At 46.7% G+C, this 71,841-nt stretch overlaps 2 protein-coding genes across 2 annotated transcripts in view; one reads left to right on the forward strand and one right to left on the reverse strand.

The window, feature by feature from the left end:
- Positions 1-41,077: 41,077 nt before the first annotated feature.
- Positions 41,078-41,359, forward strand: LOC109490429 (60S ribosomal protein L37a). Its single transcript, XM_019805202.2, has one exon. It carries the CDS (start codon positions 41,078-41,080, stop codon positions 41,357-41,359), a length of 282 nt encoding a protein of 93 aa, XP_019660761.2.
- An 18,495-nt stretch (positions 41,360-59,854) lies between these two features.
- Positions 59,855-71,841, reverse strand: part of ANAPC4 (anaphase promoting complex subunit 4) — a 35,256-nt gene continuing 23,269 nt past the window's right edge. Inside the window, exons 18-29 of the mRNA XM_034671999.1 lie at positions 71,186-71,232; positions 69,933-69,989; positions 69,543-69,599; positions 67,574-67,667; positions 64,735-64,832; positions 64,085-64,146; positions 63,968-64,006; positions 63,767-63,868; positions 62,565-62,639; positions 61,512-61,685; positions 60,706-60,829; positions 59,855-60,211 (exon numbers count right to left, since the gene is read on the reverse strand). Of these exons, the coding sequence (XP_034527890.1) occupies positions 59,984-60,211; positions 60,706-60,829; positions 61,512-61,685; positions 62,565-62,639; positions 63,767-63,868; positions 63,968-64,006; positions 64,085-64,146; positions 64,735-64,832; positions 67,574-67,667; positions 69,543-69,599; positions 69,933-69,989; positions 71,186-71,232 (1,157 nt within the window). The 3' untranslated portion in view covers positions 59,855-59,983. The remainder of the gene's footprint in view (positions 60,212-60,705; positions 60,830-61,511; positions 61,686-62,564; positions 62,640-63,766; positions 63,869-63,967; positions 64,007-64,084; positions 64,147-64,734; positions 64,833-67,573; positions 67,668-69,542; positions 69,600-69,932; positions 69,990-71,185; positions 71,233-71,841) is intronic.

A 71,841-nucleotide genomic window follows, 5' to 3' on the forward strand; every position in this document is an offset into this window, starting at 1 on the left:
ATTTAATAAAAAAATTAAAAAAATATATATAGAAAACCCACCTTTGAGGAAAGTTGGCAAGTTCAGAAAAGAAAGCAAACTTCTGTGTGAATCCCTGGGCACGGAGGGTAATTGTCAGCCCCTTCCAAGCCTTACAGTGCCACGGTGAACGCACAGGCCAGACCTGCGGCTTCCGAGACCAATCACTTGCACGCCTTCACAATTTTTGCCATGTTTTCTAGTATTTTTGTCTAGCGTATATTTTTCTTTAAATCATTTTTAAACTTAAAACATGAAATTTTGAGATAAACACTGTATCACCACTACAAAGGGAAAACCAGCATTCTTTGCAGAGATGCACCATCTTCTTGTGAAGTATTATACAAATTCTACCCCTAAAGGTCTTGTTTTTATAAAGACAACAATAGCTAATGTGTTATCATGTCAGGTGCTTTACAGTGCCACACGCGGTTCCAGCCGTTGGAAATCTATCGAGCGCACAGTACCCCTATGAGGCAGGCATTCGTATTATCCCTGTTTTACAAATGAGGGACAGGGATCCTCAGCCACTCATGCAATCTGGAACAAGCACTGAGGCAGAGGTAGGGTTTGAACACGGGCAGCCCGGTGGTAAGACCAATGTGGCACCGGCTACATAGATGGTGATGGTGTCTATAGCACTTGGCATACCAAGGGCGAGGGCTGGGAGGGAGCACCCTCCTACCCTTGGCTTAGAGAGACAGCATCCGGAAACCTGAACCTTGGCCTCCATGAACTGGCCTAACCTTCTCTGGTCAAGTCAGGGAAGATACTGCTGTCTCTTCCTCCCATAGTGGGGCCAAAAGGGGGCCTAGACTCCCCTCTAATACCAGGACCACCCTGGTGTTATAAAAACCTGCAGTAAGATGTTGGCCTGGGCCAGTTCAGCAGGGGTCCTCCCAAGATGGTGGCCTGCAGCCAGCAACACACAGGTGGTAAGAGGCAGTGGCTGGAACCATGGGAGGTAGAAACTGAGGCTGGGTGGGGAGCAGCAAGGCGCAGAAGCAGCACTTCCTGTCTCCTCAAGTTGTTGTGGGGCAGGCCTAGCCCAGGAACCCTAAAGAACCCACGGAAGTGCACGTAAAAGAAAGCCAGCTCCAAAAATCTCCCATGTCTGGAGACCACGGGGTCAGATTCTTCCAGCACCAGCCACGTAAGACCTCTCCACCCCTTAGCTCTCTTCCCTCAGAGAGGCAAGTCTTAGAGGAAGAGAAGCTGGCCACCCCTACAGCGTCCTTGGCCAGAGGCATGAAGACAGGGAGAAGTGCCACGTCCTCATTCAGAGGACAGGGCAAGGAAAATCCCACAAGACATTTTTGAAGGGACTTTCATGATTACATCCAAAGAGTTCTGCATGTTCCATTCCTAAGAATCTTTCCTGAGCTATATCCTTTGGGTTTGGGAGGGAAGGAGCTTGGAAATCCACCCATGTGACCAGGCTTGTGGGAACTGCAGTATTTCCCAGTAAACTGACAGTGTGTCTTCCTCTCCTAGTCCCTCATTATTATGATATTCCTGACATGAACACGACTCAAAACGCCACACGACAGACGGACTAAGAAGGCGCCCCAGGGACAATTGGTATATTAGATATGTATTACCAAGCTGAATTTCTTTCTTAATTTTTGGATTAAGTTAAATAGAATGTCTAATATTTCCTTCTTTGTTCCCAATGTAACATCTGTGAACTTCATTTGAAAATCCAGTGGGGAACTATTACAGGGTTTTAAGCAAGAGAGAAATGTGATAAAATCTGTGCTTTAGGAAGTTGAACTTGACTTTGTTGTGGCAGGAGACTAGGAGTAAGGAGGCACAGGAGGGTTTACATGGGAGAGAAAGGGATCATGACCGAGAAGAACAGGGTTTGCTAAATCCCTGATTCAGCTCTGGGGGCTGGGGGGAGTGATGCTTACTAACAAACAGCCTTTCTAGAACATTCTAGATACTGATGACTGCCCCCTCTCACAATAACATAGGACAGCCCACTTCTATCAGTCAGGAAAGAAGTGAGCCAAAGCAGGGAGGGGACGCAAGAAGGAAATGGAAGAGCAGGTCAAGCCAGTCAGGTGGAGCCCAGGATTAGCCCACCCACAGCACAATCAGATGAGCTCCAGAGGGCTCACCCCAACACCGCTCTTCCTCCCTATCAGGACTAAATGCAAAAGGGGAAGAGGGTGGGCGTGGCAGGACCAGAGGGAAGCAACCACTCCCAGCGCTCCTTGATTCACTCCCTGAGCCAAGGGCTGATAATAAGGGCACCCCAGGAAATTCAAAAGCCAAAGAAGAAAGTGGTATTTGGCCCCCAAGAGCTCATGAGAAGGCATGTCATGGAATCATGATCCATCGTCCATCCTCACCTCAGGACCCTTTCCACTACCAGCAGCAAGCTATCCAGACAAGCTACCCCAAAGCAAACAAATCAAAACCACTAAGAGGTCAAGTGACCGTAAGGGGTGAGAAATCACGCTAGCTCCCGAGGAGAGAAGTGGTGGAGGAGGCCAGAGTCAGGCTAGAACTGGGTTCAAATCCCAACTTCCCTCTGGGTTTGGGCAAAATACTTAAAATGTCACATCCTCAGTTTCTTCCTCTGTAAAATGGGTAGGTCACTGCTACTTCAGAGACTCAATTTGAAGGTTATATAAGATGACATAAGTGAAAGTGTCCCACACAATGTCTCACACACAGTAGATTGCCAAGCTTGTATTATCACGCAGTATCTATAATACAGTGAATATTTTCTCCTCATCTGACACTTGTCTTCACATTTTGCTTGTTTATTTACTCATCATGCACAATTTTTAAATGTTTGTATACTCAAAGCTGTCAATTTTTTCCTCTGCGGTTTTGGGATTTTACATCTTCCTTTAAAACACGCTTCCCAAATCTATATATCCATATTACGAAATTATTCTTCTATATTTTCTTCAAATTCTTTTTATATCGTGCGTGTGTGTATGAGTGTGTGTCTGTTTGTTTTGTAATGTGTTATAAAATAGTGATCTGACACTATTTTTTCCATATAGACTGCCAATTGTCCTAATAGTCAAATAGCTCACCCATTTCCCCTGATTTCAATTACACTTTATTTATATAGAGAACTCTCCATTCATGTCTAAATGCATTGCTGGATTCTCCATTCAGGTCCATTTGATCTATTTCATCATTCCTGTAAAAATACCACTATATTATAATTGCGATAACCCTGAGGAAGCTTTTGATATATTTAAGACAAGTTCTCCATCTCTCATTATTCTTCCTTTTCTTTTATTTACTAGAATTCTTCTGCATGTTCTCTTCTTGATGAATTTTAGAGTCTATTTATTGAGTTCCATGAGAAATTGCATTGGCTTTTTTATTGAGATGACATTGAGTTTATATAGTATTTATAGAAAACTGATTCATTTACAATATGGAATATCCCCATCCTGGAGCATAAGATGTCTATTTATTCAAAAGTCCTTTTGAGGGGCGCCTGGGTGGCACAGCGGTAAAGCGTCTGCCTTCGGCTCAGGGCGTGATCCCGGCGTTATGGGATCGAGCCCCACATCAGGCTCCTCCGCTATGGGCCTGCTTCTTCCTCTCCCACTCCCCCTGCCTGTGTTCCCTCTCTCGCTGCTGTCTCTATCTCTGTCGAATAAATAAATAGAATCTTTAAAAAAAAAAAAAATTCCTTTTGTGTACTTGTACATTTCTTCAGGTTCATTCCCTGGCTTTTTGTTTTGATTTGGTTTGGACACTTTTATGTGTGAGATTTTTTCATGGCATTTTATGATTGATTATTGGTGGTATATGGAAAAATCTATTAATACTTTAATACTGCTGTTATATCTAGCAATCATATTAAACTAATTAGTTTTAATAGACTTTCTGAATTTTATTACCTTGGAGTCTCAGCAAATAATCGTATCACTTGTAAATAATGACAGTTTCGTCTCTTCTCTTGAAATATTTCCTTTTTTTTTTTTTTTTTCTGGTTTTACTACAATGGAAGAAACTATCTTCCTCTGGCTGGATTCTAGAATGTTGAACAGATGTGGTACTAGCGGGCATTCTTTTCTTTTTTTGTTTTTAGATTTTATTTATTTATTTTGACACAGAGAGAGAGAGAGAAAATGAGAGAGCACAAACAGGAGGAGTGGCAGAGGGAGAGGGAGAAGCAGGCTCCCAGCTGAGCCGAGAGTCTGAGGCGGGGCTCCATCCCAGGACCCAGGACCTAAGCCAAAGGCAGACATTTAACCAACTGAGTCACCCAGGCACCCCAACTAGTGGGCATTCTTATCTCATTCCTGACTTTAACAAGAATGCTTGCAGATTTTCACTATTAGTGTGATGTTTGATATAGACTTTAGAAGGTATCCTTTATAAAGTTAAGGTAAATGTTTTCATTTCCAAACTTGCTAAGATTTTTAATCAGGTAGTGGTCTTAACTTTAATACCCTTTTAGTCAGTTTCATTGAAGTATAATTGAGATGCAGGAATTGTATCTACTTCAGGTATATGACTTGATATTTATATATATATAAATTTTTATATATATTTATAGTATATATATAGTCTATATATATATAGTAGTGAAATGATCACCACAAACTAATTCACTTATCCATCATCTCACGTAGTTCCATTTTCTCTCTGTGTGTGTTGACAACACTTAAGTTCTACCCTCTTAGAAAACTTGAGTAACACAGTACGACACTAATACAGTATTGTTAACTACAGTTACCGTGCTGTAGATTAGATCTCCAGCACGCATCCATCTTGTAGAACTGAACTCTATACCTTAGATGTTAAATACTTTTCAACATTTATTCAGATGATCATGAATTTTTTCTCCATAAATGTATCGCTAGAAAGGATTTCTTAATACATTTCCTAATATTGAACCATCCTTAAAGCTTTGGAATCAACTCTACTGGCTTTTTACTGATTCAGTTTGTTCACGTGATGTTTGGGGTATTTGCATCTTGGCTCATCAATATATCGGTCTATAGTTTCTCTGTTCTTTTTCCTTTTATGCTATGATAATCTCATGTCATTACATTATCAAGTAATATTAACCAAGTCAAGCAAGTTGGGAAGTTTCCCATCATTCTCTGTGCTCTGGAATAATTTACATAATGTTTGGAATAGCTTACAGGTTTTATATAACTTGGTTCTAAAATACTCTAGACCTAGTATCTTTTTCTCAGGCTGAAGGGAGCAGGGTGGGGATGAGACAAATTTTCCAATATTTAAATTTCTTCTAGGATTATTCAACTATTCAGGTTTTCCATTTTTTCACAAGTCAATTTTTTTAACCTTCCTGGAAAATTACCTATTTCATCTTGTTTTAAAAAAACAGCTTTATGGAAATAATATTCACATACCATACAATTCACGCATTTCATGTGTAGCATTTAGTGGTTTTTGAATATTCAGAGTTGTGAAACCATCACCACAATCAATTATAGAGCATTTCCATCATTCCAAAAAGAAATCCATACCCACTAGTAGTCACTTCCATTTCCCCTCCACTTCCCCCACCGCCAGCCCTAGGCAACTGCTAACCTACTACAAAAATATGTAATATGCAAATAGAAATCATTTGACTTCTTCCTTTTCAATCTGGATGCCATTTATTTCATTTTCTTGCCTAACTGCCCCGGCTAAAACCTCCTACCCAAAGTTAATAGAAGTGGCAAGAGAGGACATCTTTGTCTTGTTTCTGATCTTAGGGGGAAAGCATTCCATCTTTCGTCTTTCACCATTAAGTGTATTAGTTATGGATCTTGCATAGTTGCCACTTATCAGGTTGAGGAAGATTCCTTTTATTCCTAGTTTTGTGAGTGTTTTATCATGAAAGGGTGTTGGATTTTGCCAAATGTTTTTTTCCGCATCTATTGAGATGATCATGTGATTTTTTTTCTTTTATTCTAGTAACAGTATATTACGTTGATTGCCTTTTACATGTTCAGCTAGCATTGCATTCCTGGAATAAACCCCAGGTGGTCATGGTGTATCATGCCTTTTGCATGTTGCTGGAACTCAGTTTGCTAGTGTGCTGTTGAGAATTTTTATATCTGTGTCCATAAGAGAATGTGGTGTATAATTGTCTTCTTTTGTGATGTCTTTGTCTGTTTTTGGTATTGGGATCATGCTGGCCTCATAGAATGAGTTGAGAAGTTTCCTTCCCTTTCTTTTTTTTGGAAGAGTTTGTGAAGAATTGGTATTAATTATTCTCTATATATCTGGTAGAGTTCATTAGTGAAAGTACATGAACCTGGGCTTTTGTTTTGGGAAGTTTCTATATTACCAACTCAGTGTATTTACTCATTACAGGTGTATTCCGATTTTCTATTCTTGAGTCAGTTTCAGTAGTTTGTTCCCCTCTAAGAATTTGTTCATTTCACCTAAATTATCTGCTGTGTTGACATATAGTTTTCACCAATTCCTCTTGATTTTCATTTGTTAGGATGGAGTTTTTCAAAGTGTTCTCTCAGTTTTCAAACTATTTTTTAATATTTCAAAATCCTTTTCATTGAAAAGATTTGTATCCTTTAATTCATTTTTATATTTGGAGCCATTCCTGCCACCCTATTTTATGTGTTGCAATTTTTATGTTTTCTTATTGTTTCTTTTCTTTTTCGATTTATATTTTTCCTTTGGTTTGGATTGATCAGTTTTTATGTCTACTCCCCCCCCCCCTTCTGGTTAGGAACTTACAAATCCTATATCCACCCTGTTAATGGCTACCCTTACATTTTAATACCCAATTTTCCATAAATATCTAAAAATAATCATTATCTCTCTCTTGCTTTGAACAGGATAGCAAACTTCACAGTGTCACTCCCTCCCTCACCTCTGCCCACATTGTAATCACTTCCCATCAGATCAAGATCGTTATTTTTTTTTTCTTACATTATGCCTCTCATTTAGATTTAACACTAGCTTTACACATTTCTTGGCTTTCAACTGGTCCTCATAACCTTCATCTTCTTGTTTCTTGTATTTATTTTTTATGTTACTGGAATATAGCCCCATGTAGTCTTCCCAGAGACTCTAAGGAGGCCAAGTTTCTGTCCTTACATGTCTCAAAATATCTACTTTGCCTTCCTAAGTGAACGGAGTTCAACACTACCAGAAAGACGTCTGCTACCTTCTGAAGCTGTCTGGGCAGGAGGCTAAGAAGACAAATAGAAAGCTTCAGGAAGTAACAGCAGGATTGGGCAATCTCACAGTGGTGCCCACGCAAGTAGAAGATTCAAGACCTACTAAAAGGGAGGATCCCTGTTCAATCCCCCAGATCCACAGCTGGGATCCCTGGAGAGATCGACCCTAACAGTGGAAATGTTTCTCAGAAGCTTGCCAAAACTGCGACCCAGCCTAAAGTCAGCTCAGTCTCTGACCATCTTAAGATGATCAGCACCCAGTCCCCTGACCAGCTAAGGAAAGGATAACTCCCTCTGGAGGAAGACAACATCGTTTGTAGTCTCAACATTTTCTCATATAGGATGTTCATTGTACATTCAAAAATTACCAGACATGCTAAGAGACAAGCGCAAAAATTAAGAGAAGAAAAACGTAGAAATAGACCCACAAATGAAGGTTTCCTTTTTTTTTATTTTAAAGATTTTTACTTATTTGACAGAGAGAGAGCACAAGTAGGCAGAGCAGAAAGCAGAAGGAGAGGGAGAAGCAGGCTCCGCACTGAGCGGAGAACCTGATCCCAGTCTTGATCCCGGGACCCTGGGATCATAACCTGAGCCAAAGGCAGATGCTTAACTGACTGAGCCGCCCAGGCGTCCCAGAATGTTTTCTTTTTAAATAGCAAAAAGTAATGGATAAGACAGATGAAGAATGTCTCACCAGATAATCAGAATCTATGAAAATAGAATCAAATCAAAACGCGAGGACTATAAAATACGATAAGCGAACATTTAAAATCTGCTAGATAAGTTTAAGAGCCGAGTTAGACCCAGAAAGGATAGATCAGTGAACTTAAAATAGAAAATATTTAGACTAAAGACAAAGACAAAAAAGAATGAAAAATACAGAAAAGCATGCAACAGACAAATGAGACACGGTGAAAAGAGTTAGCATTTATGTAATTGGAGACCCTGAAAGAGAGAAAAGGGCAGAAGCAATATTTTAAAAGATAATAGACAAGAGTTTTCTGATGAAACTGATGAAATACATTATAACTCGGATGCAAGAAGGTCACTGTATTCAATCATGATGAAAACAGAGAAAACCACACGGAGGCATATCATAGTCAAACTGCTGAAAATCAAAGAGCAAGAGAAAAGCTTGAAAGTGAAGAGGACCTTCAGTGGAACAACATTATGACTCAGCAGTGATTTTCAACAGAAACAATAAAACTCAGAAGACAAGCAAAAATGTCCACCTAGAATGATATGTTCCAAGAAATTATTTTTCCAAACTAAACTAAGATATCCTTCAGAGACAAGCAAAATTGAGAGAACTCTTAGCCAGCAGAACTGTGTTGAAAGAAATCCTGAAGGGCATATTCTTCCACTAAAAGGAAAATTATTCCCGAGAGAAATACAGAAGTACATAAAGGGAAGGAAAACTTACAGAAAGGGTATATTTAAATGAATATTGACTTACAAAACGATAATAAAAATGCATATGCCTTTGAGTCAGCAATCTTACTTCTAGAAATTTCCATAGGTTGTACATATGCTCCACTCCCAACGCAGATCCCTTGTCTGTTCTCTGTGCCCACCTCTATCCCAGGAGGGTGGCCACTCTCGTCACCTTGGTCCCTTGCCAGCTGGCCTCTGTGGTTGGGTTTGGCTAACGAGAGGCACTACCAAGACACTGCAGGGCAGGAAGAGAGAGTGGTGGAAGTGTAAGTATTCTTTCTCTGCTCCCTCTGTCCTTAGATGCTGTGTTTCTGGAATGTACAGCTCCTGCCTGCCAGGTAGCCCTTCCTTGGTGCTCCCCCTCTCTGGAGGCTCCAAGGCCTCTCTTTCCCCTTCGGCCCTGGGGTTGGTAACAGCTTCCCACTGCTGTCAGTCACTGGGTGCCTCAATATCCACAGATATTCTTTTTTTTTTTTTAAGATTTTATTTATTCATTTGAGAGAGACAGAGAGAGCGCAAGCAGAGGGAGCATTAGGCAGAGGGAGAAGCGGACTCCCCGCTGCACTGGGAGCCTGACGCAGGACTCGATCCCTGGACCGTGGGATCATGACCTGAGCCGAAGGCAGACGCTTAACTGACTGAGCCACCCAGGTGCCCCTCCACTGACATTCCCTTAACCCTGCCCACACCTCTGCAAAGAAGTCCCTTTCATAAGTCTCTTAGTTCAAGCTTTCTTAGTTGCAGTGCTGTTTCCTTCCAGAACCCTGACTGAAGGGCGCCTGGGAGGCTCAGTCAGTTAAGTGGCTGCCTTCGGCTCAGGTCCGTGATCCCAGAGACCTGGGATTGAGTCCCACATCAGACTCCTGCTCAGTGGGGAGTCTGCTTCTCCCCCGCCCCTCCTCACTCCCCCCCCCACCACTTGTGCTGGCTCTCTCTCACTGTCTTGCAAAAATAAATAAATAAAATCTTTAAAAAAAAAAAAAAACCCTGACTGATGCAGATTCAAATCTCATTGATTTCATCGAAGTGCTGTTTGTAATAAAAACAGGGGAAACAGCTAATACCTAGTCGGGAAGCTGGATATATAAATGAGAGTCCTCGTATGATGGAAAACCATTCCACATTTTAAAAGAATAAAGTAGCTTACTAGGAACTCCTGGGGAGTGTTCTTCAAGACTTCCTAAGTGGAAAAAAAAAAAAGGCAAGAAAAGAATTTGTATCATAAATTCTCATTTATATAACAAAAAGTGTTTATGTGTGTGTGCAAATATGAGTATCTCTGCAAGAATATACAAAAATGTGGCATTATTAGTTGGCTTTTTTTGCACTGTTTGAATTTTTGTTTTACCATATGGATGTATCACTTTTTCAGAAATTCTTTCAGGGGCACCTGGGTGGCTCAGTCCTTAAGCGTCTGCCTTCGGCTCTGGGCGTGATCCTGGCATTATGGGATTGAGCCCCACATCGCGCTCCCTGCTCCACTGGGAGCCTGCTTCTTCCTCTCCCACTCCCCCTGCTTGTGTTCCCTCTCTCTCTAGCTGTCTCTCTCTCTGTCAAATAAATAAATAAAATCTTTAAAAAAAAAAAAAAGAAAGTCTTTCAAACATCTTCTAAAGAAGAACATTCTTTACTGGAGTCAAACCACCTTCTAATCATTTGTCGAATCAGCTTCCTCTCCCCTTCTCACCTGGTTTCACTCTCTTGAAAATACCCCAGCAGCCACACCAAGCCTCTCACCAGAGTGGTGCCTCCGAGGCACTTGAATAAACCACAGGAAGCAGAAGGTCAAAGGATGTAGATTTCAATGACCTTTGACAGATTTCTTTGTTCACTTCCCTCTCTTTTCTTTCTGAAGTATAATCGACATACAATGTTACGTTTGTTTCAGGTGTACAACATGTAACTTTCCTCCTTATCAGTGGAGATAAGACCTGGAGATTGATGAAGGTTCTCAAGGGGACAGAAGGACAGAAACTGACTATTTACATTCTTCTACCTACCCAATCCTGCCCTGGACTGAGTGTCACTTAACCTGTCACCAGCTGCTTCTGGTTGGGGTAAGTTTCCCGTCAATGAACGTTGCTACACAGAAGACTAAGTCCTGCCCAAAACAAAAGAGGTTACCAAGCAGTCCGGGGCGAACGGAGAGGTGGGGGGGGGGGCATGGAGGTTTCAGGGCAGCATTATCCATGAAAAAGAACAGGGCTGCTTCTGAGAGTGTGACATCTTTGTCTATTGTGGACTGAGGATCTCACAACTGACCATGTTTTCCCTCTTTGCCTTGGCTGGTCAGGCACCTCAGACAAGCATTGGCTTCCTGCTTTGAAAATGTTAGTGCAGCCCTGGGACACCCGCATCTGCCTACTGACTCTGTGCTTTATTAGCCTGTTCAATTCTCTTTTTCCTTTGGGTCTGATTTATCACTTCTTATTGAATCGTTCTGTAGTGTATCTATTTCCAAAGCCACCTCAAACGCTTTTTAGAATGAAGTAAGTTTAATCCAGACACGAAAACAGGAGCTGATTGACCTATTGCCCAGAAGCAGTGGGAAGGACCTCAAGCTTATTTTATTTACTTATGTAAAATCAGTAAATATGTATTGAGCACCTACTGTATACCAGGCATTGTTCTGACACCAAGGCTGTAGTAAAGAATGAAACGAAAGCCCTGCCTTGTGGAACGTTCATTATAGTGGGGGAAATCGATAATACACACGAATATATACTCAGGTATTCTACCCTGGTCTTTCCTGGGTGAACACAATACACTTCAATAACTGGTCTCCCCGGGGTCCTTAGGTGGCTCAGTTAAGCATCTGCCTTCAGCTCAGGTTGTGATCTCAGGGTCCTCGGATCGAGCCCCACGTTGGGCTCCCTGCTCAGCCGGGAGTCTGCTTCTTCCTCTCTCAGCTCATGCTCTCTCTCACTGTCTCTCTCAAATAAATAAATAAAATCTTTTTTTTTTTTTAAAGATTTTATTTATTTATTTGACAGAGATAGAGACAGCGCGAGAGAAGGAACACAAACGGGAAGTGGGAGAGGAAGAAGCAGACTCGTAGTGGAGGAGCCTGATGTGGGGCTCGATCCCATAACACCGGGATCACGCCCTGAGCCGAAGGCAGACGCTTAACCGCTGTGCCACCCAGGCGCCCCTCAAATAAATAAATAAAATCTTAAAAATAAATAAACAAATAACTGGCCTCTGTATATCCTGTGTCTTGAAGTTAATTCCATCCTTCATGCTGAATCCAGGAGGCTTTGATTAGGTCAAGCCCTGATAAAGTTCACATTTTGCAGCTTAGCTGTTTAGGTCCTGTAAGGTCTGGCTCCATCCTGCCTCATTCTGAAGGCACAGCTCCCCAGACATGCCCACCTCCCTGTCCCTGCTCATGCCTTTCCTCTGTCAGCCTTCAGGACCCCATACAAGCATCATCTCCTCTGGGCAGCCTTCAGGAGTGCCCCAAGCAGAGTTAATCTGCCTTTCCTTTGAAGTCCTAGAACCTTGTTCAGATAACTATTACAGCACTACAAACATTACCTAGTGGTCAGTTATGTACAAAGATAAACATGCAATGTGGTCTGTTATGTGTTTCTAGAAGGTCTCACATGTAGCAGGCACTCAATAAATTGTGACTAATCGTTAAAAATTAATAACTTTGCAGCTCACATATATTATCTCTTTTCATCCTCACATTAATTCTATGGAACAGTAAAAGCAGTAATGTTTCCTTTTGCTGATTAAGGAAACTTAAGATTCAGATAGGCTCAGGCTATGGCTAATAAATGCAGCCCTCAGTCTAGAAATCTGACTCCACTCCCTGGACCACACAAGCTGGCTCAGCTTAAGCAAAAACAGTGCCAAGAGGCAGCAGCTGCAAACCACAAAAGAATTTCAAACATTGTACCAAATAACGATGTGAAGTTCAACAACGCTAGCATGGTTCAATTAGACTGCTCTTAAAACGAACCAGCACATGAGCAAAGAAGCCTACTGTCATGCACACATGGAAATCAGTGGTATGTTAGGAGCCTGGACTCACGGGAAGTAAGCTAGGACAAGAAACCCGTGGACCATTGTGTCACAGGGACAGGATCAGTGACCTGTCAGAGGAATATGCCTGACTCATACGAGGAAGACCAACTGTCCTGGTTTGCCCGGGACTGCAGACTTTCAGGGCTAAAACAGAAACCCCTCCCAGGCAAACTGGGACAAGCAGGTCATCTACAAAGAAGACGGTTGTTTCTGGGAAAAAAAAAACTATGTCCATCTTGGAAAGTGTGCTTTAGAATTCTCCCTAAAGATTGCCTTCCAAACAAGCGGATGATCCAGGCACGAAAAATAGCCTTGTTACTTTTGTGACACCTTGTCTTTGAACAAAAATGGCATGACTTCAGTGAAATTAAAACGATGTTCATGTTTTTTCAAAGACTTTTCCCTTTAAAGGAAAAGATTTTTCACCAATAAGGATATCTGGAAGAAGGTACCAAGAACTAGGAAGGCAATCCCCCAAACACTTTGGAGCACCCCCAAGGATGTTAAAGTGGCCCTTCCAAATGGCTCGGTCAGTTGAATGCTTGCCTCTGGATTATTTGTTTATTAAAACCAACAAACAAAACGTTTCATTAACTTATAGCCGATCCTCATAAATATTGAGTAGATATAAAAAGACCTTTCAGTTACACTCGATTAGTAAAGCAGTAAGCAAAGAAGGCAGCCTGCCGCAGGCTCGGTGACTCTGCTGTCCTATGAACGCTGACATTTTAATATGCACAAGCACCCATTTCCAGCTGAGAAAGATAGCGCTCTTGTCCAAGACATCATTAGGAAGAAGAGCTATGGCCGAATTCATTCATCAGACTGGTTTCTCTGACCACAGTCAAAATCAATGGGTAGGGTGTCTTTACAAGTGAAGTAATCGATCTGGATTAGAGCCACGAGTCACAGGTATGTGAAAATATTTGAGGCGTTTGCATGTCCATCAGCACGCTTGGCTTTCACAGGTCTTGCATTGCAAAGCAGGGACTCTTGGATTTGGGTGACACTTTCGGGTGCTGAAACCTGTTACTAATGCCAGAGATCTGAGATCCCTGAATGACTATGGCTTCCTAGAGGAGCCTTCGTGCGTTCAAATGCTGATTTATCTCCCATGATATTGCAGAAGTTCACGTTTGGTGTTGGGTTGTAAACTTGGGAGAGCCAGAGCAAGCCAAAGAAATAAAGAGAGGGAAGTTCCCGTAAGGAGCCTCCAAATAGACAAGCCCCTATGATTCACCTTCCAACTCTAAGAATACCTATTTATTGAGCGTTTACTGTGTGCCAGGCACGAGTCTAAGAGTTTAACGGTTAATGCTTTATTTACTCTCCATAACAACCCAACAAAGGGGATGGGTTTTCAGCCCCGATTGCAGCGAGGAGAGAGCTGAGGCACGCAGGGATCGGGCAGCATGCCCAGGGGAAATGAGTTCACAGCCAGGCAGCGTGACTGCAGAGCCCACGCACTCAAACTCCGCACGCAAAGGTCTGGCGATCAGGTATGCAGCTGCTTTTCCCTTTTCAGGGGTTTTAGTCACTCCTTCACCTCTTGTCTCTGGAGTCTGGATCACCTCCTGCCCGCCCTCCTGGCTCCCCCAGCTTTCCCTTGATACGTCTCCCTGCTGGCATGTTCAGACACCTTCAACTCAACACAGCCCACAGTGAACACATCGTCCTCGCCCCTAGAGCTGTGCATGGCTCCCTTTGTCCCAGGCATCTGGCGTCGTACTGTATGATTCCCTGTCACCCACCCTGAACCCTGCAGAGGTTGGTTGTCTTCTCTGCATTCCAAGTGATGCTCTGTCATGTGGACGCTGCCTCGATTGTGGCATCATTCCTATCCACCCCTCCTTCTGCCTGCACCCCTGCCCTCCTCAGCCGCCCCAGTCCATGCTCACAACAATGGCCGGCCAGCACTTGCCCCAGGCTCCCTGGCTCCTCACTCCAACTCAGCCTATATGCCTTGGCCTGACTAATCTTCCTGAAAGGGGACTCGGATGGGGGAGAGCACCGAAACCAGTCTTGTGGTTGACCAAATACTCCAGCTCACAGGACTTCCCAACAGCCTGTGAAAGGTTCTCCATCAAAGTCTGGGGTCAGACTGAAGGCCACAAGTGTGATGAGATCCCAAACTCCTTCCTCGGCCAATCGTACGCCTCCTACTCCAAAAAATTCCATATGTTTCCATTGTGTACAGAATTAGAGAGAAACTCAAATTTCTAGGTCAAGGTCTTTCCATGGCTTGGTCCCAGCCAACCTTTGCAGTGTCCCTTGCTTAATATCTTGTAGTGCAAGCAAGTCCAAGCCCCGAGGTGGGATTTTCTCTTTTTTTGTAATGCAAGCGCCTGATTTAGCTTTGATGGGTAGTAAGGAGGGCACGTATTGCATGGTGCACTGGGTGTTATACACAACTAATGAATCATTGAACTTTACATCAAAAACCAGGGATGTACAGTATGGTGACTAACATAATAAAAATATTATTATGAAAAAATAAAAAATAAAATAAAATAAATAAGCTTTGATGGCCAAGGCGTCCACTTCAAAGAGGCACCCACTTCAGAGATGGTCAGCCTCAGGACTAGAGAGCGAGCCAGGCCGCCTCCCCACACTGAGGCTCCTTTGTTTTAGAGATCTTGGTTGATTTTGGTAACTAGTTGGGCCACTTGTTTTTGGTCTTCCCACACTTTAAATTCCTGCTCTTACATTTTATTATCTTTTTTGAAGATTTTATTTATTTATTTATTTATTTATTTATTTATTTATTTATTTATTTATTTATTTAATTTGTCAGAGAGAGCGCGGGTGCACAAGCAGGGGAAGGCAGGCAGAGGGAGAAGCAGGCTTCCCGCTGAGCAAGGAGCCTAATGCGGGACTTGATTCCCAGGACCCTGGGATCATGACCTGAGCCAAGGACAGATGCTTAACCGACTGAGCCTCCCGGGTGTCCCTGCTCTCACATTTTAAAATTTACCAATAAGGAGTGAGACTGAGAACCCCCCTCAGCCCCAACAAAAGCAGAACTCCTCCAACCCTAACCACTAACCCTCCACCCCACTATGGTCTCTCTCTCTCTCTCTCTCTCTCTCACACACACACACACACACACACACACACAACCACCCTGGGGACCTCGCTACATGGCCCCAGGTATGCTGTGTAATTTCCAGGTCCTTTAAGCAACAAACCTCTATGTTTTTAAAGTTTCCTGATGGCTTTTGCTACAGGGCATCTTGCAATCATACAGAGATCCTAAAGGGCTGGTCCAAAGAAAACACCTGTTGTTGATGGGCTGAGACTGGCAGGAACACGCCCCTCACACATTGGAGGTAAAAAGGTTGCATAGACGGAAGAGGTCAAAAAGACATCAAGTGGAAAAACTAACACAAGGACATTCTGAGCCAAAATTCAGTACTATTTTTTCTCCTAGTGAAGAAATATAGCTTAAAGGCTATTCTCTCTGGCTCTTTAAGTGGGGGTAAGAAAATGGATGTTTCATCTGTTTCTCATTCCCTTTGTTTTTCTAGAAGGATTCCTTAATCAGGCCATTAATGAGTCATCTACCTCATTCCTAACTGATGAGAAAATGCACAAAAGCTCTCCTAAAGGGGCCCTGCAACCAAAGACTTCCTGCCTCTACATTGTTAAACCCAGTACCCTGGAGCCACAGAGCTGATGTGTGTTCCCTCCAAGGTCAAGTGTGGGCTTCTAGCAAGTTAGGTGAGCAAAGCTGTGAGCCTCAGGGCATAGATTCCCAGGCAAGGTTTTTTTTTTCTTCATTATAGTGAAAGATTATTCATTAATTTTTAAAATGGGTGTAAATTCCTCTAAATCCCGCTATTCCTAGCATATAAATTTCAAATGTTTGTGAAGTGGGGGAATTACTGCCCTCCATGCTCGCCAAAGCCAGCTAAGTATTGCCCCTAAATCAGGCAGCATTGCCTTTTAGGTCATCTCCATTTTCCTTGGCACCCCACGAAATCACCTGCTTAATAGCCCTTTCTAGAACTTCCCCAGGCGTTTGGCAAAACTTTCTCCAGGCATGCTCTTTGTTGTTATTGATAATAATAATGGCCACAGATCTCATTTAATTCCATAACAATTCACAGAGAGCGTTCTATTTCTATTTTACAGAGAAAATGGAGATGCAAAGAAGAGAGGCAGCCTGCCGAGAATGCTAGGCGGCTCCAAGCCCTTTTAGCCCTAAGTACCCTCTTTGAAGAGGTGCTTTCTTTTTTTTTTTTCTTTTTAACCCTGAAGTGCCTCTTAAATGAGGGAATTCACATGAGGGACTATCCTGTGTATCCCAACATCCAGTACTAGTTTGTTGTGTGATAAATTAGAGATCCCCATAATTGTGTCTAAAATATCTTAAATTCTGCCTGATTCAGAATGCATACTTGGAGTCTGAACTTTGACAATGTTGCAAATGCTTGCATTGATTTCAAATACCTGCTCTGGACTGAACTGTGTCTCCCTACAATTCCTGAATTGAAGCCCTAACCCCCAGTGTGGCTGTATTTGGAGTAAGGAAGGAATTAAGGCTAAATGAGGTTATAAGGGTGGAGCCCTGATCCGATAGGATTAATGCCCTCATAAGAAAAGACGTCAGAGAGCTCCAATCCCTCCTTTTCCCCTACTTAACTGTGCGGCTTGAGTAAGTCAGTTCACCTTTCTGAGTCTCAGATTTTCTCATATATCAGATGGGGGTGAAAATGTCCACCTCGTACATACAGGGGTAGATCAGGTGATGGGTACAATAGAGTGATTAGTTAATAAATGTTAGTGCCCGGAAACTCAATGGTGTGAGCATAACTGATAGCCTCAGACGATGTGAGCATTTCCAGGTCCTTTTCTAAAAACAAAAATGTAGGGGCACCTGGGTGGCTCAGTCAACTGAGTGTCTGACCCTTGGTTGTGGCTCACATCATGATCTCAGGGTCCTGGGATCGGACTCCACACTCAGCAGTGTGTCTGCTTTAGGATTCTCTCCCTCTGCCCCTCCCCCCTACTCGCTCTCTCACTCTCTCTAAAATAAATAAATCAATCTTATAATAGAAAAAAAAAGAAGATAAAAAGATAAAGACTGAGTGAAGTAATAAGTTTTTGAAATAATAAGAGTTTTGTGTACCCTGGATCTATTACTCACCAGATACTGTGTGATTCACTTTACACCCTTTGCCTTATCACAATAGAACATTTGATCGTCCAAAGCTAAAATCAACGGCACAAGAAAGTTAGAAAGTTCGGATAATATTGGTCCTGAGATGGTCAAACATGGAAACACCAGAGCACACCAGGCTTCCCATGCTCCCCAGAGTCCAGCGTTGTCACGAGATCTGGCTCGACACCTTGCAAAATTGAGGACAAAGGCCCTGGCGCCCTACTGGGCCATCCATGTCAGTAGAAGTGCCCCCCACTGCTGGAGCTGGGGCTGCTTGCTGGTGAATGAGAAGGCAGGCAGCCAGATGACAGAAACAATATCTAGCTTCCAGAAACCCCAGGCTGGTTCTGGGGGCCGTTTGCAAGCTCAGGCAGAGAAAGAGGTAGAAATGGAGGTCTAGGTGACTGGAGGAGCAAGCCAACAAGAAAGGAGCCCAAGGTGGGAGAATGTCCCCCCAGCCTCTGGGAGATTGAGGTAAACCAAAACAAACCAGCACCAAACCCCATCCCAGGGAACCCAGGTCACTGCTATGGGCTGACTCGTGTCCCACCCAAAATTCCTTTGTCAAAGTCCTAACCCCTAGGGCCCTAGGATATAGACATATCTGGAGATATCTGTACCCATTTTAAAGCCACAGGGTCTTTAAAGAGGTAACTAAATTAAAATGAAGTTATTAGCCTGTCCCTAATCCAATGTGACTGGTGCCACTGTAAGAAGAGGAGATTTGGACATAGACACGCACAGAAGGAAGATGGCGTGAAGGCGCAGGGAGAAGACAACCGTCTACAAGCCAAGGAGAGAGGTCTGGCCGTCTGAGGGAACCAATCTTGCTAACACCTTGATCTTGGACTTCCAGCCTCCAGAACATTTCTGTTGCTTGAGCCACCCAGCCCGTGGCACGTGTTATGTCAACGGGAGCCAACGAATTCAATCGTTTCTCTGGAGGGGGCTCAAGAGGCAGGGGACCTCCAAGCAGGTCAGAGTCATTGAAGAGTCACTGAAGGCTTTGCTTATATACAGCCTCAGTGTTCAGTGACAGCCAACCCCCTCACCAACAAAGGACACCATCCCCAACCAGCCCGACCCAGAACCATCTATCCACCCACGCCCGCCGGAGGTGTGTGCCTGAGCTCACCTCCCACCTGTCACCTGCTCCACGGCTGCCACCCGGTCCCCACCAGCATGAGCCCCACGGGGACTACTGCAGCGATTCCTAGCTGGTCTCTCTGCTCCCACTCTCGCCCAGCAGCACACCCTGCCCCCTGCCTACCCTCCAAGCAGCAGCTGGAATGAGCCTTTTGCGACCTACAACCGTCCATGGCTCTCACCCTGCTGAGAACAAACCTGGCGTCCTTCCCCTGGTCTAAAAGGTATTGTGCGATCTGAGCCTCACCCCTGCCACGCGTGCCCCTCTCTCAGCCATCCCGGCATGCTGCTGCCTTCTCTGCTCCTTGAGCATATCGAGCACATTCCCATCTCGTGGCTTTTGTACTTCCTGTCTTGTCTGCACAGGAGTGAGATTCCCGCTGATCCCCACATGGCTTGACTATTAGATGCCAGCTGTCTTCCTCCTCGTCCGATCCAAGGAGCTCATCCCTTGAATACCTGGGGATGTTCACATGCTTGGGGACTGTCCATTCCACTGACACCACGGAGTCCCAGGGCACCAGCAATTGCTGAATAATTGCTGTCTACACCTTCCCTGATCTGCCCCGCTAGGCAGCTGTGAGCTGGGGACCGGTCTGGCTCCCTCCCTGGCTGGATTCCAGTCTCTGCTCAGAAGCCCTTCTGACCACCTCAGCAGCACACCCTCTGCTTTTCATATCTCTCCTCCTCCGCTACGTAGCTTTTCTTCAGAGCCCGTCTCACCGTCTGCGACTGAGACGCAGTATCTGTCTCTTCCTCCAGGAAACAAACTTTGAGGGCAGGGGTCTGAGTGGCCAGGTCAGGTCAGTGCCGAGCCCATAGTTGCAATCCTACAGAGAGGGGTTTCCCAAGGGCACGTTGACTTTCACTCACTGAGCTGGAGTATGAAATGACCTCTGGTCAAAGCCTCCCCCTGTAAGAACCCTATGGAACCTGCCACAATAGGCCTTGTTACAAAGCTCTAGGTGCCAAATATAATGGGTTGTTAAATGCTTAATTAATGGGAATTTTCTGATGGGTGCTGGGGGTGAGTCTGACTGCCAGCCCTGCGTGCACTGGGCCCCCAGACCCGCCCTCACAGAGAATGTGCCTCCCTGCAGCCAGGCTTCCCAGCCAGCTGTGAAGATGCCCCCCAGCCAGCCCACCATGACCCCTGACCTCTGAGCACCGGCCGTGGCTCACTGAGCGACTCCCATGTGCCGCCGGTGTTAAGGGCTGGACACCTGTGTTGCCCTGACCCTATCTCACAATCCAAGAGGCATTGTTGCCCCCATTTTTTTAGATGGAGAAGTTAAGGCTCAGAGAGGTGGAGTCAAGCACCCAAGGTCATGAAGCTAATAAGGGGCCTTGAATCCCGGCGCCTGACTCCAAACCCACGTGCTGCATCTGGTGCTGTCCCACCTCTAGCCAGAGAGCCCTCACTGCAGGAGCAGGCAGTGCTCCTGAGCACTTTCCATCGGCTCTGCGCTGCAGGCCCAATGAGCACCCAGGTGTCTTCCAGAGTTTGTGGGTCTCTCCCCTCCCCAGCTGCACCCCGCTCCTTGACCTCACAGCCTGGCCTTCCATCTGTGTGCACTGGGCATGCTGCAAAGGCTCTGTCTTCAGGGGGGTTTCAACAAATCTCTGTTCACTCACGGACCCATGGCCCCGCTGTTGTCGGGGGAAGGGGTGCTGGTCCCTTCACAAGCCATGACCCGATTCGTTGAACAGCACAGCAAAAATCACGTGATTCCAGTAGACCATCAGGTCCTGGTGGGCAGGGTTCTGTCTGCCTCCTTTCCTGTCTCACCCTGAGCCCCCGGAAAAACACCTGGAAACATTTAGCACTGACAGCATGTGGCCGATGGTCGGTCAACAAGAATGGCTAATACGTGTCTCCCTCACTCAGTCGTGAGTTTCCCACAGAGAAGATTAAGCTTGTTCCTCTTTGTATCCCCAAACTCCAGCATTTGTTCCTTAATCACTGATTCACTCAACAAGTATTTATGACGTGCACCACTCCAGGCATGAAAGATACAGCAAGAAAATTACAAAGGCCCATGTCCCTGCTTTCAAGATTTGCTAGAGGAGTCCTGTGTGCCTGGAACCATCCTAGGTCCTGGGGACACACCACTGATGAAAGCGAAGAGGTCCCAGCTCTCAGGAGCATTGTATTGTAGAGGGAAAAAGACAATAAGCAAGCGAGCAGATAAGTAAATGAAACCCTCACTGACTGTGAGAACAGCTATCCCAGCACACACGTAGCTGGTGTGTGGAAAGGGGAAGTGGGGGGTGACTACTAGAACATGCTCAGGAAAGAAGGTCACGGCTTGAAGGCCAGCTGTGCCGTTCACCAGCAAGTGGCCTTGTGTGGTCTCATTGGCTCTCCAAGACCAAGTTTCTTTGTCTGCTACACTTACTGCGTGGGGAGGCTGTGCTGACCAAGTGAGATGAGCATGGCGGGGGGAGGCAGAGAGAGAGGAAACAGGCAAGCTGGTGAAGGGGAAGCCGAACTGACAGTGGTTACTTGTGACCTACGCTCATGTCCCCTCCTGAGGCTGACATCAGTCAAAGGCAACAGCCCTGCAGTACACAACCCCACCCCAGGCTTCGTGAAACACCTGGGACTGCTTTTGCAGGAATTTTTCCTCCAACATTCAGACGTCAATTAACATTAATGTTTGGCTGAAAAAGTCCAGCCAAGCTCTTCCTGTCCCAGGTTCAACTGGGACCAAGCAACCCAGTGTTTCCCTGGATTGGCCAAGCACACACACAGCCCACTCCAACCACATCAAATGCAGAACAACTCAAGCAGCAGGGAAGACCTTGCCTGGAGATCAGGTCAGGCCTCAAATCAAATCAAATCTGTATGTGATCACTCATTCGTCCAACAAATATTTATCTAAAACCTTGATGTAACAGGTGCTGTTAGATCAGGGTGCGAAAATGGCGCCGGCCACCATGTTTATACAGGGCCAGTTCTTGTCCTGGAATGTGCTTATGGATCCCCCCACCATCACCACTTCCCCATCTGCCTATCTCCCTTCATCTGCTGAATTTCATCCCTCAAGGCTAAGTTCAGGTGCATCTCTTGGCCACCTCTCCCAGTCTAGATGCTTCCACATGACCCCACCCTGTGATCAGCTCTGTCCTGTGCTTGGCCTGCTGTGTGGTAAACACCTGTCTGCTGGCTCTCCAGTCTCACTAGACCGTGACCTTCTTGAGGGCGTTGAACTACAGCTGAAACTTGATAAATAGGTGTTGAATAGGTATCCTCAACCCACTTTCTCCATCACAGATTCAAAAAAGAGCTATGTCTGAAAAATTGGTCCATAATATATAGACAGCAGCCCCCGCTATCCGTCCTGAAGATATTCAGCCAAAATGCTTCTAAAGGCCATGGATATAAAATACCCCACCTTGCTGAGCAGGAACTAAGTAAAGGGTTGTTGTTATGGTATCGTTGCTGTTATCTCTTCGATGATGTTAATGATGATTATGAGAGAAGATATTTGAATTTGGCTGGAGGAAGGGACGGGAGGGCAGAAGACCATGACTTTCAACCATGACTTTCAAACTTGTGCTGTGACCTTGGACAAATCCTGTTGATTCCAGCAGTATCCTCACCTGGAAATTGGGAGTTGAAGCCCTTTTCTAGTCCCTCTGAGTTTGTGACAGATGACACAATCTGAGCCTGTAGCCCTCATCTTATCTCCCTTCTGGGCCCAAGCACTAATTTAATTCCATTTTGAGCCAGGTCAATAGCAAGCCCTGAATCCCAGGGTCTGCAAAGCCATCCATGATGACATCCTGTTCCTTTTCTAGTCTATACTGTCCAGACACTTTCACTCCTACCATGCATTTCTCGAGGCACATGGCTAAGGATGATCCCACCTGAAAGCAAGACAGAAAACGTCACTGCCACAAGTAATGCTTGAATAGTTGTTGATGCCTTTGAAGAGCCCCAAACTGGGTCACGATGAAGAGCGACATGAGTGACCCAGCCAGCCGGCACGGTGCACGCAGCGTAGTCAAGGCTGTTACCTGCTGGAGAACAAATGACCAGAGCCTTTGGGGACACCGTGGCTGACTCTAGGGCAAGTAGTGATAATGACACCTATCATTCTGCAACCACATTTTCTGGGACATTCAGAACAATGCTCCTAGGGCCTGGTTTTATCCCACTCTGCCCATCCCTTCCCCCCAGAAACTTGTGGCACGGATGAAGGATCTGAGACATTTGGGGACATTTAGGAGTTAATTTGGGGGATACCAGTAAAGGCATCATGGTTCTATTGCGGGAATCCATTGATCCAAATGGCCCTCTGGACCTTTCTGGCCAGGCCCTCAGAGGAGGTCTAAACCTGGGCCAGAAAAAGAAGGGAAAATGGAGAAGAAAGAGGAGAGCTTTGAAGCCTCAGGGTCCCATAGTAAACCTAGAGACTAAGCTGACCTCCCCTCTCCCCCTGACCTTGGAACGAAACCTCTGTAGAAAACCTAAATTACCTCTCCACAGACCTTCCTGTAGGGCCATGATGGCACCTCTTCCAGGAAGCCCTCCCTGACCTGGCTGCATAAGCCTGGCCAGTTTTGGCATCCTCCATTGGAGCTCCCCATACTACCTGTGCTTATCACTGCTCTCATGTCACAGAATCCTAACTGCCTGTTTGCATGTGAACTCTAGGGGGTAAGAATAAAGATAGAGAAATTAAGACACAGAGTCAAGCTGGAAAAATGGCCTGGAGCACAGTAGGCAGGGTTGAAAAAGGCCATGAACAAGCGAGAAAAAGAAGTGGTCAGTGGGACTCTACTTACTGAAAGGGAAGACCATCCCCTCTCGTGCTCCCACGTTCCCACGTACTCTCAGCTTCCAGAACACTGACAGCCTGGCTGGTATGCCCCAGGTTAAAGTCTGGGGGGGACTTTACTAGAGGGATCAAGCTCAGAAACCAGCCTAGGAGAAAAGACCCACCGGTGCTGCATTCGGAGGTTTGACAAGGAAACACCCTGGTCTCTGCCCTGTTGTCCCACCGTGATTCCCACTGGTCAACCCGGTCCTGCCTTCGGTTTGTTAGAGCCTTGTTCTTAAAGATGGACAGGCACTCCAGGTGCACCAGACATCCGAGGAAAGCCTCCCACAGGAAAGTCAGAGACAAAACCAACATCAGGAAGAAACTCGCCGGGAGTAGAGGCAACTCGGAACAGAAGAAAACTCTGGAAAGCCCATAAAACCTCAAAGACAAACGAGAACAGATCGCACCCCATGAAACAAGAACGGGATGCTTGCAAAAGAGATACTCTGAAAACAGAAAAGGCATTTGGAAATAAAAGTTATAGTAATTGATTATGTATGCATATATATTCAATAGAAGAAGAAAATACAGAGAAAACAGAAAGGAGAAAATTCTCAAAGAAAGAAGAATGCGCTCCCCAAGTTGAAGAGCCATACTTCCCAGACTTAAAGGGCTTGTCCAGCACCGAGCCCAGTGAATTTAAAAAGTGCACCGTAGAAAAGTGGCAGAGGTGTTAGCTAACTGCAGCGGTGAACATATTGATACATAAATGTATCAAATCTACAGGTTGTACACCTTAAAGTTACACAATACAATATGTCTATTCCACTTCGATACAAAAATAAATAATAAAAAAAGTGCCACATAAAGGCCCATTGTCACGAAATTTCAGAACAAAAGGGTTAAAAAGTAAATCCTAAAAGCATCCCAATTGGGAATCAGAAATGCATGGGATTTCAAACTGGAAGCTAGAAGATAATGGGCAAAGCTTTCAAATTTCTGACGGGAAATGACTTTTATCCTAGATCCTACATCCAGTCAAACCATCAAAAACGCGTGAGGATAGATGACCGACAGTTTCCGACACGCATGATGTGGTCCCTTCCTCGCCCTCCCTGGGCTCTCCTCTCCTCCGCAACAGGGCTGAGCCAGCTGCTTTCTGCCATCCATTCTCAATGGGGGCCAGATCACCCTCACAGGCGTAAAAGTTGGTTCTTAGGTGGTGTGAAAAAATCATCTTCTTTTTAGTATAAAGCACAGCTACATATATTGTACACCAATCAATATATAGTCTATCTGGGGTATGAAAATTGTGGGGGGTGGAGAGGCAATTAGGCAAAAAAACGTCCCCTTGGGGAGATGATAATAGAAAAAAGGTTGAGAAAGATTGGGTTACTCAATGGAAGACACTGGCAAGAGACTGAGGAGCAAAGCCATTGGAGAGGCAGCCCTTTCTCCGCTCTGCCTCTCTGCTCCCTGGGGCAGCTTCCTCGGCAGTGGTCGGTCACATCTCTGCCTTAAATCCAGCAACTTCCAGCTTAGGCTGGCGTGACCCCGCCTCCGGGCTCTCTTCAGTCTCGGGGTGGCGGGAGCATCCTGCTGTTGCTAACCCCTTGGGGGTGGGGGGCCTCCCCATCCTGTTTGGCTTCTTAGTTGTTCCATCCCACAAAACCATTCCCTCGATTCAATCCCCTCTGTTGACTATGGGAGAGAAATAAGGCAGCCCTCTTTGGTCTCATAAGCTATGTACTTTATACAGCTGTGAAAGACATTGCTGTACTTTAATTAAAAGATTTAAAGCTTCCAAAAGGAATAGTGGTTCATTTTTTAAAATAAAATTAGTCATAGCGGGCCCAGGACAAAAGGGGTGGGAGGCAGGATGGAGGGAAGACAATGAACAAGCCATGTTTTCAGTTATGAGCACAGAAACCACGTGGTACTTGCCCAGCTGTCGGGGACCCCAGCACAGGGTCTACACAGCACACAGCACATCCTAACGGAAGCACGCTGGGTGAGATGTGACTGCGTGGCCCCTACGTGCCCCTCACAGGCCAGGTGGAATGACCAAGAGACTTTCCATTCAGTCAGCCCAGCGCCCCCACAGATGCACAGGGAGGATTCCCACCCAGGACGTCTTCTCCCATTTCTAGGTCTTCCCGGATGGATAAGCCAAGGATGTTAAAAGAATTTGAAGATTTGCATTTTTGTTTAAATCAGTAAAGAGATATGTCCCTTCTCCTTTTCATGCATCTGGAAACCACAAAGTTCCCCAGGGCCGGTTGAGCTTACCCTGCATTGCTGAATCCATGCCCTCCACTCACTCTGGATTTTTCCTCCAAAGTCTATTCTTATTTCTACAAGCAGTGAGGAGATTCATGTGGGCTCCCTTCTTTCTCAGCCTCTGTTAAGCAAACTGGTGAAAGTGGGCATCAGGTGAAAAGCAAGTGCCAGGCAGCTAGCTGTGTGCCCTACTGAGCCCAAGGGTTCACCTTTCTGTTCAAGAAAATTAAGAAGGAAGAAAGAGAAAGAACCAGAGAAGGAAGGGAGGGAATGAGGCAGATGGACATAGATGGGCTTGGAAACAGACCTGGTGATAGTGATCATTTTTCTCTTCTTTCTTTTTATTTGTGTTCATTTATTTGCTTATTTGTTTCCTAATCTGGTACAGCATAGAGAGTAAAAACGTTGGAGTTTTCCTTGTTTTTTTTTGTTGTTGTTGTTTTTTAAATATTTTATTTATTTATTTGACAGAGCCAGCGAGAGAGGGAACACAAGCAGGGGGAGTGGGAGAGGAAGAAGCAGGCTCCCAGCAGAGGAGCCTGATGCGGGGCTCGATCCCAGAATGCCAGGGTCATGCCCTGAGCCGAAGGCAGACGCCCAATGACTGAGCCACCCAGGCGGCCCTCCTTGTTTTGTTTTATGTCAGACACTAAAGTGGGGAGGGGAGGGAGGTAGCAAGGAAGACACAGAGTAAACATACTGGAATGTTAACACGAGCTCACTGCTGAGCCCAAGGGCAATCCTTCTTACTTTTCTCATTTATCTTTTCCACCCTTTATACTAGGACCATTCTTGGCTTTTGTAATAACAACAAAAATCCCTGTACACAAAATAACAACAATAATAAAGATTTTGTCTTGTTTCTGAAAAAAAAAAAAAAGACTAAAACTACTCCAAACTATAAACAGTGTTTGGGGTGTTTTTGTTTTTGCTTTTGTTTTCTGAATGATAAGATTTGGGGCACATTTTTCCTTTTTGCTTATCTCTGATTTGCAAATGTCAACAAAGAAAAGATATCACTTGGGTAAGAAGGAATCTCAAGACAGTTGTGTTCCACACCTTCCCTCGATGCACCCCCTTTCCCCTGGGACACCCCCACGAGGGTCTCCGAACTGTAGCAGGAACAAAGCCACTAGAGGGACTGCTTCAGTCCCTTTCTCTCCTCTCTTTCATTGTCTCAGGGAGGAAGGAACAATAACACGACTTCCAAAAAGGACTTCACCTTTGCTCGCGGTTGGGTTCGCAATCAGCACGGCAGAGAATTTACTTCCACAGGGCTCTTAAGCTCAAATCAACACATTTATTTTTCCAATAGGCTGTAGGCTATTAAATTACCTATCACAGGTGGCTGATGCCTTAATCACTCACTCAACAAACTTTTCTTGGGGGCTCCACTGAGCACCATCAACTCAGTGAGGTCCTAGGAAACAGACCAGGGCCTGGGCTCTGCCCTACAGGTCCCAGGGAGGACAACGTGTCCACAATAGTTACAACCCAGAGTAACAATGATTAGGCTGCACCAGACTCAGCAGGGACAGATGTTGAAATGTTTGAAGTTGCAGGGCACTGGGTGTTTGGGATGCTAGATCAATCCATGTGTTTACAAGGGCATGAGAATCCGTGGATCCAAGGATAGCTGTTTGTTCTGCTGACTCGCTTCAACCTAACTCCAGCTTCCAGAGCCCAGGGCTCAGCCCTACTCTGTGCAGAACTCCCCTCATCCCCTCTCCCCTTGGCTGTTGGGCTGTCCATTGCCAAGGACGCTAATTGGATGGATTGGAATATCCAAGCTCCCCTCCCCTCGCCCTTCAGGAGGCTAGGCTCTGTCCCTCAGGAAAGGCTGATGGGATTCTGGTAGAACAAACAGAAAGTTCCAATAGCACCTTTGTTGAGATGGGGGAGTCTGACCAAAATCCTCAACAAAGTTCCTCAGATTCACATTACTCCTGCCATGTGCCACGTGGAAACACCGGCACAATGTTCCTGAGGAGCCGAGTGCCTCCTTCATGGGCCATTCCATCATCGACTCGTTCAACACCCAGACTGACCGCCTACCATTGGCCAAGTCATACCTGGCTCTAGGGACACACAGAAGGGAAGCTATGGTCTGGTGGGAAGAGAGAAGTGCAAGCAATCCTTTAATAGGAAACCCGTGGAAAGCGGGGTGTGTGGATAGAGGCTGGGGAAGGGGAAAGTATTGGGCAGAGGAGACCGTGAACTGGAGATGCAGACAGGTGGGAGACTGACAACTGCGGGGACCACAGGGGCTGGGAAGAGAAATAAGGAGGTGAGGCTTAGCAGGAGTCAGGAGCCAGATCAAGATGGATCCCATATGCCATGAAAAAGAGATTGTGTCAGGTCCCACGGGGGGCGGGGACACTGAAGAATTTTGAGCAGGGGAGTGATGCATCTAAAGTGGGAGAAAATTTCAAGGAAAGGTAGTCAATAGAGTGATCCAAAAAAAAGGAGGAATTAAAAAATTCCTAAGCATTGGATTTGGGAACTTGGAGGTGATTTGGGTCATTCTGGAATCTGCCGGGGCGGATGGAGCATCTGGAGAGGGGACAGGCACTGCAGGGAGAAAGGTAAAGAGAGTGTTTATTGTAACAGGCCAGGTGAACAGGGGTCAGGGGTCAGGGGCCAGGGGACGAACCAGGGCAGTGGTGATAAAGGAGGGGGCAGCTGGGAGATCCAAAGGGCAGAATCAACGGGATTTGGTAGCTAATTGCAAGTGGGGGGTAAGGTACAGTCAGAGGTGAGAAATGAGCCCTGGATTTGGGCATGCTGAGATCCCTGGGATGCTTGACAAAAGTAGTTTCTAGGCAGTGGTGGGAACGAAGGAGAGTTTGGGGTAAGTTCAAAAGAGAAGGAGAGAACAGGAAGTGCAGACACCTGCTTTCAGTTTCGTGGGAGACAGAGCAACAGCTGGGGACTGCTGTCGGTCAGAGGGGGATCTTATTTAAAGTTGGGGTGTCAGCAATTGCACTACGGGTATTTACCCCAAAGACTCAAATATAGTGAAAAGAAGGGCCATATGTACCCCAATGTTCATAGCAGCAATGTCCACAATAGCCAGACTGTGGAAGGAGCCAAGATGCCCTTCAGTGGACGAATGGATAAAGATGTGGTCCATATATACAATGGAATATTACTCAGCCATCAGAAAGAACGATTACCCAACATTTGCATCGACACGGATGGAACTGGAGGAGATTATGCTAAGTGAAATAAGTCAAACAGGGAAAGACAATTATCATATGCTTTCACTTATTTGTGGAACATAAGGAATAGCAGGGAGGACATTAGGAGAAGGAAGGGAAAAATGAAGGAGGGGAAATCAGAGGGGGAGACGAACCATGAGAAACTATGGACTCCAGGAAACAATCTGAGGGTGTCAGAGGGGAGGGGGGTGGGGGATTGGGATAGGCTGGTGATGGGTATTAAGGAGGGTACACATTGCATGGAGCACTGGGTGTTATACACAAACAATGAATCATGGAACACGACATCAAAAACTAATGATGTACTGCATGGTGACTAACATAACATAATTTTTAAAATCTGAAAAAAAAATAAAGTTGGGGGTGTGATAACACACTTGTATGCCGATGGGAAGAAACCAGAAGAGGAAGGAAAAAAGGGTATAGGAAGGAAGAGACCCCTGCGGGGTGAGGGCTGGTAGGACTGGCCCAGAAATAACATGGAGGGGTCATCCATTGCCGTGGGAGGGGAAGCAGGGAGGCAGATGGGTCAACAGAGGCTGGTAAGCGCATCTTTTCTGTTGGCATATATTTTCTCAGTGAAATAGAAAGCTGCATGCAGGAGCTGAGGATGAGGATGGAAAGGAGTTTTGGGGGGCCTCAGGGGGGAGGAGGAGCATTATTGCCCTCTGGGAGAAGAAGAGAGGACACTGGGCTTTGGGAAAGAAAATAGTGAGCCAGGTGCCTGCAGCCCCTGACGTCCCCCCACCCCACATACACACGGCACCAACAGTCCCTCCAAAGAAATAACTCATCCAGACCCAGGAGCCCAGAGCACCCGCCTCGTCCCTCCCTGGAGAGCAGGTGGGGAGTTTTCAGCCACAGAAAGCATGCGGGGGTGATCAAATGACCGAGACAAGGAGAGGGCAAGTGTGAGCCCTTGGGGAGGTGAAGAGCCCCCAGTGGGACTAAACACCCCCGTGGAAGCATACAGAGTATCAGCCACTCTGGGTGTGGGGTGCAGAGAGAGCGCTGCCGCGGAAATGGGGTCCTCGAGCTAGAGCCTGGTTTCTATGTGGGTGAAGGAATGGAGTGTGTCAATAACTGGGGACCCCAGGGGGCCCCATGGAAAACATGAGGAATGAAGTCAGTATTTATTTTTTAAAAAAGCCATTGAAAAGTTACTTTCCGGTTGACTGAAAGTGGACACTTTCCTTCGCAGCTTTGCAACAAAGCCAATACATTTTTTAAATCATGATACCAGTGGACAAATGATACAGTTACCACAGGGGTGGGTCCCGGGTCACCCTGGGTCACCCAACGTCCTTTTCCCTCCTCAAGCTGACTGTGACTAAGAGCTCGTCCCCCAGAGAAACCACAGAGCTCTGATGGCTCCTTTCCCAGGAAGACCAAGATGTGGTTCCTTCCCTGTTCAGCTGCCACTGATGCGCCCGTTGACCTGCCCTGCCACACACACACACACACACACACACACACACACACACACACACGGCACCAACAGTCCCTGCAGGGAAATAACTCATCCAGACGCAGGAGCCCAGCACACCGACCTCGTGGCTCCGTGGAAGGCAGGTGGGGCGTTTCCAGCCATAGAAACGCACTTGTGTCTGTGAGTCACAGGGAAGGTGATCTTACATCCCGCCCTCAGGCATCGAGGTGAGATTCACTTTCCACCCACTTGGATTTTCCATGCCCAGCCCCTGCCCTCTGTCTCCACTTTATGGTCTAATTCTCATTTGTGGGGCGCCCGGGGGGCTCAGTGGGTTGAGCATCTGACTCTTGGTTTCAGCTCAGGTCACGATCTCGGTCATGGATCAAGCCCTGCGTCGGGCTCTGCGCGCAGCATGGAATCTGCTTGGGATTCCCTCTCCCTCTCCCCCTTCCCCCTCACTCTCTCTCTCTCTCTCAAATAAATAAATCTTTTAAAAAGTCTCCTTTGCATTCACCACCCTTGCTCCAGCCACACCCTCATGGCTCGGCTGTGGATGCCACACGCATGACGCAGCCTTTCCCTGGCCAAGCCCCGGTGAAAAAGACACACACATCATCCCAGGAGAAACAATAACGCCTCCCCAGGCCGCAGGATGGCTGCCAGATTCCTGGTTTTATCAACAAAACTCGGGTGTACTCTTCACATGCTTCAGGAACATCCAGGCTCCGGTGTCCGCGGATTTGAGTTTGAATCCCGACTGCACCAGCGTGATTTTGACCTAACCCAGCGGGGCACCAGTGTCCCGGCCTCCCAAATGGACCTGCCAGCCATTCTCTCCTACTCACCGCTCAGGGTGACTGTGGGGATTCCTTTGCTAAGGCGAAGCACGATTCAGACAGCAGGGAGTGATGCTAGATACATGTCCTGTCCCTTCCCTGGTGAGGTTTGTATTTACAGGACTCTAAATATCGCTGATGGAATTCCAGGCCCCGCCAAGCTGGAAATGGGTCTAATATAAACCAAGGCATCCCTTTGGAACATAGGAAAGAAGAAATGAGACCATGCAAAGAACAGCTCTCCAGACCCATTGAGGGTCTGCAAGCGGGCCAACGCGGCCCTTAAAGACCTGCCCGGGCCTTTCTCAGGACTCCAACCTCACCTCACCTCCCAGCACTAACTGACTGGGCGCTCACCCGACAGGTGCCCGGGCCTCCGCAGAACCGACACCTGCCACCCCAGCTCCTGCTTTTATCCCCTGCTGTCGTGGGGAAGGTTTTTGTCAGCAGGAAAGCAACTTATATCTGGGAATACTTCCCCCTGGTCTTTTTATAAAAGCCAAGCTTTGTGCTATGTGCATAAGATGACAGTGTATGTGATTTAATGTTATCTGCTCCACATCTGCGAGCAGAGAGAAAATTCTTACACATGTACGCATCCTGAGTAAAAGCATCAAAAGGATCCCCTCTGCTGGTACAGGCTCCACCGGTCAGCAGCCTGCCCAAACTGCCACTCAGGTCACGGCCGCCAGCCACTGGGCGCCCGCAAGCTCCCAGTCCTGCCTCTGGCCACCCACCTGTCTCCCACCACAGCTCTGAGCTCTGCAGCAACTATCACAGCTCTGACTGGAGGGGTACCCCAGAATAATCCCCCGGAGGTCCAGCATCATGCCCCCAATCCATACCAGAGCCCCAGAATCACACAGTTGGGAGCCCTGTCCCTCAAGCTGTGGTGCCCCCCATCAGAATCACTGCGGGGCCCCCTGGTAGCTCAGTTGTTTAAGCCGGCGCAGGCGTTTCTGTCCGTGCCCATGTGCGACAAGAGGCCTGCAGAAACCCGGAACCCCCGGGCCACCCAGCGTTCATCAGGCCCCAGACTCTGCAGCCCACAGTCCTTGGCCTCTCTCCTTCCCGGCTGTGTGTTCCCGGGCAAGTTACTTAACCTCTCTGTGCCTCTGTTTCTTCTGTAAATCACAGCTCACAATAGTCCCCACTGCACAGGTGGATTCGCACTGATAAAGGGCACAGGGTCTGATACATAGGAGTGTTTGTTACAACAGTGTGGGGCAGAGGAGCTGGGGCGTAATGGTCTGTTGTCACAGAAGTCACAGAGGGACAGGCGTCCGGGCTCCCAGGAGCAGAAACACACCTCAGTTGCAGCTCTTCGGGGTCAATGTTCCACCTCTTAATCCCCTTGTCAGGAACTGCTCCGGCTTGATGCTGTCACCACCACTGCCCACTAGAGGGAGCCACCTCCCCTCTTCCTCTCTTGTCTCTCTGTCTCAGTCTCTGTGTCTCCTCTCTCTCTGCTTCTCTGTCTCTGTGTCTCCTTTCTCTCTTTCTTCCTGTGTCTCTGTCTCTGTGTGTCTGTCTCCCCCTCTCTGTCTTTCTGTGTCTCTGTCTCTGTGGTTCTCTGTCTCTCCCTCTCTCTGTCTCCCTCTCTCTCTGTTTCTCTCTGTGTCTGTCTCCCTGTCTCTGTCTCCTTCTCTGTCTCTCTGTCTCTGTCTCTCTCTCCCTCTCTCCTGTTCTCTTTCTGTGTCTCTGGATCCCTGTTTCTCTGTCTCTGTCTGTCTCTCTCTCCGACAAGCCTGCTTTAGAAAACACTCCTCTTTCTTCTTAGCAAACCCCATGGCTTCGATCTTTCTAAAACAGTGCTCACCCAGAAACCAAGACATCTGTATAATCACACAAGTTCAAACAAAAATTTAGAAAGTCTGGGGAGGCACTTTGTGCAGAGGCCACGCTGAGCCAGGCCAGCTCCCCAACCAAGAGGGTGCTGACCAGTTGAGCCCAGTGGGTCTTCACGTCCTCCCGGAGTCCTGGCCTTTCTCTCCATTGCCCTGTCTGGGGAGCTCAGCCTGACCTCCACCCTAGGAGCAGAAGATCGATTCTGGGTACCAGGGAGGTGGGGGCACTCTCTTGACCTCCTCACCATCTCTTCCTCCTCCCCCAAACTCTCCCTCCTGGGGCAGAGGCTGGGCAGGGGCTGGGGAGGCCAGAGGCTCCATTAAGGGTCCAGGGGTTATTTCCTTCGGGAGAGCCACCAGGCCAAGAGGCCACCCAGCACACGGTCAGAGGCACAGACTCTCCAGTTGGGCGGCCTCGGCTCACTGCTCTGAGACGAATTCCCCCTCTGAAGCCCTCTTGCTGTAACCTCCCCAGGGAAGATCGCAGTCCAGACAAGCCATTCCTCTCCTTAGACAGAGGCCTCCTGGGAGTGGCCCTCTGTCAAGCCCAGCAAGCAAATGCCTCTGCTGGTGACCTGCAGCTAACCCTGCCGGGCCCTGGGCCCCCCAGGGCTGAGGTTCTTAAGTGCTCTGGACCCCTGGGGCAGCCGGTCATCCCTATCCCTGGTGCCCAGCCCTGCATGGCTGTGTGGCTCCATGGCTGCTGAGAAGAGATGGAGTAATGGAGGGAAAGTAGGGGAGGTGAGGAGAGGGGAAGGAGGACAGAGGGAGGGGAGAGGGAGGGAGGGTGGGAGGGGAGAGGCATCATGGAGAGCAATTTCAAAGAAGGAACCAGACATCAGGAAGCAAAAGTGATGGTGTCAAGGCATCTCGTCTACCCTCCTTGAACCCATGAAGAGTTTGGGTGCCTCACCAGATGGGCCACAGAACCTTCCGGGATAGACCAAGGATAGAGCATGAGCCTAGGCCTGCTGAATCCAGGAACCCCAGATCGTCCCCACTGTTGGGTCAGGACACCCAGGACACCAGGCAAAGACTAGAAGGGCCGTTGTATGCTGTCGTGTAGGCTGTGGAGGGATGCAGAGGGCGCCCCCGCCAGGACGGGCTCTGCCCCTGCCTCACCGCAGCTCCTGGAGCCCCCAGAGGGAGGGGCTGCATGGGCCACTGGCCTCTCTGCCACCGACATATACTATCATTTCATGCTCTCAGAGAACCCTTTCCGGGAGGTACAATGGCCCCCTGGAATCCACAGATTTGGGTCATCAGCAGGAACCCCCAAAGCAGTTCTGTGGAGTGGAAGCTGGGCATTTTGTCTGGGCTGGCTTCTATATCCCTGGGAGCCGCTCTCCTGGCTGGTGAGCAAACCCAGCGGCGGGCCTGGTTCAGATCTCAGTGTCACTTCATTTTGCCCTATTGTTTCTCCTTTTGTGGCGAGAGCTTAATGGAAGACAGCAGTATTCATAAATATTACAATTACTTTTAAAATCTCAAGAAGTGTATCATTCAGGGGAGCAGAGAGATGGCACGCCCTGAGGGTTGAGTTGACGAGCTTACTAGAGGGATTACAGTTACTATTTACAACAAGTGGATAGTTCTGGAAGCCGATGAGGCTGGTCAAGGCCCCAGAGAGGAACCAGCATGGGAGCTGTTACTCCGCGAGGCCTGAGGGAGCAAGAGGAGAGAACAGTGTTTACTGGGACCCCGGGGGCTGCTGGAGCTGGCCCGGCAGGAACTCAGGTCAGAGAGGACCCCCGACCTCTGCCAGGAGGGGTGTCGGTAGGAATAAACACCTCTTTCCCCTCTTGCCCACTGGCCTCCTGCCTGTGCCTGTCTCAGGTCAAAGCCAACAGGAAGGCAGAAGGCAAGGGAGCCTGCGTGATACAATCCACAGACGCCGGCCTGCCCGGCACAGGTTCGGGGCTCAGTGATGAAGATGGAGACGGGGTAGGGGGGCGAGGGGAGAGGATCACATGCCTCTGCTCCCCTTTGATGACTGAAGGGCCCTCCTCAGCTCTCAGCCCCTGGCAGAGCACCAGGGCCCGGAACCCTCCCCTCAAGGGGGTGAAACATTTTGGCAACACTACAGAGGTGGTGAGGAGATGGAGACGGGCACTCTTACACTCTGCTGAGCTATTGACCAACCCGAGACCCATCTGGCAAGACTGTCCAGCGGGATGTTTGCAGAGCGCTTGAGCTGGAATTCCACTCTGAGATATGTACCCTAGAGAAACTCCAGCAAGAGCGTGAGGACGCTGGCACAAAAATGGTCATTAAAGTATTGTTTGTAATAGCAGAGACTTGCAACAGTCTGAATGCCCATCGACAGAAGAAGGCGTCAGTAACTTGCCGTGTATTAACACGATGGAATGTTCTACAGACGCGAAGTGACTGAACTCTAGCTCCGTGTATCAACACTGGGCAAATTGCCAAAGCGTAATATCGAACAACAAAAGAAGGTAAGTTGGAACCAGGCTGAATATAGTGGTATAACAGTCTCTAATGTGTGTATGTGTATATATATATATATATATATATATAATATTATTATAGAATAAAAAACTTTATGATACGTAAACTGTAATAACATGCGATAGCATAATTATTTATGGAGACAATATTTGTATTAATAATATAAAAACATGCCTGGGGATAATAACCAAACTCAGAGGGAGTGGAGCAAGGGAAAAATCAGGGAAGGGTCCAGAGGGGACTCTGATTGTGTCTGTATTGCTTTTTTTAAACATCTGAAGAAAATCGGGCAAAATGCTAAAATTGTATAAACCTGGGTGACAGGTACACGGGTGCTCGTTACATTACTTCTCTTCTGCTTGCTGGAATCTTGCATAAATTTTCGAGGTCTCTAATATTTCACGAATCTCATTCTGGGACCCTGGGGCTGAATATTTTAAATCACCCCTTAATTAACTAACTTGGCTCGCTTGTCCCTAAACACTTGCTACCCTCTCTAACCTGTGCCCACAGGTTCCCTAAAAGCCACCCCGGGCTCCCCCCAGCCCGGCCTGGAGTCCTGGACGCACTTGTAAATCCTGCATTCGCTTTAGTTGGTGTGAAGCATCATCAGATATGCAGCCTGCCTCCAAGAACACTTGGCTTCATTCTGCGTCATCCTTGGAGAGGCTTCCGGCATGACAAAAGGAGTCCAGGAAACATCATCTTCCTCACCAGCTAACTCTGGAAGTCCCCGGCACTGGGAAGCCTGAGGACACCCGTGCAGAAGCGAAGGCTTTTCCAGTCATTGTCACTCACCCCCGGAAGGCCTGGCTCCCCTCTGAGTCCTCAGCTGATCTCTACCCTCGGGAGGTTTGGGGGGCAGGGGGCTGTTGCCTGCCTTTTGCAAAAACAAAGACCAACCCCCAGGGTTTCGAGGATTTCACTTGGGGGCAGAAAGCAATGCCCCTCCAAGTTATGTCCCCAAATCCACACCAAACAGGCATTTAAGGACATATATTAGTCAGCTTGGTCTTGCATCCTGACAAGACAAACCAAAGTGGTCCTTTGTTTCCTACCTCAGAACCCCGCATTCCCACACTTGTAATTCTCTGCGTCCGTCTGTCCCCCAACCCCTGCGAGAGGTAAGATGAGAACTCACTCCAGCTGACTTGACAGAACCCTGGGAGGGCGGAAAGGGGGGGGCGAGTCCTGGCTGTGCCGGCCCTCACCCCTGGGCTCCGCAAGGCCTTCTAGCGGGGAGACACGCGATTTACAAGGAAACATACCATCAGCTAACACAATTGCAGGTGGGTACATACACTTGTTGGAAAAGCAAAGTGGAGCCTGGGAGAAGGCAGGACTGAGACAGGAGATGTGGGAGGGAGCCCAGGGCCACCCCCGCAGGGTCAGGAGTCCTCTCTAGGGAGGGCACTTCTGAGCAGAGCAGACATCCGAACACAGGCTAGGAGCCAGGCATGGAGACATCTGGGGGAGAAGCAGTCCAAGAAGGGGGGCCTGCGAGGAACTGATAAGAGGTTCGGGGAGCGAGACAGCCAGGGGCAGCCCTTGTCACGGGCCAGTGTCCTGGCTGCCACTTTACAGACGGAGAAACAGAGGCTCCAGGAGGTTACAGGGCTTGCCAGGACCACGCAGCCGGTACATGCTAGCTGAAGCCAGCCTGACTTGGAAGGGCATGATGCCTCACTGTCTCCCTGCCACAGGCCACACACAGATCCACAGCCCTGATCCACGAACCACAAAATCCAGAAGGCCCTGATTGGAGAGAGTCCACACACTGAAGGTAGGGCGTGATCTGTGACAGCCCCGGGGGATCCGGAACAGCACCCCACCATTTAACATGGCACCATAGCTCGCCACAATTCAACATGTTCCTATTCCGGCAGCAAAACAGACTCATCGTCATGCTTGGTGGGCTAGGTAAGAACCGAAGCCCAAATAAGAGCTGTTCAGGTGACGTTTGGCCATCGGATTCAGGTCGCGTTTGGTGCCAAATTAGTTACCAAAAATCAGTACATGACTTTTGGGTTTCAGAGCCCTTGGGTGTCCACTCCAAGCATGAGGGGTGCAGCGTTATAAGCTCTGAAGTGACAGCACTGTGAAGACAGCGGTGGAGAAGCCAGCTGGACCAAGGTCCCCCACATCCCCATGTTGGCGTGGCCCAGACCAGAGAAGGGCGGCCAGGGCGGCCCAGCGCTCGCGGTGCAGACTCCCTCCCGGGGAAGCAGCTGCTGGCCACATGCATGGGAATGGTGACATGGGCAGAAAAGGCGATGGCAGAGCCCCATGTGACAAAATAAGCCAACCAGATGAGACATTTCATTTCCGCTCTTCCTACTCTGTCCTTCCTAGGCTGAACTGGGCGAGATGACAAAACATCCTTATTTACATTAAAAATCACCCCAGCGCCCGAAACTTGGTCCTCCTGCCCCCCCATCGCTACAGAGACGTGCAAACCAATTCCGAGCCCCTCCGTGGGCACCCCCTCCCCACTCGGCTGTAGCCCCCTTTCTCCTCTGCTCAGCCCCTTGGGAGGGCTAGAACCGGAGCGAGGCTGAGGGCACTGGGGGAAGGCCAGGCTTGGGGAAGACGCATTTGTCCCCAGCCAAGGTCAGGTGCAAACTCAGTCTCCCCACTTAAGTCTGCTTTAAGATTCACTGAAGATTGAGTAAGTTGCAGAGGTAAGAAGGAAATGATGGGCTCCCAGTTTTCCTTGGGAGATTGGGAAAGAGGCATTCATTCATTCATGTATTCGCGCATTCTAGATGTTTCTCGAGGTCCTATTATGTCCCAGTGGTTTAGGGGACATCTGTGAATGGAACAACAGAAGTCCTGTCGGATTCAAAATACCCTGTGTAAAGATGATGGGGCCTTGGAGGGAAAGAGTAAGGGAGCTCGGGTGCTTGCGGAAAGGACTGCAGTTTGAAATAGGGCCTCAAATTGAGCCAACGGGCTCAGGAGAAGGGGGGAACCAACCCGATATTGAAGGGAGTGTTTCAGGCAGAGGGCTCAAGACAAAGGCCCGGAGGGGGAATGTGCCTGGCAGGTTCCAAGTGCAACGAGGAGGCCGCTAAGGCTGGGGCAGAATGAATACAGGGAAGGAAGAGGAGTTAAGTGTGTGAAAGTGGCGTGGGGCGGGGCGGGGTGCAGAGTCACTCAGGGGCTGGTCACTGAGGGCTTTGTCTTCTACTCTGAGGAAAGGAACTGTTTGAGGCTTTTGAGAAGAGCAGAACCAACATACTGGTTAGAGGAGACACTCTGCTGTCTCCTGAGAATCATCAGACTTGAGCTCTGAGCCCCTGAGTAAAGAGGTCCACTATGACCCCAGGATTGTAGGACGGTAAGTATGGTGTGGAGAAGAGCTGGGAGGGAGCCTGGGAGGCCCGTGAGGAGGCTGCTGGCAGTTCTGGTCTGCAGCAGCCAGATGGTGGTACTGTGGATGGAGAGTGGGGCCTGAAACCCAGGAAGAGCTTCAAAAGCATAATCCAGACTGGGTACAGTGATCAGTGAAAGGAAAGCATCAAAGATGAGTCATCAGTTTCTGATCCGGGAACATGGACTGTGGCGCATGTTAATAAAATGAGAAAAATTAATAGATTAAACAAGCACGCTTTTTTTTTTAAGTAGATTCCACACCCAGGGTAGAGCCTGACGCAGAGCTTGAACTCGCCACCCTGAGGCCAAGACCTGAGCTGAGATCAAGAGTTGGGCATTTAGAAATAAGTCGGTCAGAGAAAGACATTTATCATATGATCTCACTGATATGCGGAATTTAAGAAGCAAACAGAGGAGCATAGGGGAAGGGAGGGAAAAATAAGACGAAATCAGAGAGGGAGACAAACCATGAGACTCCTATTCATAGGAAACAAACTGAGGGTTGCAGGAGGGGAGAGGGGTGGGGAATGGGCTAGCTGGGTGGTGGGCATTAGGGCACGTGATGGAATGAGCACTGGGTATTATGTAAGACTGATGAGTCACTTAACTCTACCTCTGAAATTAATAATACACTACATGTTAATTAATTGAATTTAAATTTAAAAAGAGCCGCTTAACCGACTGAGCCACCCAGGTGCCCTTTTGTGATTGTTCTTCAGATGACCGGATGACCAGCCCTGTGCCCTCGTGCTCGCTGCCCACCCCACCTTGCACACAAACAGCACTACCGCAGCGCTCGGGGCCTGGGCTCGTTCTGCTTGCCTTTGAATTCCCGCCGTCTCGCAGATGAAACTGTGTGGTTTTGGTTTGCCCTGTTGGTTTTTTCTTTGAAGAAATATTTTACATTGCAATAACCCACATGACACAAAATGTGCCTTGGTAGCCATTTTCAAGCGTGCAATTCCGTGGCAGTCATCCTTTCTCCTCCTGCATCCACCTCAGTCACACCGGCCCTCGGGGCGTCCTCATCACCTCTTGCTGAGTAGCGGGTCCCCCGCTCCTCCTCCACGGTGCCCCCAGACTCCCCTTCTGCAGCAGATATGTCATCCAGTCCAGCTTCTGGCCCCAGACTCCTCTGGACCCCCTCATCACGTGTGGGCAGTGAAATAAACAGATTCTTTCTCAAGCTGGGCCCTCGCCATGGCCCCGGTGCTCCCCTTTTGCAGAAACTAAATGCAACCACTGACAGCCCTTGGCGGCCAGGCCCACCCAGCACTCTAAGGCAGCCCATCGAGCCAGCCAACTGACAGCTCAAAAGTTGGCATCCCACACGATGTTACTACAGAGACACGTTGTCCAGGTCGGCAGATAGGAATCTCTGGACGGTTCAAAAATTGTACTGTCATTGTAAGTTGTGATTTATAGATTTTTTTCACTCCTAAAAGAGCTCTGGGCATTGGCTTTCCAGAGTCTACTCCATGTCCCTCCTACCACTTTCTCCACTGTCCCTGGCTCTGGCCCCCAAGGCTGACACTTTACCAAGGTCCCCTCTCATTGGTTTGCTTGACCCAATGTATCAGGTCCATGCCTCAATGTAAATCATAATTCACATTTGCCCGCTAACCTCAGGTTCACGGTTTGCTTTTGCATCAATTATCTGATTGAACCCTTTCCTCCTGGGGTTCAGCGACCCATTTTACAGGTGAGCAGACTGAGCAGCAGAAAGGGAATGCGATTCGCTCAAAATCACACAGCTGGTTATGTAGAGCACTGAGACACAGAGGTGCACAGTCTGAGCCTGAGCCAGGCGCTTCTCTGTCTACACACACCAGGGAGATTATTTGCTTAATCTGAAATACAGAGAAGCAGCTCCCTGGGCTCAGACCTGCTTTGCAGAGACATGGCTAAAGGCACCAAGAAGGTCAGAATCCTCAGTAAATACGGGAGGCAGGACGGTGCCCCGCACAGGAAAATGGTGAAGAAGATTGAACTTAGCCAGCACGCTGAGCACACTTGCGCCTTCTGTGACAAAACCAAGATGGAAAGACGAGCCACGGGGATCTGGCACTGTGGTTCCTGCATGAAAACAGTGGACGGCAGTGCCTGGCCCTGGGACATGGCTTCTGTGGTCACAGCAAAGTCGGCCAGCAGGAGGCTGGAGGACCTGAAAATCCACCATTGACACATTGCAGGCCTACAATAAATGGGTTAATCTATGTAACAACATTCTGAAAAAATAGAATTATAGAGAAGAGTAAGAAAGGTGTTGGATTTCTTCATTTTAATCAGCATCACAGGGTGGACAAGGCACTGAAATTCATCAGACTCTGTGGTGATGATTTGCTTACTTTTCTTAATGTATGTAATACTTCACTGAAGGGTTTGAAGACTCTATTAGTTTAGTAGGAATACAGGATAAACATAGGTTTCAATGGTCGTGGGTTAGAATGGTATAGACAATCTCGCATATTTTCAAGTTGGCGAAGCAGGTTGGTGACTAGAGTCACGGATAGTTGGAAACAGCTACAGATCGAGTAGCCGGGGTGCTACAAACAGAAACCAATAGGAGTCTGAACAGGAGTCAAAGACAGAATGGATGGCAAGTAGCAGGAGTGACGCATGGTTGTTTGTTGGGCTGGACCATGTCTGCACTTACGGATACGGATCACCGCCACAAGCACCCTCGTCCAACACAAAGGAAGCCTTTAGAATAGACCCTGTGTGGCTATCTGCCATGGCAGGTGTCTGTTGCCAGATCCATCTATTCATTCATCTTCTATTCATTTATCAATCCCATATGATGTTCTGTTTCTCAGACTGGGTCCCAGGATACCCCAAAGGTTCACTGATGGAAGATTCTTGGAAGTCTGTGAAATTTTTCCTATAAAGGAGGCCATAAATAACTTAAGTTCCAGAAATCCTGAGCAAGAGGCTCCAAACTTTGTTCTAAACATCAACAAGAGACTCAAAGACATGTAAGACCGAGTCCCTTGAAGACCAGGTCACAATATCTTGTTGAATAAAAGAGCAAGTTGCAAAATAATATGTATTGTATGACCTCAGTCTTCCTCAATATGTGTAGGGGCATGAAACCAGCTTGGATGGATCAATAGCCAGGTACCTTCTCTCTGCATGATAGGGCTGCGGGAGTCTTTGTTATTTCCTTTTCTGAACTTTTTTGTATTTTCCACACTTTCTACCACAGAGATATATTACTTTGGAAATTTAGGAAAAAACATATAAATGAATGTTTATTATTTTTAAAAAATCATTCCTAGCCAGAAGGCATATAAAAATCATACAGCTCCTAGCTGAATATACTTATGCTCTCACATAAATGATAAAAAGACTTGAGCCTGTATCTTTATTTAATACCTCTCACAGCTTTTCTGTCCTCTCTCATATGCTAGTTCCTGAGTTTCTGGGAGAGGGAGTGTGAGACCTATGAATTCTACACCATGCCCAGCGGGGCGCTGCCCACGGAGGATACCTGTGTGCAAAATACCCAGCATCACCATTACAGAACCGCCAGCTGACGGCGGGGGGGCATCCTGGAAAGCCAGTGCTGTTACGAGCACTGTACGTGTTTTAACTCATCCAATATTCACAACAGGGGCACCTGGGTGGCTCATTTGGCTAAGCATCTCACTTCAGCTCAGGTCATGATTCCAGAGTCCTGGGATCAAGCCTGGCATCAGGCTCCCTGTTCAGCAAGGAGACTGCGTGTCCCTCTCCCTCTGCTCTCCCCCCACCCTTAAATAAATTTTTAAAATTCTAAAAAAAAAAAAAAATACAACCTACTGCGGCGGGTAGCATGGTAATCCTCAATTTACAGATAAGGAAACTGAGGCACAGAGAAATTCAGTGACTACTCAAGGTCACTCACCAGGCAATGCATGGGGGAGGAGGGGTGGAACTGGGAGCGGGTGTTTAGGATCACCAGAGTCCTCACCCCTTCTCTTGCCTGCAGGTAGGAGCAGGGGCTGCTAACATTTCTGAGCACTTCTCCAAGAGCAAGGGGAGCTTCACGCTTTCCACCCATTGGCTCACATATTGTTCTGACACCTTCCTCGGGCCCATCTGCCCCGGGTTTCCAGCTGAAGGAGCCAAGGCTTCGTGAGTTAGCCAAGGCCTCCCAGGAGGGCAGGGAGGCACCAGGACTCACAGCCAGCCAGTACAGGCCTGGAGCCCACCCTCACACCACAGGCCCACCCAACGTCTGCATTCTTTTTACTAAACACTTGTCCAGGTGATGGGATTTCAAAAGCAAGCCCGGGGCTCACTTCTTTTACCCAACATTTTACGGGAGGAGGGACGATGAGGCTCGCGTCTATAGGTAGGGAAAGGAATGCAAGGGAAAGAAGCATCTGAGATCTCTCTTTAGCTCAGTCTGAATTTACCTCGAGACCAAAGACCTGTGTCTTCTCACCCCTGTCACAGACCCCCTGAGGAGTTAAAGTCGGTCTCGACAGGGGGTTGACATTTCCTCAGAAAGGACGACAGAACATCCTCAGTGCCGTGGTCCAAAGCAGTGGTGCTGGGCCTCGGTGTCCACTGCTCACAGCAATGTGCTGTGAAAAAGGAAAGAGCTGGGAACACTTCAAGGTTGTTCAGATGAGGCTGAGGGTCCTGTGGGCCCCTCCCCAGGGGGTGACTCTGGGCAAGTCAGTTCACCCCTGGAGCCTGTGACTCCGCTGGGCAATGCTGACCATGGCGTTGTTGCAAGGCCTAAAGAAGGTGTCCACGGTGCATCACGACTGTCACCCAGGAGGCCATCCGCGCATCCTGTTAAGGGCAGCACCGTGATGGAGTGATGCAGGTCCCTGTGCCGCACGTGGTAGGTGCTAAGGACACAAATGCGGGGGAAGAGGAAGCGCAGGGGGTGCATGGGAAGGAGGGCGTTGATGTGGAAATACTGCATCTCGCGGGAGTAGGAGCTCAAAAGTCATGGAATAAAATGGAAATGAAGAATAGAGGTAGACACTTGGGTCTAAATGACAAGCCACAGGGGCGCCTGGGTGGCTCAGTCAGTCGAGCTTCCAACTCTTGGTGTCTGCTCAGGTCATGGTCTCAGGGTCATGAGATCGAGCCCTGAGTCGGGCTCCAGGCTCAGTGGGGAGTCTGCTTGATATTCTCTCTCTCTTCCTCTCCCTGTGCCACCCCACTCTCTCTTTCTCTCTCTCTCAAATAAATAAATAAACCTTTAAAAAATAAAAAAATAAATGATGAGCCACAAACCACTCCCTGGGATTTCTCACCTGAGGGGTGTTCACTCCCCATCTTACTGGGCCTCTCAGGATCTTCCACAGTTGACCACCTCTCCTTCCCGAAAGCCCTACTGGACTTCTCGGACACCTACGTGCCCAGGCTCCCTCCTACTCCCCCAGCGGCTCCTTCTTGTGTTCCTTGGCAGCTCCATCCCTTTTGCAGAGTTCCCACGTCTGGGAGGCCTACGGCCAGGTTCTACCAAGACCCTGTGCTTGTCTTACTGTCCATTCTCTCCTTAGATGACCTCATCACTCCCAGGCCAATTTCTGAAGTTACACTCCACTTTTATTTTTCACTCTTCATTTAAAAATTTTTTTTTTAAGTAAGCTCTGGGCCCAACTTGGGGCTTGAACTCCCAACCCTGAGATCAAGAGTTACATGCCCTACCGACTGAGCCATCCAGGCGCCCCTTTATTACAATTTTAAACGACTCTTCTGAACACCCCCGATAGCCAACAACCACACTTGGGTATATCGAAGGCATCTCCAAAACCATGGGTCCAAAGTCAAGCTAAAAATAATGCTTGTTAATAAAAACTAAACACACACACCGAATCGCATACATTTTCAGGGACATCAGATAAGAGAGAGACACGCATGAGACAAGAACAGGATCTGGAAGAAGAAACGGTGGAGGAGGAAAATCATAATAATCAAGGAGCAAGAAAGAGCTCTTGGAAATTAAAATATGCTAGAAAAAATTAAAATTAATTAAAAGATTAAAAGACGAAGTTGAGGAAATCTTTCAGAAAATAAAGCCAAAAAAAGCAATGAGATATTTTGGGGCGCCTGGGTGGCACAGCGGTTAAGCGTCTGCCTTTAGCTCAGGNACAGAGACACGCATGAGACAAGAACAGGATCTGGAAAAAGAAATGGTGGAGGAGGAAAATCATAATAATCAAGGAGCAAGGAAAAAGAGCTCTTGGAAATTAAAATATGCTAGAAAAAATTAAAATTAATTAAAAGATTAAAAGACGAAGTTGAGGAAATCTTTCAGAAAATAAAGCCAAAAAAAGCAATGAGATATTTTGGGGCGCCTGGGTGGCACAGCGGTTAAGCGTCTGCCTTTAGCTCAGGGCATGATCCCGGCGTTGTGGGATCGAGCCCCACGTCAGGCTCCTCTGCTATAAGCCTGCTTTTTCCTCTCCCACTCCCCCTGCTTGTGTTCCCTCTCTAGCTGGCTGTCTCTATCTCTGTCGAATAAATAAATAAAATCTTAAAAAAAAAAAAGCAATGAGATATTTTAAAAGAGGAAAAAGATTTTTAAAATAAGAAAATCAGTTCACACAAATCCCAGAAGAAAACAGAGGAAAATGAAGAGAAGAAAAAACAAATCAAGAAAGCATAATTTTTTTTTTTAAGTCCCAGAGCTGAAGGACATGGGTTGCCGTGGTGAGCTAGGGTGGTCTTATTCTGACTTGTGACAGCCACTTGTTAAATTTTCAGGAATTTTTCAAGGTGGTTTCTAAAGAAAATGACATTATGTAAAAATGACATTATGTAAAATTACAATTAAATAAATTGTATTAAAAACAAATGTAATGAACACTCAAAATGCCTTACTTCTCATTAGTTTGCAACATTTTACGAATTACTATTATTCTCCGTGCTCTTAGGGTTGTTTACGCCTGCTGTGTCTGCGAGGTACAACATCCTTGTTGTCTGACTTTGTCTTACTCTTTAACATAAACGGAAACATCGACCACCAACCGTTCCGAAGTACACGTTTCATCGATGACACGAACACCCCCTTTGTTGAACTGGCTAATAAACGGGTATTTGCGCATAGTCTGATTTTGTCCAATCGCGCCTCGATTGCAGCTCACAGCCGGATACAGTATAAGAGTTCAGCAACAACAAGGAGAGCGCACTTTGAGAATCGATTGGCCATGTAGAATTTACAGCAAAGCCTACTGCATATTTTATTATTCTTTGTAAATGGTGGGCCTGGCTTTCCAGATGAAAGCCCATTAAGATCCCAATAAATGAATGCGAAGAGTCCCACATGGAAACGCATCCCTGAGATCTCAGAATACCAGGGCGGAGTGCTGGGGAGGGGGAATGATTTTAAATGCATCCAGAGGAGAAAACAGACACATAGCCACAACCCACAACCCAGGTCGTCACGCAGGAACGACAGGTCACTGGCAACCTGGATTGCTGGGGGAGCACGGGAGGGGGAGAAAGGGGGGTAAGGGAGCAGCGCCTTCTAAACTCCGAGGGGAAATGGTGTCTAACCTGGAAATGTGCACCCAACCAAAGTATCAATGGATGTCTCTGCAAAGACATTTTCAGAGACAAGACGTCTCAGAAAGTCTACTCTCGTGTACCCTTCCTCAGGAAGCTTCTGGAAAATGTTCTCCCCCTAAATGGGGGGCTGACTCAGAAAGAGAGAAGAAATGGATCCAGAACACAGAGGTGAAGGGAATCCTGGCGTGCTGATGGAGGGGGTTGCAGGCTCCAGCCGTGACAGCTCCAGGCAGACTGGAGCTGGATAAAAGGCTTGTCTTGGGGGCGCCTGGGTAGTGCAGTCGTTACGCGTCTGCCTTCGGCTCAGGGCGTGATCCCGGAGTTCTGGGATCGAGTCCCACATCGGGCTCCCTGCTCTGCTGGGAGCCTGCTTCTTCCTCTCCCACTCCCCTGCTGTGTTCCCTCTCTTGCTGGCTGTCTCTCTGTCACATAAATAAATAAAATCTTTAAAAAAAAAAAAAGGCTTGTCTGTGTCCATTTTGACGGTCATCTCCCACATCAATTACAAGAAGCCTGGTACTTGTGTTTGAAAAACCCTTGGGTCAAAAANCTTGTCTTGGTCTGTGTCCATTTTTGACGGTCATCTCCCACATCAATTACAAGAAGCCTGGTACTTGTGTTTGAAAAACCCTTGGGTCAAAAACCCTTGGGTTTGGTTCAATCAAAAGAAAGTGCATGTGAATCTTGTTTTCTAGTCTGTAACTCAGGTGTTCCTCAGGCTTTCTGGAGACTTTCGTGAAGGCTGCAAAGTACCGAGGCACGGCGGGAGGGATCAAGGTCACCAAGAAACTGGGGCAGGGGACACGTGGCCAGGTAAGGCATTTAGTGAACACTAACTGTGTTTCTCTGGCCACTCAGCACCAAGGTAAGCACCAGGGGTCTGCAAAGCATCACAACCACATTGTCCCATGAGTCACCCAGGCCGGGACCAGCCAGATGCAACAGTCTTGAAACTGACAGTGTCACAGGGGCGACCAGGGGGCACACTGGGTGTGGAGGAAGGCAGCAGTGCCCACGGGGCTGGTTACTAATCCGTGCCATTTACCGTGTCCACGGCCCTTCCCCAGTACTCTGCTTTGGAGGTGTGACTATGGGGTGGGGGAGGCTTCTTCCAAAACAAGCCTCAGGCCTGTGCGTCGAATGAGCTCTTGCTCCTTGCAAATGGCCAAGGGGGAGGCCACAGTGGAGGCCGTGCTTCTATGCCAGCCCATACTACTGGTGTTCACAAGTTTAGGGAGGACCGCCTTGGCAGCTCCCCACTGCCCCTGTGGCATATTCTCTTAAATCCCCTCAGCGGAGAAAGACTGTCATCCTTTGAGAGTTTGGAGGGCATTCACAGCCAACTGATGTCCCAGGTGATATGAAGTGGGAGTATTTTCTTTGACCAAAAGCAAACTTGAACCAAAGCAGCAAGGTGACGGTAATGACCTAGAGCTAGCCCCATAAGCGAGCGGGGGCAGTGCCGGCTGGGTTCGCAGACTATGGGTCTGGGCCTGGGCCCCTGTGGGGCGGGATCACCGTCCCATTTCACAGACGAGGACGATGAGGCTCAGAGAGGTTAAGTAGACTGGTTAAGGCCTCGTGGCTACTAAGTGGCAGAGTGTGGCCGGGAGCTGGCTCTGTCTGCCCTCCAGAGCTCTGTCAGGACTGGGGAAGGGGCTGGAGGACTGCTCCTTGGGGGCAGCCTTTGTGCAGGGTGGTGAGACAGAGGGCCTGGCGTGGGCGGGGGATGGAGGGTGACCCCAGGAGCACTGTGACGGGGAGCAGTGACCAATATGGACAGAAAAGCCTCAGCACTTCTGTACAAGGGTTGAAAAAGCCATGCTGCTTTTTTTGTGGTGAGCGCAAATTAGCAAATTATTGTAAGAAGTTTCCATTTTCTTGCTTCTGAGAATTTCAGGGGGCTTCACGAGGCTACAAGTGGTGGGCTGGGGGAGCCACGCCCCGGTCAGGATGTGGATTTGCAAACCTGGGGATTTCCCAGGTGAAATCCGANAGGTTGAAAAAGCCATGCTGCTTTTTTTGCGGTGAGCGCAAATTAGCAAATTATTGTAAGAAGTTTCCATTTTCTTGCCTCTGAGAATTTCAGGGGGGCTTCACGAGGCTACGTCTACAAGTGGGCTGGGGGAGCCACGCCCCGGTCAGGATGTGGATTTGCAAACCTGGGGATTTCCCAGGTGAAATCCGAAACTGGCCGCATACACAGAGGGCAAGGGGAGACTGAAGAAAAAATTAGGCCGCTCCAGGCTGGTAGGTGACAGGTGTCATAAAACTGCAAGGCCAGTAGATCCGCCCCCACCTCCTCTGCCCTCCAGAATCGTAAAACTTTATGTGGAGGCCTTAACGTGGTTCAGTTACATATGTACCATCCAGACGGTCTCAACACCAAGGCTGCATCCTTGAAACAGCTCCCCCTGTGGGAACGTGGGCAGAACGTACATTCCAAGGCCAGGGGAGGGGGTGAGGAGCCTGGGCCTGCCCCCCCACCCCCAGCTCATGGGTCAACCAGAGGTCACATCCTCTTGATGACCTCTTCCAACACAGGAATAGCAAAGAATGCCTTGAAATTAGATTTTACACTCACAGGGTCATTCACCGGTTTTGTACATAACATGTGCTGCTGAGGTCCTTGAAAATTTTGCTCTCGACCGATTAAATATTACCCGTCTCCCTGCAAACTTCTTGTACAGTGCATTTGCTTAGCATATCTTTTTTATTTTTTTTTTCAAAAATAGACCAGAACTTCTCTATTTAGGATGAAAAGGATCCGAATTAGTAGGATTGGAGCGGAGGTAGACAACTGTTACCTCCAGCACTCACTGAGGACCCACACGGCCCAGACGCACACGGCCTGGCCACACGAGGACGGAAAAAGCAATCCAGAGGGGTTGCCAGCTTGAGAAGGAAAAGGGCAGGTCAGCCAGGCCCCGAGGGCCTTCTTCTGGGTGCCTGGGCCTGGACTGCCACCCCCGCTCCGCCGGGAGGCCCTCAGTGCTTGGGGACAGTACGGTGTCCCCATTCTAAGTAACAGTTGAAAACTGCAGCTCGATCGGCCTCCACCCAAAAACACACGAAAGCTTGCCTGGTCCTGAGTCCAAAGATGAACACAGGAATGATGGCATTTGCGGGGCCTGGGGTGAAGTGGAAATATGGAAACCCCTGTCCAGAATCCCCAGGCGGCGACCTCAGGGTGACAGACGGAACATACAGACGCGTGGTCGCCAGCCGGACCGTATGTAAAAAGAGGACCCTGACCCACAGTCTGCAGCAGCCTGCCCAGGACACCAACGCCTCACCCACCACGCTCAGCCCAGGAAGCCAGCCGGCTAGACGTCATTCTTGCAGGAAGTCACACTGCTCTCTCTAGTGACAATCTGGGAGGCCAAACAATAATGCCTGTAACCACCCGCACCGAGTGGCCGGGACTTGATCAATCACCAACAGCTTCCCTAATATCTGCTCCCGTTTCCAGCCTGGCACCACCCAGAGAGCGCCCAGCCTGCGCCCTGCACCAGTCCCAGAGGCTGCCTGGTTTCCAGGTCGCCTGCCTCCGGCTTCCCCACCCGGACCCTACCCTCTTCTCCTCTAGGAAGCTTCCCTACCCCTCCGCCGCACCCGAGTCTCTGCCAACAGGCAAGTGACAGCGGCTGACACCCCTGCTCAGAGTGAACAGCCTTTGCTTAGGCTCACTTGGTTGGCCTTCATTTATCCCCACAAAGCCTTGAACGAAGCCTGGCCCTTCAGAGCACGCGGCCCCGTGTCATACTCACATGTGGCGGAGCCGATCCTCACATGAACTGCACAAACAAGCGAACTACTGCCCTCTGCTGGGATTTCTGACCATCCTCCAAGCGGCAAGCCAAGACTACCTCAGGGACCCCATCTCCAGATGGGGACCCTCCCGCACAATCTCCCCCTCTGGGATGTCCATCGCAGAGCACTGCCTGGCGACCTGGCAATAGCCAGAAAGCCCATGCTGTGCCCGGGCTGCCTCGGTGGAGGCATTCCCACAGAGCACCCTCAGAAACCCACATGGCCGTGGCCGTGGCCGTGGCTGTGGCCTTGGGGAGCAGTCCCTCCTACCTTGGATGGCTCAGTTCTGCGGACCTGGTCCTGTGGGCTGGAAGCCTCTGGAGCTGGCCTGCGGGGGCTCAAGTTAAACTTCTCAGGCACCAGGGGGCGCTATGGCTTCCCAAACAGGACTCAGGGGGCCCAGACCACACCAGGGCTTCCCAGGGAGCAGGGATCTTGGGTGAGTGGCATTGCTGAGTCAATCGGCAAATCTGTTCCTTTAACTTCCACTTCTCAAGTGGAAGCTGCATTATTACATGTCCCGCTCCACTGCCCCTCACCCCCAGCCTGTCTCACCCCATCAAACCCCTTTGCATGTCGGGTGGGTAAATAGGATCACTGGCGTGTGATGTTCTGAGCTACTCTGTCTAAAAACGCAAGACGTCACTGGTGTTTTCCTGACACTGCGCTATCACAGTTCCTAGCCTACAATTAACGGCCCAAGTGCGTTTTTCTAGTTTGTGTTTCACGGAGACTCACCTTCTTTCTCAGAGTTTACAGCTGACAGTTCTGGTTTGAATGGCTTTCCCACCACCAACTGCAAATTCGCCCTCTGCTCGGCCCATGTTTTCATCCTGAAGATCAAGTCCCTGCTTCTCCTCAAGCTTTCTGTATCCTGTGGGCGCCCTTCCCCACTGCAGGTCTGGAGACCAAAACAATCTTGATGAATTGGGCCCTGCTGGGGAGAAAGCACGGCTCTCTCTCTGACACCTGGACACGCACATTCCAGAACCTTCTCAGGAGGCAAAGGAAGAAGAAACGGACGGCTGGCTGTGGGCAGTACTGCCTGGGAGGAAACCACCCTCCTTTTGGGGGTCAGAACTTGGGGTTCGTGTCCCGACTTGACCACATGCCACCCCCATGTCTGCAGGAAAAAAAGCATTGGTCCCCCTCGAGGCCCGTTTCCTGACAGAGCTGACAGCCATCCTGAATGAAGGAGCTCAGCCCGAGCGGAAGCCTTGTGGTCATCGGTCCACGAGGCACAGGTATGACGGTGGCCAGGCTGTGCTCAGGAGACGGCGGGGGGCAGGGCAGCTGGCGAGGGGGGCGGGGCGGGGTCTCGGAACAGCACAGACCCCGGAGGCAAGGGTCCTGCACCGCGCCGCCTGGCCTCACACCCCGATCCCACCCCCGCTGCCCGCGTCGTTACCATGGACAGGTTAGAACACCGCTCTCCACCTCAGTTTCTTCCTCTGTGAAACAGGGTCGGTGTCAGGAGGAGCCCTTGTCTTGCAGGACTGTGGCAGGGCGTCAGTGCGTCGTTAGTGCGCGGCGCTTGGCCCGGTGCCCGGCTCTGCTCAGCCCTCACACACAGCGAGCAGCCGGCTAGCTATCGTTGTCATCTGGGCTCGGATCATCGGTTTTGCACCCTGGCTCTACCGCCTGCGAGTGCGATCCAGACACAGCAAAACCCTCTGAACTTACTTTCTTTTCTGTAAAATAAGGATAGCATTGCCTTGGTCGCAGAGCTATTCTAGGGAACCTCGCGGTCCTTCCTTCCCATGCGGTTCCTCCTCTGGGACAGACGTCTGCGTAGGAGAACGTTGACAAGCCGCATGTGGACAAGGAGGAAGGGGATGGGCGTCCACAGGTGCAGGAAGAGACCCTCTGATCAGGACCAGCCTCAGACCGGACCCCAGAATGCCGACAGCCCCAAGCACTGCGGATTTTCACGTACAGCTCAGTAGACCCAGAGGTTCCCAGGGCCAGGTCTGCCGACCCTGACATGCAACTTCGCTCGGGGGGAAGGCGGATGGGTCCATTTGAGCTCTTCCAGGGCCCTGTCCGGCCCTTGAGCCAGGGCTCACTCCAGCCCATGGTCCTCAGCAGTCACCTCGATGGCCTCCATNTTGAGCTCTTCCAGGGCCCTGTCCGGCCCTTGAGCCAGGGCTCACTCCAGCCCATGGTCCTCAGCAGTCACCTCGATGGCCTCCATGCTCTGCCACACAACTGTTCCCGCAAGCAGCAGTGCACAGAGGACAGAATTAGGCCAGACGGCCACCCTAGACACGGCCTCCCAGAGCCAGCGGGGAGGGGGGGACGACTGCGGCCTCTGACCTCACCTCCGCTACAGCCTTTAATGGACAACCCTGATGAAAGAAGTACTAACCTGCAGCTGGTCCACGAATTACAAACGCTATCCACGCCCGCATGCCTCTAAGCATGGGTATCTGTCTCGAGCTCCTCTCCGGCAGTTGGCCTGGGGCCTGGGAGCCGGGCTTGGCCTCAGCCAGCCTAGGTTCAAATCCCAGCCTCCCCATCTACCAAGTGACCGTAAGTCGGTCACTGACTCCCTCCGGGCCTTTGGAAGCACAGACAGCTTCCAGGTTTCCTCTGTCACGCTCACTCCTATCCTTGCCACTCACGGGTGACCTCAGGTCCACGCCCTCCTACCGTCCCCACCATCACTGCGGCCACTGTGTGGTGACTGTAATGGCCATCCCGAAACCCTGGCCACTCCGTTCTTGACCTACCTGGCTCCAGTGAGTCCCTCCTTCCCGGGGGCAGCCCCCAGCGCCACAGTCCCATTGTAGGAACCGCGTGGGCTCCACCACCTCGGGCACAGTCACTGCAAAGGGCCCTCTCCGGCCACCGTCTCTCCCTCTGCTCCCACCGCTGATTCCAAAATTCCACAATTCTCCACCCTCCAACCCACTGCCCCGTCACTGGGTTACTACCTTCCCAAGCCCCTCACCCCCTCTGCCTGGTCATAGCGGGCTGACAAAACCCCAACCCGGATTAAACCCAACGCCCTAGCAGGAGAAAATGATCCCATGAACCAGACTCCCTTTAAGGGGACATCACAGGTCTCCAGTGTGCCCTCGACATTCCCACTCCCCCAGCAAGTGGGAGGAGTCACTGCCCATGGCTCTTTGCTGAGACCGTGACACCTAGTTCCCAGGGGCAATTGTTCGTACCGCCTACCCGTGTCCCCACACGGCCCCTGTTAGAATGCAAGGGACATCGTGCTCCAGCCCAATGCTGAGCCCTCCCTGGTCACTGGGTCTAGCCTTTTTGCCTTCTTAAGAATTTCAATCTCACACTAACCCTTTTCTCTAGACATGGTCGGTCTCTCCCCTTCAGCACATCACCGCCANGCCTACCCGTGTCCCCACACGGCCCCTGTTAGAATGCAAGGGACATCGTGCTCCAGCCCAATGCTGAGCCCTTCCTGGTCACTGGGTCTAGCCTTTTTGCCTTCTTAAGAATTTCAATCTCACGCTAACCCTTTTCTCTAGACATGGTCGGTCTCTCCCCTTCAGCACATCACTGCCATAGATGTATAAATACGCCTTCGTGTCATCGGTCCTTTTTTTTTTTTTAAAGCTCCCTGATGCCATCCATGCCCCTCCTACTCTTGCAGCAAAATTCTTCATGTGTTGCCCCTGTGGGTGGCCCCCATGGGCGGCCTCCGCTTCTCACCTCACCCCTGCTCCACACCCACTCCCACCAGGCTCCTGCCACCTCCACCCTGGGAAACCGTGCGTGTTGGTGTCATGACTGATTTTTTTTTTAACTAAATAAATCATCTTTTAAATACATCATTTCTTAAGCTTACAAAAACAAAGGCCTTAAAAATTACGTGGAGGCTACCAAACTAGGGATCCTAATTTGGAAATCTAGGTGTCAGGTCACCCTCCTGGGGTGGAGGGGAGGCTCCCGGAAGATCGGTAATTGTCACTTTCAGTGGGCACAGCCTGGACCAACCATGATAGTTTTTATGGAGACGAATGTAATCTGTCGATCAGTTTGCAAATTTGGGGGAACAACCCATTTGTGAACAAATTTGAAGCACTGTAATGTTAAAATATAGTATAGTTTATCTTTCATATCCCAAACCAGTGTCCACTCACCATCCACTACTTCTTGAGAACCTACTACGTGCTAGGCACGATGGGAAGCACTGGGTATAGGGAGGTACACAAAATGGGCATGATCTCTGTCACAGGGTTTATAATCTAATCCAGGCAATAAAATAAGCACAGATTAGGGTGTAACTGCAAATCCTGACATCTGGCATGACGGGGAAGGGGGACTCCTGAAATCTCAGTGGGCTTTTCCGAGGAAGACATCAGCCGAGGAGCTCAGAGTGAGGCGTAAACCCGTGAAGTGTTAGGGAAAGGCATTCCTGGCATACGGCAAATCCCAAAGCTCTGGGGCAGAAAGAATTCGGTTCCTCCAAGAAGAGGAAAGCAAGCCAACATGAGCCAGAGGGAAGCCCTGAGATGATTCCAGGGAAGACCGAGGGGGCAGGGGCTGCAGAGCCTTGGGGAACACGCTCACGGGACTGCAAGTTACTCCAAAAGCAACCACCACTGACTCGGGTGTTCAGACATACTGGCCAGTCCTCATCACTCCCTCCCTCCACTTCTTGGCAGCATCTGACGTGAGTGAAGGCTCCCATGACGGGGTTTCCATTAAAGGTGTCACCTGGGTCTCCTCCTGCTTCCGGGACCACTCTTTCCAAGGCTCCTCCAATGGCTCCTCCCCAAGCAGGGAGAAAATGGGCTCTATATCCCATAGCACCTCATGGCAATGGTCTTCGCCCCTTCCATGTCCACTCTGCTCCTCGGAGATCTTGACTTTACAGCCTAAGACAGCAAACCGTACCATATTTATACTTTTATCCTTCACGCCTCTTTCTGCAACACGTGGGCAGGACAAAGTGGTGCAACGTAAGTGGTGGAAGGGAAAAAGGGAAATAACATGTTATCCACGTGAGAACGTTTTACAGCATCATTTGACATGTCGATAGTGACAGGTGCCACTTTATAGTATCTAGTTGGGCTCCCAAATATCCAGTTCTACTGGGGCGCCTGGGTGGCTCAGTCGGTTAAGCATCTGCCTTCAGCTGAGGTCATGATCTCAAAGTCCTGGAATTGAGTCCCACATCGGGCTCCCTGCTCATTTGGGAATCTGCTTCTCCCCCTCTCTCTGTGCTCTCTCAAATAAAATCTTAAAAAAAAGAAAAAAGAAAAAAAAGGAAAACAAGTACCTAGTTCTACTATCTGAAAAATGGAAAAAATATGAATTAAAATAATAATGGTCNTGGAATTGAGTCCCACATCGGGCTCCCTGCTCATTTGGGAATCTGCTTCTCCCCCTCTCTCTGTGCTCTCTCTCTCAAATAAAATCTTAAAAAAAAGAAAAAAGAAAAAAAAGGAAAACAAGTACCCAGTTCTACTATCTGAAAAATGGAAAAAATATGAATTAAAATAATAATGGTCACTCTGCAACAGGAATCAGAACTGAATAAAAACAGTTTCTAAAGTTTCCAGCCTGGCTGGGGGGATACGGGAGCACGGGCAGCTGGAAGAGCAGGAGGCACGAGTCACGAACTCGTCTCCCTGCTTTAACACTGGAAACATCTTCGGAGCCACTCAGCACTGCTCTCGCAGTCACGCTGCCGGGCGGACTGATCATCTCAACCCGGTAACCACACAGTCCGCTTAGCNAAAAAAAAAAAAATAATAATGGTCACTCTGCAACAGGAATCAGAACTGAATAAAAACAGTTTCTAAAGTTTCCTGCCTGGCTGGGGGGATACAGGAGCACGGGCAGCTGGAAGGGCAGGAGGCACGAGTCACGAACTCGTCTCCCTGCTTTAACACTGGAAACATCTTCGGAGCCGCTCAGCACGGCGTCTCGCAGTCACGCTGCCGGGCGGACTGATCATCTCAACCCGGTAACCACACAGTCCGCTTAGTGCCTCGGTGCCGTGTGCTAGTCTGACTGCACACCCCAGAGTGAGGGTGTCACTTATGAGTGGTAATCGCCTGTTAGCCAGCCTGCCTGGCCCACCCAGACCCACTCAGCGTCCACCACTCAGTGAAGCGTGAGCGTAAGGTGGAAACGTGGCCTTCTGGGATTGGGTTCTACACGCTGCGGTGCCTAGACTCGGGATAATTAGGCCATCATTTAAACAGATTTACAGACCCGTGAGCATGTTGCATACAAAATTAATCACATCAGGGTCATTTGTAAGGAAAAAAACATATCCGCTTTCACTCCATCGAAGGGAGCAGCTTTTAATTAAAAAATGATAAACATCTACTAAAAATAGCTTCCACAGGCTATAAAGGTTCTCAATGTCAGTGGGCATACAACCAGGTGAGTTGGTTAAAAATGCAGGCCTGGGCCCTACCTCCACATTCTGAGTGGTCTTGGGTGACACCTGTAAATTTGCACTATGAATCACCAGCCCAGGAAATTTCGATGTGACGGTGTGTGCTTCATGCAAGAGCCTGTTCCAGTGAGCCCAGAAAGTGAAAAACATTATCTACATATTAATAATTCATTTTCTTCGAACCAACCCTTTAATAATTGAGAATTTCTAAATTGAATATTCCTAAGACTTCACGTACTATTTCCTGCTCTCAAATAATCCTTACTCTCATACTCTAAGGTTTTTTGCGAACTTGACTTAGTATAATCCTAAGTACCATCTCCCTCTGCTCAGTGAGAACCAAAAATGGTATGTTGGGACAGTCAAGTGTATATTCTAATAATTGAAATCAGTCTATAACTGTCACCAATGCAAGAGGTGCCAAAGAAACTGATTTGCCCTGGAGAATTCATGCAACCCATGATTTCAATTACAGCATTCTCTGGAAGTATTTAGCACATTTGCTTGCTGGATTTCCTCAAGAATTGCAAGTATTTAGATTAACTCAGACATCTATATCTGTATCTACATCTAAGAGACATTCCGTAGTTATGGGGTCATAAACCCAAGGTTATACTATAATATATAGTTTTCTTCACATTTATATTCAAGTGCTCTGAATAAAGAAGATAAAATGTTTCAGCATTTTGCTAAGTGTAAAATTTTTTGTTTTGGAAAAAAATCAAGAACAAAAGAAAAACAAAACAAAACAAAACCCTACAAAGCCAGAGAATTAGCAAGACTATTATCACAGTCCCATTAAATCGGGCACCAAAAAAAAAAAAACCCAAAAAAAAAGGTTATTTGAATTCCTAAAATATCAACACATTTTATCCTGGAGAAGAGCAGCACAGAATTTTAATAAGTGCTGATCTTTATCAGGTGTCTCCTATGTGCCAACCACAAGGCTCTACAACACCTGTTAGTCCTCAAACCCTGAGACAGGTAGTCGATTATCCCCACTGTATGAAGGTCAGGGCTCAGAGCTCCACACATAGCCTTTTTGTGCCAACGTCCCGTGCCCAGGGTCCCGCATGTCCTACTTTCCTTGTCATTCACTCAATTCAAAACTCAAATTCAGCATCTGCTGCTAAATAAACTAGAAATGATAGTCTATAATGCTCTTAAAAGCAAAGTTTCTAATGGCATGGAAATCATAGCCTATGTCTAAAACTATAAGACAGATTATCTGCCCCACACTTATTAAAACTTAAAAAGAAATTCAGGTATCAGTTCAAACTTTTCTACTTTGATATAATACAAATCCAGTTCCTAAATTATCATATACATCAAAATCATTAATGAAGAAACTGTCCTCCTAAATTAGGAATAACTCACAATTATTTAACTCGATGATAAGGGATAGCTGGTACATCAGCAGAACTAGTACTGATGCCTGGCTCGAGATGAACGCAGAGTCTGGGAGTTTTGGTTTCAATTCATCGCTAGGCTGGAACCGCAGAGAGCAAGCGGGCACATATCAAAAAATCTTTCTAAATTTCATGCTGAAGTCACATGGGACAGATTACCATCTAATAAAGAACTGGTTGCTCATTGTGAAATTGTAATTCATTCTAACAAGCTGTAATGTCGCCTGAGAGATTACCTTTCTTGCTCACAAAAGCTAATTCAAGACATCTACAGTATGCCAAGAAACTGGCCAACTACCACGAAGCATTTATGTAAATGATATATGAAGCGTGTTCGAGACCTGCTATGTGCAAGGCCACACGCGGGCACAGCCGGGCTCCCGAAGATCACAGTTCAAATCGCCAAGCTCATGCACACGCCAGTGGCCTCTCTTCAGTTTTCCCTTCAAAACCGACACAGGGGCGCCTGGGTGGCACAGCGGTTAAGCATCTGCCTTCGGCTCAGGGCGTGATCCCAGTGTTATGGGCGAGCCCCACATCAGGCTCTTCCGCTATGAGCCTGCTTCTTCCTCTCCCACTCCCCCTGCTTGTGTTCCCTCTCTCGCTGGCTGTCTCTATCTCTGTCGAATAAATAAATAAAATCTTTAAAAAAAAAAAAAAAACTGACACAGATGAGACCAACTGTGGTACCCAGAGTATCTAAAGCATGATGTACCTAAAATCCAAGTGTAACGGGTACTATTAAAGAAACAGACAAGTGACACAGAATTCCGGCAGTTACCCACTCATGTGGATACAATATATTTTCCTGCCTGAAGATATTTAAAGCTTTAAAAAGTGATGCTTTCATTCATCGGTGAACTGATAGTAGAGTTCATATATAAAACAGAAACTCTTAGAAAGTCTCATGAGAACACTACTCCACTTTTGGAATGAGCGCCAGGAGATCAACAGGAGCCCATTTGCACTAATGCTAAGTTAGGCTTAGTTGATCCACATTTCTTGTGTTCATAGGCATTGCACAGAAAGCCACCATGTGTCCTTGACCAATTCTAAACAGAGGAAAAAAGACACACGTAAATGCTGCCAATTCAAAGGATTCAGAGCTGAAATCCAGTAACAAAATGAGGAGATAATTATGTAGGTGTCAACAGTGTTTAGGCTGTTTAGATCAGAAAGACAGCATCCATCTTCTGGCTTACTTAGCATTACAGTAAAGCAGTATAATTTTGAAAACATAATTTTGAAAGCATTCTGGAGACTGAGAATCAACTAGAAAGGGGAAAACGGAAAAACAGGAATAAATGTTATCTACGTTTTTAAGATACTAAAGGCATCAAAACTTCCAGGGATGAAAGACTATTTAAATGTAATTTCTTCTTGATATAGGAATGATTCCTGATACCTATCTTTGAACAGAAAAGATGGAACTTTTCTTCACATTCAATTTGTTTTCTTTAAACATGAGTTCTGCATGCATTATTAAAATGAAATCTCAGCAAAAAAAAAAGTCTATCATAGTGACTCTACTACTTAAAGAAATGAAGCAGAATAAGGAAAAATAAAATGTATGGTTTATTTCTTTGTTATACAAAGAAAATTAAGTGGTCCAAAACATCTTCGTCCATCTCCCACGTCCTTCCTGACATACCGAGAACATACGAAATAAGGGCAGGCTAGATCAGGAGTCCAGCTCGGGGTCAAGTTTTTCCACTTTGATGACTACCTGCGCAGCGGAGGCAGCAGCACTGGCCTGCTGGCTCTCGGCCTCCGGCTCCGACAACACTTCTTCCTTAATCTTCACGGGCTTATTACTCGCTTCCTCCTCTTCGTCCGAAGACTCATCAAGCTCCCATTCATCATCTATGTCCATTTCAAATACTCTTACGTGACGGAGATTTGAGCTTAACTGGAGAAGAAAAGGTCAAAGAATTTTTAAATTAATGGTTGAACTAATACATAATATATGAGAAATCAGAAGCTTGAAGAATGGTTCTGTATGAAAGTTATTTTCCCATCGATTTATAACAAAATCACTACACTTAGCTTCTTTTGTTGTAAAAGGATCCCTATATACACCAGTGACAATTTCATGATAATTAAAATCTATGGACGCCTGGTGGCTCAGTCGCCAGAGCATGAGATACTTGATCTCAGGGTCACGAGTTCGAGCTTCATGGTGGATGTCGAGACGACATACATACATACATACATAAAGAACATCTAGAGAACTGTATTACTCAGTCAGCTTTTTAATGAGAAAGCTACATAGCTAAGACCACAACATGTTCAATCAATAAAAGCAATACGCCACAGAACGTTTACACTTTCTGAAAGGACCTTATAGATCCAAAGTCAGTTCCTCCTGTTACTCTCGTCAGTAAACAATCTGTAAATACTTACCACACAGGACACTTTGCGAAAACCATTTCCAGCAACATACTGTGCTTTCATACTTTCCAGTAATCGCCAGTGCTTCTCAAAATGCATGGTACGTGTGGGAATAGCACTGCATTGTTCATCTAGCCTGGAGAGGGGAAAAACCAAGCCTGGAATGAAAAGGCGATCTTCTCTCCAGTTTACAAGGGGTAGTATTAGATCTACCATGGGTTCGATTTCTACCAACATCCCCATTTTCAAAATAATTCTATCAGCCACTGTATAAAAAGTACTTTCCTATATCCTAGGAAAATACTGCAATTCCAAATAGCCGAAATGGCATCTTACTAAGGTTTCTGATTCCTGCTCAAGGAAAGCAGACACATTTTTAAATTAGAGAAAGGACCTACTCACTTAAATCTAAGAAAACTAAAGCCATCTCTAGAATTGGCTGCGTACCCTCCATGTGGCTACTGAGGTCCTAATTCTGGAAGGAAACCACTAGGAGCAAATCTAAAATAACTAATTCTATTATTAACTGGGGTTAATGCTACCCTTAAAAATAGCACAGAAGTCCCATTTGCCACTCCAAATAATTCCCCACCTTATTTCAGCAAATACTTCTTGATTTATTAGTAAAGTAAAAGGGCAGAAGAGCTGTTGAAGCCAGTATTTTTTTAAAGAAAAAAACAGTACTTCTTGCTCAGCTGACATCCTACTCTCCCTAGTAAGTGCTGTCTAGCATACCTAAGGAACTAGAATGTACGATACACATTCAAAAGCATTTAACTGTCGCGTCAGCAAGAGGCTCTTACTGACGTGTTAGTCACCTTGTGGAGTAAGCCCCAGAGAACTGATATTCTGAAGCATCCTCGCTGTTATACACTGAAGACAACGGCAACTGCACCAGGAGTCTATCTCTCCCTTCGCGCCCCATGGTGTCTTTCAGGACTACTGTTACGGTCTCATCGTCATAAAACTGTGCGTCTAAGCAGCTGTAGGCGCTAGAAGTGAAGGACGTTCTGTTACATCACAGATGATCGGGACGACTGAGAAAGTACTGTGGTACCACGCAAAAAATTAATACGACAAAAACCAAGTGACGTTCTATACTTACACTGAAAATACATCATTAGTTTGCACTAAAGCCAGTTACCGATTGTAGTGATTACTCACAAACAGAACTAGGCCATAAAAACAGGTCATCGTGAAAAAAGAAAAATCTGGGAGGGTGAGGTTGGTTCACAGTTCCAGAAAATTCCTGATACCAATAGCCAGGCCTTAAGCCTGTGGAAATTCCACGAATGGCACCTTGTAGATATACTGGCTAAACAAACAGGGCTAACTGCACTGAGAAGTAAAAATAAGATTGACAGAGGAAAAGTCACAACTTCAAAGACATTATCATTAAAAACTCCTTTTACGTAAGGAAAAGAGAGTGAGAAAAAGATTGGCCTGTGATGAGTGTCCATTCCACAGCCTCAGGGACGACTTTGGTACGGTTACCCTTTTATGTCCTAAGAACATCCCAGAGCAGGGAGAATGAGGCCACCTCACGTTCCTGTTGGTCATAACAAGAACTTCAGCCACATGCCCCCTGGAGCCACCTTGCTTTCTTAACGGACAAGGGAGCTCAGAGGTATCAATCACAGGAAACCACGGCTATACAAATTCCTGTAGGGCAGTAAGGTTCTATTCAACTGTTAAGTCAATCAAAGTATAAGCTATGTAAGCAATCCTGTGCCCTGTGCTGCAAGTTACAAAGGCGTCCTAAGCATCACATCATCACTGTACCTGAGTCTAATCATATTTCTATAATTTAATACATGCACACATCATCTGTATATGTATACAACCTCAGCCAAACAAGATTCAAGATTTACCTTCTTCTCACTTTTTCGGTTGTGGCATATGTGAAGCTCCCAAATTTAATAGCAATTAGTCCATTACTTACAGATCTTGAAGAAAGAAGGGGGGAAAAAAGAGACTGTGGAACCTGGATAGCCAATAATCTAAATGCTTGAAAGAACATGATTGTCAGTGTTAGTATATTTACCTAAACAGCCAAGTCCCAGACCCAAAATATTATGCTCACTCTGCAACACTGACAACTAATTTAAACACCTAGACAGACAAATCTTCGTTTAAAATCATGGTCATTAAAGTTGCTAGATACCTTATAAAATTAAGGACAATTGGGAACAACCAAATTACTTCTCTTTGGCNCCATTATGCTCACTCTGCAACACTGACAACTAATTTAAACACCTAGACAGACAAATCTTCGTTTAAAATCGTGGTCATTAAAGTTGCTAGATACCTTATAAAATTAAGGACAATTGGGAACAACCAAATTACTTCTCTTTGGCCCCATCTTGGGTCTCAAAACATTTCCTTCAAAGTCAGATTAAATACCATTTGAGGGGGCACCTGGGGGGCTCAGTCGGTTGAGCGTCTGCCTTCAGATCAGGTCAAGATCCTGGAGTTCCGGGATCGAGTCCTGCATTGGGCTCCCGCTCAGCAGAGTCTTATCCTCCTTCTGCCCCTCAGCCTGCTCGTGTTCTCTCTCTCTCAAATAAATACATACAATCTTTAAAAAAAAAAAATACCATTTGAGATACAAATGGTATTCTGTACATGATTTATTTTTTAGAACTTTTACTTCAGATTCTCAAAAGAAGTCTCTATAAGGCAGGCCTCTTGTTTAATGAAAGGCATACCTAGCCTGAGGCAAAAATCCTTTCTGTAAGGAACCCAAACCACAGTTCTAAACCGCTAGAAGTTCATGAGATATAATCCTGAGTGTTCTGCTGCTGTATTTTTCCTAACGCTAAAGAAATCCTACAAGTCACAGCTACACACGTACCAGATTAATAATCTAAAATCAGAAGGGATCATATAGCTTCCTGATTTGGCATTATCGTCTGAATGATGTGAAAACTAAGATTAAGAGCAGTTCAGCGACAAGCCTAAAGTCATAAGGTAGCTTAACTGAACCCCCAAATGTAGGGGAGGGAAGCTGTATGTTTAATATTAAAAATAACATAATCTCGTTCTCTAACTCAAACTTTAGATTAATACTTACTGGGAAATATCAGTATGTCTCCTTAAGATACACATTTTATAAAGTGAATCTTCTAAAATAGTAAAAAGAAGATAATGCAGATTTGAGGTTTTATTATTCCACCTAGGAAAAAAAAATTAATGTCAAAACATGATATTTAGCTGTCACAGCAAAGAACAAAACTGCATTGCTCACATGAGACGGGAAGAAACACACACTTACAGGAAAGGAAATTTGAATAATCTGCGTGTACACTCCTGACTAAAACAAAAGAAAAATAGGTAAGAAAAAATTAAATTGGCTGCTGAATTTTACCACCCAAAAAGTAAACAGAATTACCTTCTAGCATCCCTATATAATGGAATACAGATTGCTTGATTCATCGATTTCCCAATGACATCCTAAATAAAATAAATTTTAAAAATACAATGAAAGCATTTACATACACACAGGCCTTCTACAGAAAGTACCTGACCTTCACTGCTCAAGTCTAGTAAAAAGCCATCTCGATCACCAAGCTTTCACAGAAGAAACTTCAATGACAGTCCTAACAGCAAGGACAAGAGACAGAAGGAATTCTGAAAGGAACCAGAAGAACCCCAGCCCGTGCCCTCGTCTCACAGCACCGATCTCCCCTCCTGCGGCAGTAAGCCAGGCACACGACAGCTCTGTAGCCAAGACTGTTTATAAGAAGTTTGTTCTGGGAACAAATTAAATAATAAGGATGCCAACACTCTCAATAACCTTGTTATTTGTTTACTTTTTACTTTATGAAGATACTAAAAATAAGTTTAGTTATTTAGTTCCTAAAAGGAAATGTTAGGGTGAACCCAATGAACCTGCCATTTTTGTTAGCCATTAGCCAAAAGTTGAATAGCAGCATTTGCATATGGCTCACCTGAATAACTATGACTGTTTACATAAGTGAGCCCCATATTGTAGACAGTCTCACTCCTCCATAAAGGCATGCATTTCTTTTTCACACTTACTGCTGGTTTTTGCAAGCACAGATCAATAATGTTCTCCATCCGCCTTTTCACAAAATGCAATGATTTTCGAGGATAATATGGAAACAGCAAAGGACTTTCTGGTTTCAAACAAGAAGAGACACAGAAAAACACAAAGCTATAGTAAACCAAATGATTAGGAGAAAACAATCTCTTGTCAGAGGCAGCCCGCACCGCTTATCTGGCGGTGGTGATCCGCTTCATGGTATCCCTGCACACAACCTCAGCACAAGTGACCGTGGCCTCCTGCCTCTTTCATCATTCCCTGCTGCCGGCCCGCTAAAACCCACCACAGTCACTGCAGGCCAAGTCCTAGCAGCTCCATACTCTTTATTCTGTTTTCCCCACCCAAATCCGACAGTAGGCTTCGGCTGGGTGCAAGAAGGAAGGGGTGATTAGGGAACCACAAGACACATAATAAAATAGAATTCGTTCTCTACTCTTTGCCACAGTGGGGTGACAACAGCAGTCCAGTATTGTTTTGGAAGAGTATAATACTAAAAACAGAAACAACAGACAAGAAACTAGTGTTGTGTAACTAAGCAATTCACTTTTCAAAAGGCTACTTTACCAGTAGGAAGTAATAGATAATTAAGGATTCACAGATAGCAACCACGCTAGATTCCTTTCTGGTGTTTCTATCGCGCACAACAGCCACACAAAGCAAGCACCGCACTCTCCGACGTACACGTGAAAATAATGAGGTTCAGGGGGTTTGGGCGATTTGCCTGGTGTGAGAATGATGAAGAATCCACACGTGTGAATCCAACCCTCGGACCTGCAGGCCCACGCTCTTCTCCTGAGCTCTGCAGCCTCCCTCACTTGCGGCATCTCATGTCCCAGCTGTGCTGGACAAAGTGAGTTTTGATCTGGTTAACATTTTAAGCTCCCCACAGGTGACAGATGCTGTGGGAGCAGAGAACGATATCTGGTCTTTGTCCCTGGTTCCTGGCACCGAGCATCTAAAACCGTCAGAACTTCCTGAGTGATAAGGGTGATAGGAACATCTTTTGGTGTCATGAGGCGATTCTGGGTAGATCCCTAGATAGTTTCAGGATGAGGACTGGTCACCAGAAAGACTAAGTCCCAAAAGAAGCCTGGACTTTTCAGCCCTCATCCCCCAACTTCCAGGGTGGGGAGAGGAGCTGAGTTGAGCCCAATCACCTGTAATCAGCGGTTTAATCAGTCATACCTGCCTAATGAAAACCCTATGACGAGCCCCTGAACAGAGGGCTTCTGGGTGCTGGGAGGGAGGCATGCCCAGAGCAAGTGCGGGAGCTCTGGGCCCCTCCCCCGCAGACCCTGCCCTATGCACCTCTTCCACTTGGCTGTTCTGACTTGCATCTTTATAATAAAGCAGTAAACCTAAGGGAAGTATTTGAGTTTCGTGGGCCATTTTAGCAAATTATCAACCTGTAAGGGGAGGAGGGGTTGTGGGGACAGAAATGTAGGCCACCCAGGGCCCTGATCCTTAGGACTGAAGTCGGAAGTGGAGGCAGCCTTGTGGGATGGAGCCACGGAACCTGTGGAGTCTGGTAGTTAGCACCAGAACTGAATTGCAGGACACCCAGTTGGTGTCAGAATTGGCCTCGGGAGGAAAAACCTCTCATTTTAGTGTCAGAAGTGCTCTGAGTAACAACAGCTCACATGACAGCATCTTGACTGCTCGGGAGCCATGAGCCAGGCACCAAGTGTCTATCTCCATTTACTGAATCTTCACAATAGCGTTTTGAGGAAGGCATTACTACGGTCCTCGTTTTACTGATGAGAAAACTGGGGCACAGAGGTTAGACGGCGTGCCCGCAGCCGCACTACAAGGAAGTTGTGGAGCAGGTTCCAACCCCCGCAGCCCAGAGCACCGAATTTCACGATCGTACAACACCGACGCTCCCTCATGAGCTGAGAAAGTACATGTAGTAAATATTTAGCAGGCGATTTTTGCAAGGTGCTAGAAAGAAGTTTCATGAAAGTTTTCTTAACAGTTCCACAATGATGGGGCGTCTGGGTGGCGCAGCTGGTTGGGTGTCCAAGTCTTGGTTTCGGTTCAGGTCATGATATTGGGGTCGTGGGATCAAGCTCTGCACTGGGCTCCATGCTCAGCTCAGAGTCTGCTCGGGATTCTCGCTCCTTCTCCCTCTATCCATCCCCACCACACACACTCTCTAATAAAAAAATCTTAAAAAACAGAAAACAAAAAACACCAAACTACATGCATGGGGCTATTACCCTAGGGACCTAAGAAACTGACAGACTGTGATCAGATTACTCTGTGAGAAAGCAAAGAAATACTCCTTCAAAAATATCTGCATCTAAAATAGTGAAGTTCTGACATATTTAGTGGTTGCTATTTGGTGTTCCATCCCAAATAATAAGGCTGGATCATTTTACCACACCAACATTTCAAGATCCTAGAGAATGAAAGGCACAAATACACAAAAAACCTACAATCTCAGGACAACAGTGAAGCATCACTATGCTTTTAGGAGTTCACAAATTGGAATCTGCAAAAGACTTCTCTCACTAGCAGGCTCTATAATTTTCTTCCCAACATCCTCTTGTTTTTATAGGGTACAGAACAGACAATATAATACCTGAGAATAAGCAATATTACCCCATCACAGTTAATTTCAAAATGTTTTCTATCGTGGTAATGTCATTTACTGTTTGTTATTTTGCTGTTTCTCTAATCAAATATAATAGGCGCGAATGATCTAAAGACCTGAAATAAATATTCAGTAACTGTCCAGCGACACTCATAGTTAATATACCGGTCTCAAAGCAAGTATAAACATGGCCAAAACGCACTAAGTTCACTGAATACCTTTAAGGTGGTTGCTATTTTGAAGAAAATCGTACCACTGGTTTCCTTCTGTGTTAGGCGGTGACACGAGATCATCATCTTCATCTTTCAAGTACTAGAACACAGAACCAAAATTTTAAATGTTGTAAACAAAGGAGGCTTCAAAGACTTTATAGTTAACATTATTCTATTTAAAAAGTGATTCTGTTTTACTGCCAAGTGCTCTGAAGTTGCATTGCTATCATTCCAAGAGAAGTGACCAAAATTTACTAAATGCCGAGCGACTAAGCGAGCCACAAACTCCTAGATCAGAATGCTACGGATGCAGAGACCACACAGTTTAAATTTTGTGTCCCATTTTCATGAAGGACATTTTAATCTTTTATAAGTGTGCGTGTGTGTGTTATAAATTAATTTTAAAAGTATTACCTGTCCATCTACTCTAGGGCAATAGTCCTCAAAGTGCAGTCGACAGACCCCTGGGAGCCCCGAAGATGCTTTAAGGATCCATGTGTCAATACTATTTTTCTAATGTCAAAATGTTATTTGCCCTTTCAACTGTGTTGACATCTGCACTGAGGGTCATAGGTGGGGACAACTGCTGGCGCTGGGAGGCAAGGTGGTGGCCTTAAGCCATACTAGCAGGCATTGTATTCCTTTTTGCCACTGACCGATGGTTTCACTTATTATTTAATGAGCCTATTAAGATAATTAATTTTATTAAATCTCAACCCTGGAGTACAAATCTTTTTACTGTACTCTCTGACCGAATTGGGAAGGATACATAAGCACTTTTTCTGATACCAAAATACAATGGTGACCATGAGGAAAAACACTTAAGAAATTGTTTTAGCTGTGGGTTAAGCCAGGCACTTTGTTGCTGTTAACGGAATTCCATTTTTATTTGAAAGAATGACTGGCAGGTAAGTTATGATTATTCGCACGTGGGTATTTGGGAGATATTTTCTTGAAAATAAAGCAAGCCTGTCACTTTAAGCAAAACAACTGACAGTATTTGCTGCCAATGGTAACATTTAAACACTCAAGCAAAAATTAAAATTTTGGAAAATCTGTATCTGCCACCATGTGCTTGACAGCCACAGTACTTAAAGATTTTCTGATGATCTTGGTGCAGAAATTCATAAAATCTGACTTTTGGATACTGCATGGAGAAAGGTGTCAGCATTTGGAAGATCTGCATAATCCAGTGAACCCATACTTTACAAACGACCAATACATAATACTATAAAATCATGCCTGGGTAAAAGATCCATTCAAAGTACAGGACAGATGAATGGATTTTAATGTATCAGAGTATGAAAAGTTCACTGATGCAATTTTAGATTCCACATTAAAGCTAACCTTTAAGACACTATCTCTTATCAAGAGTTGGTATAGTATCAAAAAACATCCACAATTATCTGAAAAAGCCATTATGATACTTCTCCCTTTCTAACACCTATGTGAGGCCAGATTTTCTCTACATACATTAACCATAAAAACCCAACACAACACACTGAAGAAGTAGCTACGAATAGCTGTTTTCTATTAAGCCAGACATCAAAGAGATTTGCAAAACTACAAAATGATGCCACTCTTCACTAAATTGTTTTATAAAATATAGTCATTTTTCATTAAAAATATTTATGTTAACATGTAATGGTTAAGTGGAATTATTGTTAATTTTAAATAATTTCGTATTATTTCATTTCTAAAGCCTACTAACATCTACCATTGATAAACACAACCCACATTAGCAAAAATGCTTTGGGGTCCTCAATAATTATTAAGAATATAAAAGAGTTCTGAGACCAGAAAGTTTAAAAACTGCTCCTTTTTGGTTACAAGAACAGGGCTGTTGTGTAAGCTTGCACTGTAGTATTTTCCAGAAAGTTTGGATAATAAAGACTAACACTGCTAAAATTTTAACATTAGTTTTTTAATAATTTCCAAAAAAAAGTAATAACTAAGTTCAATCAAAAGCCCATACCTGACCAACTTTTTCAACGTTAAAGTATTTTCCTTTTCGATTATAAAGGTCTGGAGCCTAGAAAGAATAAGCATAGTTTAACCCTTAAGTCAACTCACAAAAGAGAAAGAAAACCATTCTTAAACTTAACGAAAACCTCTATTTTGTAAGAGAGCTATCAGTGGCAGTTATCCTTTTCTTTTAGGGATTGTATGACAGGCATCCAAACAAAAGCTGAATTTGTAAAGGCTCTAAAATAAGTATTGCCATTAATTAGTTCAATAGTTTAAAAAGCACAACTGCTAAGAATGTCAATTAAATTGGATTGTGATTACTTCTCACCATTACCCAGGTTTATTGTAATTCTTTAAAAAAAAACACAACAGCATTACAGAAATACCAATCTCCTACCTCATTGAAATGTTCAGTAAGAAATTCAGCAACAAATGTGATATCTTTTTGAGTCATCTATCAAAACCAAAAAGGAACAAAAAGAAAAACAAATCAAGATAAAAGAAAGCTTCCCAATAGATCTTGTATTATGTAATAATAAATGTGACTTTTTTTTTTTTTTTACTACCTATTAAAAGTCATGGGACAAAGAGGCAAATTTCCTTCAAAGAAACATCAACAGAAATCCAAAAGGTTATGCAACTGTGAAAATATGAAATCTTGAGGCTCTGACAAGCATGTAATTAAACATTTTAAACCCATTTTCCAATCAGCTAATCCAATCGCTACAGAATTCCTTATGGCCTAAAGCTGTTTATTATTTTAGGCCCTGTGCTAAGACTGTGCGTGCAGGGTCCCTGCTCTGGAAGAGGAGACTGTCCATCTACAGAAGTCCCCTTGACTTGAGCAAAGACCTACAACTGGACAGCGATGTTCGCTTGGGGGTTGGCCTTTGCTTCTTCCAGTGACCCTGCCTTCACCCCACCCCAGTTCTTCAGCCCTCACAAAATTACACCCCAAGGTCCCCCCCAACAATGAACACATTTTATTTCCCCAAACAAAAGCAAGAGAACAGCCAACGTGAACTTCCCTGGTTTGCAAGGCTAGTCCCACAGCATGAAAGATCTGCTTCTTGTAAGACTCTCAGAACGGGGATCCCTTATTCATCTAGTCCACTGGGGCTAATTTTAATGCTCTCCATTTTCACAGGCCCGAGATCCCCTCATCTATCAGAATCAGAGTTTACACAGGGGTGAGGAGTGAGCCACAGAAATCAGGAGAGAATGTTGCCCTAGTCTGTAAAAGCTTACTTAAAGGAAATTCCACTGCCACTTGTCACAATCCTTATAGTCAGAGGAACTACTGTTCACCAGACATCAGCATTGGGACTAATATCTAAAGTACCAGATTTCCAAATAAATAAAAATGCATTCAAAACTTAAGTTAAAGAATACAAGTACCCTACATAATACGGATTACAAAATCTTATCTAAACATGAAAATTATAAAATTAGACAGTCATAGTAAAGATGAAAAATAAGTAAAACAAATTTCTTCAAGGAAAAAAAAAAAGGCTTTACTAAGCTGTACTTAGCGTGTACAGCCTGACATCTTGTCAACTAGCAAAGGTGTAAGAATACCGAGCTAAGTAACCAAGCTGAGCTCAGGCAGAGCGGTATTAACACGCTGGAAAACCTACTACCACATACTACCTTATTCAGCTCCGGAAGCACGTGGTCCTCTGTCATTCTCAACATTGCTGGAAACAGAAATGAAAAAACTTTCTTTAAAGGAAAGCTACAAACGTATTATAGATACATTTCAAAGACTAAATGTGTTTCACTGGACTAACCTTCAATATAAGGAAAACTGTTCACCAAGGAAAACTTATTTTCCTTCTAAAAAACTAAAAGTGTGAAGACTTTAAATTCGACTTGGATTTTCAGGTTCAAAATGGCTGGTCTAACGATCCTAAACTATTATGTTTTATCTTTGTCTTCAACACAACCCATTGCCACTCCAGACAGACTGATGTGACTGCTGCTTTGTATGAAGATGATGTGTGCAGAGCAGATTCATTCCTCTCCTAACATAAGGCGTTTCTTCTCTTAAAATCTGCAAGCAATTTGTTCTTCCAAAAGCTTTAGAATACCACACAAACATGTTTCTCTCCCTTGGGTTTTGTGCTATACGAAGATACTTGCACTAAGATTTATCTATATATACACTTACATATACTTACAGGCTTTCTTTAATACCTGCAGCTGAGACATTTTGTCCTTTCAAAGGGTTGCGTTTTTGTACTATGTCCCCCCAAGTCAAAGGGAATGCTGCATGTGTTTTTTGCAGTGTTTGAATATCCCCCCCT

The sequence above is a fragment of the Ailuropoda melanoleuca genome, chromosome 11 (genome assembly GCF_002007445.2).
Source record: "Ailuropoda melanoleuca isolate Jingjing chromosome 11, ASM200744v2, whole genome shotgun sequence".
In the NCBI taxonomy this organism is placed as follows: domain Eukaryota; kingdom Metazoa; phylum Chordata; class Mammalia; order Carnivora; family Ursidae; genus Ailuropoda; species Ailuropoda melanoleuca.

Coding starts and splice junctions, on each gene's coding strand:
- LOC109490429 (XM_019805202.2), top strand. CDS start 41,078: ATGGCTAAAGGCACCAAGAAGGTCAGAATCCTCAGTAAATACGGGAGG.